Below are 60,948 nucleotides of genomic sequence, written 5' to 3' on the forward strand. Positions count from 1 at the left end.
CTGCAAATTTAGCGGTAGCCGAGGTTCGTCGTTTATATCCTGAACTAATAGCGATGTATAGACGACTAGTACAATTTGTAATGCAAATATTAAATACAAACCCAGCAGGTGCTGCTCCCGCTCACCCACATGCAGCAACGCCAGGTATAAATCCTGCGACTGTACATTCGATTATGGGTAAAGTACCTGCCAAACGAGAGGAAACTCAGTTTTGGTTAGCACAAAAGATCAATGCACTGGAGGCAGTATTTCCACATACGGGACCTCAGGATAAACATAGAATATTAACAATGTGCTGGCCCTTTGGGATGGTCCCTACAGTAGATAACTGTAATTCCTGGGGCACAGTGTTTGCCGCGCTCTATACAACCGCACATGGAACACCGACACTTGCCAATTTACCGGAGGTGTTGAAACAAATTCAAGATGAATACGGAACTTAATTTGGGGTGATGAGGGGTAAGTGGCGCTCTATATCACACTAATTAAATCAAATGTTATTCTTCGGTGTAGCGATACTAGAGCTACACCCCCAGTGGAGCCCTACATGATAACCAATGTTATCTAACAAATTCAAATTGTAGCAGCACACGCTGTAATCTCTAATCAACACAAGTGTAGCAGTACGTACAACAGAACAAAACAGAGTATTGAGATTCCATGTAAAAAGTCCTCATCCAATCAGTTCCATAAACAAATTCTTGTTTAATTCTCCATGTGCTTGTTCCCAATTCCGTCACATAAGTGTGATATAGAGCGCCACTTACCCCTCATCACCCCCAATCAATTAGGTTTTGCATTTGGAGTAGGCAGCTCTATATCCACCCTTTCTATAAAACAAGTGGTCAATACTAAACAAATCAACAAGCAAGATGGACAGGGAAAAGGTAGCAGAAGAACTTTTTAGAAATTTAGATAGTGGACACACAGCATACCAAGCAACAGGTAGTGGAATCCAGAGAACCAAGGAGGGTCTAAGACATAAGTTCTTAAGACTAGAAAAATTAAAAAGAAATAAAATGTCTAGATGGTGGGATGCAGTCACACTCAAACAATACATAAAATTAGATAGAATACCTAGGGGTTTAAGGTCTCATATTTTTCCAACGTATGATGATCTGGACGCAGATCTACTTAGGAAATGGGAGGATGAATTAAAGTCAAATTCAATGAAACTTATGGATATTCTAGTGGAAAATGCAGAGAGGAAGAGCTCAAAATTACAATCCGAGATTGAAATATTAGAAAAATAAATTAGTGAGTTGAATTTAAAAGAGGCAACAGAAAAGAATTATGTAATTTTAAACAAAGTGATAATGAAATTTCAAGATGAGGTCAAATATAGAAAAGCAAGAAAATTAAAGAGAGATGAGTTAGACTATCAAAATGGGAGAGTATTTACCTTTTCAAGGAAATATGATAATCTAGTAAGAAATACTGTAATAACATCAGAATCTACAAGTTCTTTAGAGTCAGCAACAACCTCTAGGTGAACATGGTGAACATATATGATGTTTTGTTGGCCAAACAAGATTGGCCACCTGAATTTGTCCGTACCTGCCCATATGGAGAAGATGTTATTAAACCTTCCTTCTTGCTCCTTGTTCCAGAGGAACTCGACGAATCCTATTCCATTGAATGGGCTTTGGCACAAACACCCGCATTATCCCCTTCGCTGCCACGCCTTTTCCCCCTCCTGTGCCGAGCCTTTTTTTGGCTATTTGGGGCAGTTCGCGCTTAGGCCCTCATAACGTTTTGTTCACATAAGCTACCCACGCCAAATTTGTGTCCTTTTTTTCAAACATCCTAGGGATTCTAGAGGTACCCAAACTTTGTGGGTTCCCCAGAAGGAGGCCAAGAAATTAGCCAAAATACAGTGAAAATTTCTTTTTTTTCAAAAAAATTGGAAAAAGGGGCTGCAGAAGAAGGCTTGTGGTTTTTTCCCTGAAAATGGCATCAACAAAGGGTTTGCAGTGCTAAAATCGCCAGCTTCACAGCTTTCAGGAACAGGCAGACTTGAATCAGAAAACCCAATTTTTCAACACAATTTTGGCATTTTACTGGGACATACCCCATTTTTACGATTTTTGGTGCTTTCAGCCTCCTTCCAGTCAGTGACAGAAATGGGCATGAAACCAATGCTGGATCCCAGAAACCGAAATACTTCTGAAAAGTAGACAAAATTCTGAATTCAGCAAGGGGTAATTTGTGTAGATCCTACAAGGGTTTGATACGGAAAATAACAACTGAAAAAACAAAATATTGAAATTGAGGTGAAAAAAACTGCAATTTTTCTCTACGTTTTACTCTGTAACTTTTTCCTGCAATGTCAGATTTTTGAAAGCAATATACCGTTATGTCTGCTGGACTCTTCTGGTTGCGGGGATATATATAGGGCTTGTAGGTTCATCAAGAACTCTAGGTACCCAGAACCAATAAATGACCTGCACCCTGCAGTGGGTTTTCATTCTATACCGGGTATACAGAAATTAATTTCCTGAAATAAAAAGAGTAAAAAATAACTATCAAGAAAACCTTTGTATTTCCAAAATGGGCACAAGATAAGGTGTTGAGGAGCAGTGGTTATTTGCACATCTCTGAATTCCGGGGTGCCCATACTAGCATGTGAATTACAGGGCATTTCTCAAATAGATGGCTTTCTTACACACTCTCTTATATTTGGAAGGAAATAATGTAGAAAAACACACGGGGCAATAACACTTGTTTTGCTATTCTATGTTCCCCCAAGTCTCCCGACAAAAATGATACCTCACTTGTATGGGTAGGCCTAGCGCCCGCAACACGAAATGCCCAAAACACAACGTGGACACATCCCATTTTTTTACAGAAAACAGAGGTGTTTTTTGCAAAGTGCCTACCTATAGATTTTGGCCTCTAGCTCAGCCGGCACCTAGGGAAACCTACCAAACCTGTGCATTTTTGGAAACTAGAGACCTAAGGGAATCCAAGATGGGGTGACTTGTGGGGCTCTGACCAGGTTCTGTTACCCAGAATCCTTTGCAAACCTCAAAATGCGGCTAAAAAAACACATTTTACTCACATTTCGGTGACAGAAAGTTCTGGAATCTGAGAGGAGCCACACATTTCCTTCCACCCAGCGTTCCCACAAGTCTCCCGATAAAAATGGTACCTCACTTGTGTGGGTAGGCCTAGTGCCCACGAAAGGAAATGGCCCAAAACACAAGGTGGACACATTCCATTTTTTGACAGAAAACAGAGGTGTTTTTTGCAAAGTGCCTACCTGTAGATTTTGGCCTCTAGCTCAGCCGGCACCTAGGGAAACCTACCAAACCTGTGCATTTTTGATAACTAGAGACCTAGGGGAATCCAAGATGGGGTGACTTGTGGGGCTCTGACCACGTTCTGTTACCCAGAATCCTTTGCAAACCTCAAATTATGGCTAAAAAAACAAATTTTCCTCACATTTCGGTGACAGAAAGTTCTGGAATCTGAGAGGAGCCACAAAGTTCCTTCCACCCAGCGTTCCCCCAAGTCGCCCGATAAAAATTATACCTAACTTGTGTGGGTAGGCCTAGCGCCTGCGACAGGAAAAGCCCCAAAACACAACGTGGACTCATCCCATTTTTTGACAGAAAACAGAGGTGTTTTTTGCAAAGTGCCTACTTGTAGATTTTGGCCTCTAGCTCAGCCGGCACCTAGGGAAACCTACCAAACCTGTGTATTTCTGAAAACTAGAGACCTAGGGGAATCCAAGATGGGGTGACTTGTGGGGCTCTGACCAGGTTCTGTTACCCAGAATCCTTTTCGAACCTCAAAATGTGTCTTAAAAAACAAATTTTCCTCACATTTCGGTGACAGAAAGTTCTGGAATCTGAGAAGAAGCCACACATTTCCTTCCACCCAGCGTTCCCCCAAGTCTCCCGATAAAAATGGTTCCTCACTTGTGTGGGTAGGCCTAGTGCCCACAAAAGGAAAGGTCCCAAAACACAACGTGGACACATCCCATTTTTTGACAGAAAACAGAGGTGTTTTTTTGCAAGTGCCTACCTGTAGATTTTGGCACCTAGCTCAGCCGGCACCTAGGGAAACCTACCAAACCTTTGCATTTTTTAAAACTAGAGACCTAGGGGAATCCAAGATGGGGTGACTTGTGGGGCCCTGACCAGGTTCTGTTACCCAGAATACTTTTCAAACCTCAAAATTTGGCTAAAAAACACATTTTCCTCACATTTCGGTGACCGAAAGTTCTGGAATCTGAGAGGAGCCACAAAGTTCCTTCCACCCAGCGTTCCCCCAAGTCTCCCGATAAAAATGGTACCTCACTTGTGTGGGTAGGCCTAGCGCCCACGAAAGGAAACTGCCCAAAACACAACGTGGACACATCCCATTTTTTGGCAGAAAACAGAGGTGTTTTTTGCAAAGTGCCTACCTGTAGATTTTGGCACCTAGCTCAGCCGGCACCTAGGGAAACCTACCAAACCTTTGCATTTTTTAAAACTAGAGACCTAGGGGAATCCAAGATGGGGTGACTTGTGGGGCTCTGACCAGGTTCTGTTACCCAGAATACTTTTCAAACCTCAAAATGTGGCTAAAAAACACATTTTCCTCACATTTCGGTGACCGAACGTTCTGGAATCTGAGAGGAGCTACAAATGTCCTTCCACCCAGCGTTCCCCCAAGTCTCCCGATAAAAATTATACCTCACTTGTGTGGGTAGGCCTAGCGCCTGTGACAGGAAATGCCCCAAAACACAACGTGGACACATCCCATTTTTTGACAGAAAACAGATGTGTTTTTTGCAAAGTGCCTACCTGTAGATTTTGGCCTCTAGCTCAGCCGGCACCTTGGGAAACTTAGCAAACCTGTGCATTTCTGAAAACTAGAGACCTAGGGGAATCCAAGATGGGGCGGCTTGTGGGGCTCTGACCAGGTTCTGTTACCCAGAATCCTTTTCGAACCTCAAAATGTGTCGTAAAAAACACATTTTCCTCACATTTCGGTGACAGAAAGTTCTGGAATCTGAGAGGAGCCACACATTTCCTTCCAACCAGCATTCCCCCAAGTCACCCAATAAAAATGGTACCTCACTTGTGTGGGTAGGCCTAGTGCCCACTAAAGGAAATGGCCCAAAACACAACGTGGACACATTCCATTTTTTGACAGAAAACAGAGGTGTTTTTTGCAAAGTGCCTACCTGTAGATTTTGGCACCTAGCTCAGCCGGCACCTAGGGAAACCTACCAAACCTGTTCATTTTTTAAAACTAGAGACCTAGGGGAATCCAAGATGGGGTGACTTGTGGGGCTCTGACCAGGTTCTGTTACCCAGAATCCTTTTCAAACCTCATAATTTGGCTAAAAAAACACATTTTCCACACATTTCGGTGTCAGAAAGTTCTGGAATCTGAGAGGAGCTACAAATTTCCTTCCACCCAGAGTTCCCCCAAGTCGCCCGATAAAAATTATACCTAACTTGTGTGGGTAGGCTTAGCGCCTGCGACAGGAAAAGCCCCAAAACACAACGTGGACACATCCCATTTTTTGACAGAAAACAGAGGTGTTTTTTGCAAAGTGCATACTTGTAGATTTTGGCCTCTAGCTCAGCCGGCACCTAGGGAAACCTACCAAACCTGTGCATTTCTGAAAACTAGAGACCTAGGGGAATCCAAGATGGGGTGACTTGTGGGGCTCTGACCAGGTTCTGTTACCCAGAATCCTTTTCGAACCTCAAAATGTGTCGTAAAAAACACATTTTCCTCACATTTCGGTGACAGAAAGTTCTGGAATCTGAGAAGAAGCCACACATTTCCTTCCACCCAGCGTTCCCCCAAGTCTCCCGATAAAAATGGTACCTCACTTGTGTGGGTAGGCCTAGTGCCCACAAAAGGAAAGGGCCCAAAACACAACGTGGACACATCCCATTTTTTGACAGAAAACAGAGGTGTTTTTTGCAAAGTGCCTACCTGTAGATTTTGGCACCTAGCTCAGCCGGCACCTAGGGAAACCTACCAAACCTGTGCATTTTTGAAACCTAGAGACTTATGGGAATCCAAGATGGGGTGACTTGTGGGGCTCTGACCAGGTTCTGTTACACAGAATCCTTTACAAACCTCAAAATGTGGCTAAAAAAACACATTTTCCTCACATTTCGGTGACAGAAAGTTCTGGAATCTGAGAGGAGCCACACATTTCCTTCCAACCAGCGTTCCCCCAAGTCACCCAATAAAAATGGTACCTCACTTGTGTGGGTAGGCCTAGTGCCCACTAAAGGAAATGGCCCAAAACACAACGTGGACACATTCCATTTTTTGACAGAAAACAGAGGTGTTTTTTGCAAAGTGCCTACCTGTAGATTTTGGCACCTAGCTCAGCCGGCACCTAGGGAAACCTACCAAACCTGTTCATTTTTTAAAACTAGAGACCTAGGGGAATCCAAGATGGGGTGACTTGTGGGGCTCTGACCAGGTTCTGTTACCCAGAATCCTTTTCAAACCTCATAATTTGGCTAAAAAAACACATTTTCCACACATTTCGGTGTCAGAAAGTTCTGGAATCTGAGAGGAGCTACAAATTTCCTTCCACCCAGAGTTCCCCCAAGTCGCCCGATAAAAATTATACCTAACTTGTGTGGGTAGGCTTAGCGCCTGCGACAGGAAAAGCCCCAAAACACAACGTGGACACATCCCATTTTTTGACAGAAAACAGAGGTGTTTTTTGCAAAGTGCATACTTGTAGATTTTGGCCTCTAGCTCAGCCGGCACCTAGGGAAACCTACCAAACCTGTGCATTTCTGAAAACTAGAGACCTAGGGGAATCCAAGATGGGGTGACTTGTGGGGCTCTGACCAGGTTCTGTTACCCAGAATCCTTTTCGAACCTCAAAATGTGTCGTAAAAAACACATTTTCCTCACATTTCGGTGACAGAAAGTTCTGGAATCTGAGAAGAAGCCACACATTTCCTTCCACCCAGCGTTCCCCCAAGTCTCCCGATAAAAATGGTACCTCACTTGTGTGGGTAGGCCTAGTGCCCACAAAAGGAAAGGGCCCAAAACACAACGTGGACACATCCCATTTTTTGACAGAAAACAGAGGTGTTTTTTGCAAAGTGCCTACCTGTAGATTTTGGCACCTAGCTCAGCCGGCACCTAGGGAAACCTACCAAACCTGTGCATTTTTGAAACCTAGAGACTTATGGGAATCCAAGATGGGGTGACTTGTGGGGCTCTGACCAGGTTCTGTTACACAGAATCCTTTACAAACCTCAAAATGTGGCTAAAAAAACACATTTTCCTCACATTTCGGTGACAGAAAGTTCTGGAATCTGAGAGGAGCCACAAATGTCCTTCCACCCAGCGTTCCCCCAAGTCTCCCGATAAAAATGGTACCTCACTTGTGTGGGTGGGCCTAGCGCCCACGAAAGGAAATGGCCCAAAACACAACGTGTACACATCACATTTTTTCACAGAAAACAGAGGTGTTGGATTTTGGCCTCTAGCTCAGCCGGCCCCAGGGGGGGCAGAAATGGCCTAAAATAAAACTCCCCTTGCGTGACAGCGCAAAAAAAAAGATCCCTGGTGCCTAGTGGTTTCTGCCCCCCCTTGGGGGCAGATTGACCTAAAATCGGCCGATCTGCCCCCAAAGCAGGCAGAAATGGCCTAAATACAATTTGCCCCTCCAGGGGAGCGACGCTTGCCTAAGGGGTCACACCCCATCTCTAAAAAACAAAACAAAAAAAAAACACCAAAAAAATTTAGCCCTGATGCCCAGATCGGCCTAATAATAATAGGCCGATCTGCCCCCAGGGGGCAGAAATGGCCTAAAATAAATTTGCCCCCCAACCCCCCCCCCGGAGAGCGACCCTTGTCTACGGGGTCGCTCCCCTTGCGTGACGGCGCAAAAAAAAAGATCCCTGGTGCCTCCGATCTGCCCCCAAAGCGGGCAGAAATGGCCTAAATACAATTTGCCCCTCCAGGGGAGCGACACTTGCATAAGAGGTCGCTCCCCATCTCTACTAAAAAAAAAAAAATAAAAAAAAAAAAATTGCCCTGGCGCCTAGAGGTTTCTACCCCCGGGGGGGGGCAGAAATGGCATAAAATAAATGTGCCCCCCCACCCCTCCCGGGGAGCGACCCTTGCCTACAGGGTTGCTCCCCTTGCGTGACGGCGCAAAAAAAAAAGACCCCTGGTGCCTAGAGGTTGACTTAAAATCAGCCGATCTGCCCCCAAAGCGGGCAGAAATGGCCTAAATACAATTTGCCCCTCCAGGGGACCGACCCTTGCCTAAGGGGTCGCTCCCCATCTGTAAAACAACAACAACAACAAAAAATCCCCGGGGCCTAGTGGAGCGACCCTTGCCCAAGGGGTCGCTCCCTCATGCCAGTTTTATTTTTTAAAACCAACATCCCTGGTGTCTAGTGGGCGTTTTGACAGCCGGATTGCTTTCAATCCGGCTGCCAAAACGCAGAGAGAGACTTCAAAGGGAAGGAAATAACTTTCCTTCCCTTTGAAGCCTCTCTCGGCCTCCCCCACGTGATCGAAAGAGAAATGCTTTGCATTTCTCTTCCGATCGTGCTGGAAGCTGAGCTACCAGCGCGATGGGAGGAGGCCCTGTGACACAGAGGGCGTGATCGCGCACTGACGTCACAGGGGGGTGGGGGAGGTCAGGGGTGGAAGGAGAAGGGCTTCCCCTTCCATCCCTGCCTTGGGGGGGGAGGGAGGGGAACCCCACAGAGGGAGCGCTAGCGCTCCCTCTGGGCTGTGTGCCCAGGATGTAATGGTTACGTCCTGGGCACAGCAGCACTGTGCCGCAAGACGTAACCATTACGTCCGTGGCACAGAAGGGGTTAAACCGAAATCACGTAGGGTGGGACAAAGAATCTACCATGTAATGGCAATTAAAAATTAACCGCAACCGCAGTATCCTATAAAACACGAAGCAAAAGCACTAGTGAGAGAAATACTCACGCAATTAGAGTACCAGGGAGTAATTGAACCCTGTGTCTCACCAATGAATAATCCATTATTCCCAGTAGCTAAGCCAGACCATTCATATAGAATATTCTTAGACTACAGACATTTAAATAGTCATACAGGCACTTATGCTATCCAAAACTTGCATAGCACAGCACTAATGAACAATATAGTGCGTAAAAAATACAAAACAACACTGGACATTTCCAATGTTTTTTTCTGCCAGAATATAGCGCCTGAGTGTAGAGACTTAACAAGTTTCAGTGCACTAGGCTCTCAGGAAAAATTCTGTTGTTTACCTCAGGGGTATAAGAACAGCCCAGGACTGTTCGCAGCTCGTGTTAGTGCAATTTTGCACGAGATTGACCCTGAAGCATTGTCCTATGTAGATGATATCTATCTTATGGATGATGAATTACTACAACATTTAAGACGGGTAGCCCGCATTGTTGTCGAATTTGCTGAATTTGGCTACAAATTCAACTTCAAAAAAACAAAAATCGCCTTCCTCAGCATCCTGTCCCTAGGATATGAGCTGTCAAGTGAAGGAAAGAGCCTAGTGTCACAATTCTTAGAGAAATGCGCACAGTTACAACCACCAAATACGATTAAAAAACTCCAATTTCTATTGGGTTTTCTACATTTTGGCAGAATTTACATTCCAGATTATGCTACACGCATAAAACCTTTATATGATCTAATACGTCCTAATTTTTCAAGTAAATTCTGGACAATTGAACATTCTCGCATTCTTCGAGAGTTGCAAACAGACATGCTTGTGGCGCAACACTTACACACGAGGGACAACAAAACACATTTGGTCATCAGAGTAATAGCTGGGGCCATCGGTTTCACCTATATGACATTCAATGAAAGTGAGACAGTCCCGATCGCATACAAATCACACTTATATTCAGTGGCAGAACAACGCTTTGCTCCCACTGAGAAAATTCTCGCTGCTGTGCAGATGGCTGTAATTAAAGAAATACCTCTTGCCCAAGGAAAACGCATTATTGTCATTTCTCCGATCCCAGCCCTAGAGGCTGTTACAAAAGCTAGCGTTCCAAACGCAAAAGCATTACATCCACATTGGATACAATGGGCTACGTCTCTGACAGCCACTGATGTAGACTACATTTTTGACCCAAAGTTACAAACTCAATAATTTTTACAATACGAAATAGAATACCCAGTTCCAGCAAATACATTGGCTATTAAACAATACCATAGAGTCATGTACACCGATGGCTCAGCACAATCTGCAATTGGAACTGAGCACCAATATTCTGCTGCTTGCCCAGTCGTAAGTGGCTACATGGAGGGCAATAAATGTTGTCCTCTACGTTCCTCTACGCAAACCCTAGGGGATTGCACAGCACAATTGGCAGAACTAAAAGCTCTGCTGATGGCACTGGAACACACGGATCGTGCACAGCTTACGCTGATTGTTTGTGATTCGTATTATTGTGTCCAGTCCTTTAATGAATACCTGCATTATTGGCGCCAGAATGGGTTCAGAGATTCCAAAGGCAACACCATTAAACACAGACTACTGTGGGGGAAAGTAGCAGATCTGAAAGAGATGCTACCAAATGTCCACGTGGTACACATACTTGGACACCAGCTCGTTGGGATACAAGTTGCTGGAAATACATTGACTGATGAAGCCGCAAAGTCAGCAGTGGCAGTGGCCGCTGTAGCTGCAGTGACTCGTTTGAGTTCCAAACCAGACGCAGACATTTGGGCTGCCGTGACAGCTACAGCTGATGGTAATCCCAAAGGAAATATTCCTACTGAATGGGAGATCGCCTGAACGCTGAAGTTAGAATACCAGGTGTAGGCATAAGGGACATTCCCAACAAAGACATAAGACCAGGGTTGATTAAAGCAGCGCATGAGGGGATGGCATCTGCCCATGTTGGTGTGGCGGCTACAATTTCGATCTTGCAGGCCCGTTATTGGTGGCCAGGTCTTTACAAAGAGACCAAGAAGTATGTCCTTTGTTGTGACATCTGTCAACAAATTAAAGTTTCCACTGCCAAGCGCCCGCCGCAGACACCCCTCTTAATTTCTAACAAACCATTACAATGTGTGTACTTGGACCACTGTGGTCCCCTAACACCAGATAGTACATACAAGTATATTTTAGTTGCTATTGATTCATGCTCCAGTTTTTTATGGGTGTGGCCACCATGCTCGGCTGACGCTCGGACTGTTATTAAAGATTTGTGAGTCTTTATCGTTACATATGCGGTTGCGGCTTTCCATTCGGACCAGGGCCCTGCTTTCGCCTCAAGGGCATTCAGGGACGCCATGGCTTCATTGGGGGTCCAACTCCAGTACTCGTCTCAATTTCATCCCGAGGGAAATAGTGTTGTGAAGCGATTAAACAGTGATTTAAAGCAATCCTTAACAGCCAGAGTCTTAGGTATGGGTCGTAGTTAGCTTAATCACCAATATGGAGTCCAGAGAGCACTAAATAATCTGCCTAGAAGGTCTCTGGGGGGGTCGTACTTCATACGAGTGCCTGTTCGGAACTCAAATGTATGTTCTGGATCTTGATGGTCCTGGCGTGGAGGCAGCAGAAACACCTTTTGACATAAATGAACGTGTCACTGTCTTACAGGAATTGCAACAGTTCCGTCATGATAATTTTTCTAACAGTGCCGCCTCCACAGGAATCAAGGATGTACCTGTAACATCTACCGACTGGATTCCCAAAGTTGGGAATCTTGTACATGAAAAAGTCGCTGTTAAAAAAGGAATTTGGCCCTTCTTATCGAGCACCAGTCCCAGTACTAGGGATACACAGTACCAGAACTGTAATTCTACCACCGTTGGCAGGTGCCAAAGAAATTTTTTTGTCTCCATCGACAATGTCAAATTACACCATGTGGCCGATCCTGCACAGCCGACCAAGAGAAACATCCAGTAGTTCCCGAATCCCTCTTACTACTGGCCCACTACAATTTGTATATACCGACACCTCTCCGACCTTGGGGAGGGTGGAAGATGATCTTGCATTAGTTCCACTAACGTCAAATAATTTAGAAATATTTGACCAACCTGATTCAACTCCAACACAGACGGATGGTGCTATCTATAGTGTGCCACCACAGGAAACACCAACTCCACCACTGACAATGGCTCCGTCATTAGCACGAATTGCCTCTGGATATTTTGCCGACTTCAACAATGAGTTCTCAGACTCATTAGCCTCTTTGACAGCTGACTTGTCAAGTGCACATAAGCTAAAAAACTGGCTTAAAGAAACGTATTTTATCTTTCAAAGGAACTATCTATGCCTCTCTATGACTATTAGCCTTTCTACTTTTGATTGGTTTTATCATCACCTTTTTCTTATTAATACATGGTCACTTTCTTCCTGAAAGATCAACAGTTGAACTGGTGGAGGAGGTTTTAAAACCACATTTTTCATCACATAAAGTCCGAAGAGACTTATCCTTTGTGAACATTTCCGCAGTACCAATTCCTGATGGGATTGTTTGGGACAAAATAATGTTTGATATATATGGTCCCACAGAAGTTATTCAAACACTGTATGTGTTCAAACTATCAATGAATGATATAATAATACCAGGCATTGTTTCTGATGATTGGATATGAAAACAGTTGATTCTATGATGACTGAATTGCAATATTATACTGTCTTTGAAAACAAAGATGTTTACCAATTTAAAGAGAATTATGGTGATATGTTTTGCTATAATTATTATGGGCACCATTTCATACATAGAGCGAGCAGCCCCAGAACTGTTTTTAATTATATGCAATGGGAACATTGCCCAACTCCTCCACAGGGGAGTTCCAAAACATACTCTGAAAAGTCTGCTTATTTTTCTAGGCACAATGTGAAAAATGCTGAGTCATATTATTTTAAAGTACCACCTACTAAGGATATACATATATTAATGACCAATACGAAATGTATATATTCGGAATCCTTTGTTTCCCAGTTGTCGATAGAAGGCTATGAATATTGGCTGAAAACGATTGATCTGAAAAGTGTGTGGGAAACAAGAAATTGGCAAATTAAGGGAAAGGAAGCTTTGTTTAGAGCATGCCTTATTCCTGTATAAATGATCTTTTTAAACGAAACAGTACAACAGACAAGTTGTTTAGGCTTAGCTAAAATTAGGGAATTGAACATGCCCAGTATACCTACCCCGCAAAATTTTATAGATGGCAAAAATATACAAATGCAACAGAAAATCAGCTCGATGAATGGGTCCAGAATGGCATGTTTAATGCATCACTGACACGTCCTGGTGGGTGGGTATTGTGGCCAATAGATACCAACGGGTGTCATCAACGTTTTCTTAACTCCTCGGGGGGCTTTAGGACGAGTAGGCCAGACCCTCGCTATATATCATCCGAACATGCGGGTATAGTTACAACATATAGGCCCTCATTACAACCCTGGTGGTCGGTGGTAAAGCGGTGGTAATACCGTCAACAGGCCGGCGGTAAACAAATTGGAATCATGACCACGGCGGAAACCGCCAACACAGACAGCCACTTTAACATTCCGACCGCCACGGCGGTAGATACAAACACCGCGGCGGTAACCGCCAACAGACAGGCGGAAGACAATGTACCGCCCACACTATTACAAGACACCAATCCGCCAGCTTTTCCAGGGCGGTACCAACACCATCAAAAGCACGGCGGAAACAGTCTGTGGAACGGAAACCACTCACCTCTCGACACCCAACGAGGAACCAGGACGCCATGGAGCCCGAGTTACAGGTGTTACCAATGTTGGTTTACCTCCTCTTTTAACAGGAACATCAAAGACGGCGGCGACGACCACAGTGAGTACTGCACCTAGCACATAGGGGAGGGGGAGAGGAAAAAGAGAGTGACACACACACGCAACACCCCCACCCCTCACCCACAACAATAGACACACAAACACATCCAAACACATCACAAATACACCCCGTCACCCCCTGGAAGATGAAAGGACCAAATGAAATTATTGTAACAAGTGTAATCATCGAAAATCCAGATAGGTCAAGATAACTTTAAAAGATCAGTATATATAAATATTTACAGCAAGTACACAAGTCTGTATACTGTTCCATTAAATGTCCGTGGACCAGTGCTCCCAAAAAGCATGGGCGAAGCCCACACATGACACCTGCCTCAAAACAGAGAGAGCACTGCAGGGGCATCAGGTCGAAAAAACACAGGCACCTCAGGAGGAAGGGAGGGGGGCACCTCAGCCGGATGACGGGATGACACCACTGCTCCACGAGGGGGCTCCATGCCCACTGCTTGCTCCTGGGGAGTGCAAAGCCACAGTCTCCCAAATGGGTGGTTTGCCCACTGCTTGGTCCTGGGGAGTACAAAGCCACAGTCTCTCAAGTGGGTGGTTTGGCCACTGCTTGCTCCTTGGGAGTACAAAGCCACAGTCTCTCAAGTGGGTGGTATGCCCACTGCTTGGTCCTGGGGAGTACAAAGCCACAGTCTCTCAAGTGGGTGGTTTGCCCACTGCTTGGTCCGGGCGAGTGCAAAGCCACAGTCTCTGAAGTGGGTGGTTTGTCCACTGCTTGGTCCTGGGGAGTGCAAGGCCACAGTCTCTCAAGTGGGTGGTTTGCCCACTGCTTGGTCCTGGGGAGTGCAAAGCCACAGTCTCTCAAGTGGATGGCTTCTCCACTGGTTCTGGAGGGGGCTTTGTGCCCAGTGTGCTTCATCCTGACAAGGAGGGGGTGAGTGGATGGCTTCTCTACTGGTTCTAGAGGGGGCTTTTGTGCCCAGTCTGCTTCATCCTGGCATGGAGGGGGTGAGTGGATGCTCTCTTCCACTGGTTCTGGAGGGGGCTTTGTGCCCAATGTGCTTCATCCTGGCAAGGAGGGGTGAGTGGATGCCTTCTTCCACTGGTTCTAGAGAGGGCTTTGTGCCCAGTGCGCTTCATCCTGGCAAGGAGGGGGTGAGTGGATGGCTTCTCCACAGGTTCTGGAGGGGGCTTTGTGCCCAGTGTGCATCATCCTGGCAAGGAGGGGGTGAGTAGATGCCTTCTTCCACTGGTTCTGGAGGGGGCTTTGTGGCCAGTGTGCTTCATCCTGGCAAGGAGGGGGTGAGTGAATGCCTTCTTCCACTGGTTCTGGAGGGGGCTTTGTCCCCTGTGATACAGATCTTGGGGAGTGCAAGGTCACAGTCTCTCACCTGGGTTTCACACCCACACGATTTGCAGGGGTCAGGATGCATTACAGCGAATGGAGTCAGGACTACACACTGCCCGCCGGCGGTGACAGCTGCTCAGTGGTGGCAGTGGCGGTGCTGGTGTCGGGGCTGGGAGTGGTGGGGGGAGGCTCCAGCCCATCCCCTGCAGCCTCGGACGGCTGCCCACTGGGGCTGCTGCTGCTGGCAGCGGTGCTGGTGGCGGGGTAGGTGGTGATGCATGTGGCGGTGCTGGCAGCGGTGGGGTGAGGCTCCAGCCCTTCCCCTGCAGCCTCAGACGGCTGCCCACTGGGGCTGCTGCTGCTGGTGCTGGCTGGTGGCGGTGCTGGCTGGTGGCGGTGATGCCAGTGGTGGGGGGAGGCTCCAGCCCATTCCCTGCAGCCTCAGGTGGCTGCCCACTGGAGCTGCTGCTGCTGGCAGCGGTGCTGGTGGCAGTGCAGGTGGCGGTGCTGGTAGCGGTGGTGGCAGTGGTGGGGGGAGGCTCCAGCCCTTCCCCTGCAGTCTTGGAAGGCTGCCCACTGGGGCTGCTGGCAGCGGTGCTGGTGGTGGTGCTGGCAGTGGTGGGGGAGGCTCCAGCTCGTCCCCTGCAACCTTGGGCGGCTGCCCACTAGGGCTGCTGCTGCTGGCAGTGGTGCTGCTGGCGGTGCAGGGGCGGGGCAGGAGGTGGTGCTGGCAGTGGTGGGGGGAGGCTCCAGCCTTTCCCCTGCAGCCTCGGACGGCTGCCCACTGGGGCTGCTGCTGCTGGCAGCGGTGCTGGTGGCGATGCAGGTGGCGATGCACGTGGTGGTGCTGGCAGCGGTGGGGGGAGGCTCCAGCCCTTCCCCTGCAGCCTCGGACGGCTGCCCACTGGGGCCGCTGCTGCTGGCAGCGGTGCTGGTGGCGGTGCAGGCTGGTGGCGATGATGCCAGTGGTGGGGGGAGGCTCCAGCTCTTCCCCTGCAGCCTCGGATGGCTGCCCACCGGGGCTCCTGCTGCTGGCAGCGGTGCTGGTGGCGGTGATGCCAGTGGTGGGGGGAGGCTCCAGCCCATTCCCTGCAGCCTCGGGTGGCTTCCCACTGGAGCTGCTGCTGCTGGCAGCGGTGCTGGTGGCGGGGTAGGTGGTGATGCATGTGGCGGTGCTGGCAGCGGTGGGGTGAGGCTCCAGCCCTTCCCCTGCAGCCTCAGACGGCTGCCCACTGGGGCTGCTGCTGCTGGCTGGTGGCGGTGCTGGCTGGTGGCGGTGATGCCAGTGGTGGGGGGAGGCTCCAGCCCATTCCCTGCAACCTCAGGTGGCTGCCCACTGGAGCTGCTGCTGCTGGCAGCGGTGCTGGTGGCAGTGCAGGTGGCGGTGCTGGTAGCGGTGGTGGCAGTGGTGGGGGGAGGCTCCAGCCCATTCCCACAGCCTCGGGTGGCTGAACCGCCATGGTTGGTGGTGGGGGCTCAGAATCAGTCCCAGCACCAGGCATCCTGTCCTTCCTGCTTGCAGGTGCAGGCCCTTTGTCCTTGCCCTTGTAAGCTGGTGGTGCTTCCTTGCCATCTGGTGGTGCCTCCTTGCCAGCTGTTGGTGCCTCCTTGCTCTTGGCCTTGCCAGCTGGTGGTGCCTCCTTGCCCTTGCCAGCTGGTGGTGCATCTTTGCCTTTCCCCTTGGCAGCTGGTGCAGGCACACTGCCAGTGCTGATGGGTGGTTCCTTGGAACCTCTCACACCTGCAGTAGCTGCTGACACTACTGTGGCTGTGGACTGGGTAGCTGAGGTGCTAGCCTGGGTTCTGACCACCCTGGCCCGACGTGAAGGACGGGGGGTAGGTAAGAGGGAGGAGGGTGAAAGTTTGGGAGTAGAGGAAGAGGGAGTGGTTGTTGGAGGGGTCTGTCTGCTGTGTTTGGGTGGAGGTGCATGGGCTGGATGCTGTTGTGAGGTGGATGGCTGTTGGGTGTCTGAGTGCTTGCGTTTGTGTACTTTGGGAGGAGGGGGCACAGACACAGTGGGAGAGGACACAGGGGACGTGTCCATGGATGTGGTGACTGCCAGTGAGGGGCCTGTAGTGATAGGTGTGATAGTGATGAAGGCAGTGGATGAGGATGTAGTGCATGCAGGTGTGAGTAGAGATGCTACTGGGAGGGAGGTGGACGATGAGAAGGAGGGGGACACAGTGGAGGCAGTGGATGTTGGTGTGTCTGCAACTGGATGGTGTTTGTGTGAGTGCATGTGGGATGATGTGTGGTGCTTGTGTTTGCCTGAGCCCATCCTGCGTGTTGTCTTGGGTGCATGCTGCTCTGAATGTGTACTTGGGATAGGTTGGGGTTCAGGGGAATGGGACTGGGACTGGGCAGAGGAAATTGGAGGGGGAGGCTAGAGACAGGAACAATGGCTGCCATCAGGTAGGAGGCCAGAGCCTGGATTGATCTCTGTTGGGCAGCCATGCCAGAGCGAATGCCCTACAGTAATACATTTGCTTGTTGCAAATGGGCTGCCAGCCCCTGGATGGCATTCACTATGGTTGACTGCCCAACAGAGATGGATCGCAGGAGGTCAATAGACTCCTCACTCAGGGCAGCAGAGCTAACTGGGGCAGGGCCGGAGGTGCCTGGGGCGAAGGAGATGCCCACCCTCCTGGGTGAGCAGGCACAGGAAACTCGCTGAGGGGCCGCTGGGAGTGCGGTGCTGGTAGGGGGGTTGCGGCTGTACCTGTAGTTGGAGTGGCCACAGAGGTGTCCGCCACCACTAGAGAGCTTCCATCGGAGGAGGTATCACTGTCAGAATTGTCCCCTCCTGTCTCCGCCATGGTGCTCCCCTCACCCTCCGTCCCACTGGTGCCTTCACCGTCGGTGGATTCGGCCTCATTAGCCCTGTGGGGTGCAGCTCCCTCCATCGCCGGTACCTCTGCTCCTCCGCCAGATGATGCTAATGCACAGAAGGACAGGGTGACAAAACAAAAAGGGGGGGGGAGAGACAGAGGATACACTTGGTCAATGGCAGCAACAACACACACAGAGAACCTCTCTACGCACTAGGCAATGCACTACCAGTCACAATGCTAGTCACCAGGCCATGGACAGGAATACCTAATGCCAACTGCAGCATACCTGAGACCCACAGAGCCCTGACCAGTAGTGGATGCCTACTAGCTTGGTTGGAAGTGGTGTTCATCAGCCCTTGCCCAACATGGAACCTAACCTGCAATGTCCGGCCTGGCCTAGGGGCACCAACAGGCCCACATCCCCCACCCGAAGACCACTCCACCACGCACAAGTAGTATAATGTGAAACTGTACTCACCCCCTTGTGGCTGCTGTGATGCCCTCAAGCGCACATCCAGCTCCGGATATGCCACAGACAGTATGTGGAACATCAGGAGGGTCATCCTTGCCCAACGTCTCAGGTCCTACCCCCGTTTGCGACAGTGGGTGCTCCGCCTTTTGTAGACCCCCAGGATCCGCACATCCTTGGCGATGGCACGCCATATACCCTTTTTTCTGATGGGCGCTGACCTGCAGAGAAATAAACATAGTAAAAAGGTATCAATCATACCATCCAGCCTGTTACACTCATGGCCCACCATATCCCTCCCATCCCCTTACGCCCATACATTGCACACCATACATGCAGCACGCTGCCCAGGACCCTTCAACCACCACCCCCATACGAGGCCCTCACATACAGCACTCCATGCCTTCATGCCCCATGCATAGTGCTCACAGTGTACTCACCTGTTGGTCTGGAGGCCCATACAGCATTCGGTACTGGGGTAGGACCCCCATCTACCAGTCTCTCCAAACTCTGCAGTGGTGAAGGCAGTGGCCCTTTCCCCAGTGACACGAGCCATGGTCGGTTCCAGACACAGGTCACAGCAGCACTTGCAGTGTAGGTCCTCTCCTGTTGAAGGTCAGGTAGCAAGTGAGTGAACAGATAGAAAATGGCGGTCACGTCCGCAGCGGTGCGTACTGTCACCCCTGGCGTACATCACCACTGGCCACTGTTACAACCAATGAGGAGTTGCAAGGCGGTACTCTACTGCCTCCCGCAACGGCGCACAATTTCAGCGGCATTACCTCATTTCCACCTGTCCATCCACACAGGACAGGCGGATGCCATTTCGGGGGGGGGCGGCCCTGGCACCTAACTGCGTCACAGCACACATTGGGACCATTTGGGCCTATACAACAACATACTGTTTCAGTTACAACATGCAATGCATGGTACATTTTGGAAATGTTGAATACTGACAGGATGCTCATTGTTTTGCCCCCTAGATTGCAACCGGTGCAGATAAATAGGAGATGGAGACATCCCCCGTGTACAGGCCCCTGGTGGACTTGGCAACAATGGAGGACAGGCACATTATCCTCACCTACAGACTTGACAGGGCCACAATCTAAAAGCTGTGTGCCCAATTTGAGCCAGACCTGATCGCTGCTATTTGTCACCCCCACTGGAATCCCCCCTCTTGCGCACGTGCTATCTGTGCTCCCTTTCTTGGCAACTGGTTCTTTCGAAGTGACAGTGAGCTTGGCAGCAGGAATGTCACAGCCAATGTTCTCAATAGAGCTAACAAGGGTGTTGTCGGCCCTGATGAAACACATGCGCAGCTACATTGTTTTCCTCCAGGTGGAGGATTTGGCCACAGTGAAAGCTGTGGGACATATCCCCATCATCATTGCCTTTGACCCCCCCCCACGGAGAAATTAACCGGTGTTCAGAAATCGAAAGAGCTTTCACTCGATGAATGTGCAGATAGTGTGCATGGCGGACCAGTACATCGCCCATGCCAGTGCAAAGTATCCTGGCTCTGTGCATGATGCCTTTATCCTGAGGAATAGCAGCATCCCATATGTGGTGGCTCAACGTCAGAGGCACCGGGTGTGGCTAACAGGTGAGCCCATGGTTCCCACCAGTATATGTTGGTGTATGGGGTTGGCCCTAAGGGTTAGTGTTTGGCTAACAGGTATCCCTCAATATTAACAGGTGATTCTGGTTACCCGAACCTCTCATGGCTACTGACCCCAGTGAGGAATCCCAGGACAAGGGCAGAGGAATGTTACAATGAGGCACATGGGCGAACAAGAAGAATTATAGAGCAAACATCAGGCCTCCTCCTGAAGACCAGGTTTCGGTGCCTCCATCCAACAGGTGGTTCCCTGTGCTACTCAACCAAGAAGGTGTGCCAGATCATCGTGGCATGTTGCATGTTGCACAACCTTGCCTTACGTCGCCAGGTGCCTTTTCTGCAGGAGGATGAGGCTGGTGATAGGCATGTGACGAAGAGTAGGCTGAGGATGTGGACAATAGAACAGCAATCATACGACAGTACTTCCAGTGACACACAGGTAAGACACTGTAACTTCACCTTCCATTGACAGTTTTGTATTGGATATTGTCACTGGCAGGCTGATAGTCCCACCACTATGGCCACTTACTGTACCCTTTGGCATGTCTATTTATAGATATATGTGCCCCACTCTGGCTCCTGGTGTGTTGACTGCAGCAAACTACAGGTCATACCTATGTATACATTACTATACAGTTGAATTGCAATGTTTACAGATTGTTAAACGAATACATAGTTCAATCAATTGACAGACTCAATACTTGTATTTTTTACAAGGGTGTTTATTTATGTGCTAATAAGTGGATGGGGTATTGCTATAGGCTGGGGTGGTGGTGGAGGAGAGTCCAGGGAAAGGTTCCATTCTATTTGTATCACAGGTGCACTGTCCAAGGGGGGCATAGGAAGTGGAGCAATGGCAGTTCAAGGTGAACTGGGTGACAGAGTAGGATAGAAGGGTGACAATCAGGAGAGTCTTATTCCCTGGCGGGGGTCTTGGCAATGTTCTCTGGCTTCTGCCTGGATCGCAGGGACCGTTTGCGTGGTGGTTCTCCTTCTGCAGGGGAGGGGTGCTGATGGCCTGTTGTTCCTGTAGCAGGGGCCTCCTGTCCACTAGTGTCAGCGGGGATAGAGGGCTGTTCATCGGTGTGGCTAGTGTCAGTGGCCTGGTGGTGTGCCACTGCCTCCCTCATGGTGTTGGCCATGTCTACCAGCACCCCTGCAACCCTGCAATGGTGACCAGGGTGGTGTGCATGTCCCTCAGGTCCTCCCTGATCCCCAGGTACTATCCCTCCTGCAGCCGCTGGATCTCCTGTAACTTGGCAAGTATCTGGCCCATCGTCTCCTGGGAATGGTGGTATGCTCCCAGAAAGTTGGTGAGTGCCTCCTGGAGAGTCGGTTCCCTGGGGCTGTCCTCCCCCGGTCGCACAGCAGTCCTCCCAGCTTCCCTGTTGTCCTGTGCATCTGTCCCATGAACCGTGTGCCCACTGACAATGACCCCAGGTCCCTGATCGTCCAGTGTTTGTTGGGTTGCCTGGAGTACCTTCAGTGGTGGACACACTGCTAATTGACGTGTCCTGGGGACAGAAGTATGGGCCCGCTGGGCGGGTGCTGTGGTGGTGTTTCCTGAGGTGGGAGGATCTGTTGTGGTATGGGACTGTGTCTGGGTAACCAACTGTCTGGAGGTCCCTGATGGTTGGTCATCCTGATCCAGGCATGCAGAACTGCTGTCATCACTGTGGGACGCTTCTGGGGGCGACTGGATGTTGCTGGCACCTCATCTCTGGTGACGTTGTGTGGGGGACCTGTGGGGATGTAAATGCAGTGTTATTGTTTCTGCGTGTGACATCTTGTGCATGGGTGTGTTGCCCTGTATGGTTGTGATTGCCCTGGCAGCTCAGGCTTGTGTGAGTGGTGATTTGGTTGGATAGATGATTGTCTCAAGTGTGCATGCTTTGGTGATGGGTGTCCAGGCATTGGTGTTGCATGCAGGGCTGGCTTGGTAGTGGGAGGGGTGGGTTGTGATGTTGCGGTGTATGTGAGGTGGTGGAGTGATGGGGGTGAGGGTAGGGGTAGGAGTTTGTGATGGCATGCAGTTAGGGGGGGTGATAGTAATAGAGATTTGACTTACCAGAGTCCAGTCCTCCTGCTACTCCTGCCAGGCCCTCTGGAGGCAGTATTGCCAAGACTTGCTCTTCCCATGTTGCTAGTTGTGGGGGAGGAGGTGGGGGTCCACCGCCAGTCCTCGGTACTGCTATCTGGTGTCTTGCTACCACGGAACATACCTTCCCCCGTAGGTCGTTCCACCTCTTCCTGATGTCATCCCTTGTTCTGGGGTGCTGACTCACGGCGTTGACCCTGCCACGATCCTCCGCCATAGCTCCTTCTTCCTGGCAATGGATGTCTGCTGCACCTGTGATCCAAATAGCTGTGGGTCTACCCGGACGATTTCCTCCACTATGACCCTTAGCTCCACCTCTGAGAACCTGGGGTGTCTTTGTGGTGCCATGGGCGTAGTGTGAGTGGTGTGTGTGAGGGTGTGTGGGGTGATGTGTTGGGGTGTGTGCTGTGAGGTGCGTGGATGGTGTATGGGTGATGGTGTTCTGTGGCTCTGGTTCTGTGGGTGCTCTAGGTGTGTCTCTCCCTAAGTTATCAATTTACTTGAGTTGTATAGGGTTGTGGGTAATGTGTGTGTTTTATAGTGGTGTGGGTGTGTGGGGGTGGTGTGTGTATGGGTGTCCGGTGTGTGGTATTTAAAATGTCCAATGTGGTGTTGTTTTGTTAGGTTGTGTGTATTTTGAGTGCAGCAGTATGTACCGCCAATGGTTTAGCACCACTGAATGTCCGTTGCGGTGATTCGTGGGTCATAATGCTGTGGGGGTAGTTCTGATGGTGTAACGAAGTGGATTTTGCTACCAACATTTTATCACTGACCTTTGGGCTGGCGGACTTGTGTGTGTGTCTTTATAGTGACGGATTGCTATGTGTATGTCGTAATATGGGTAGCGGTAAACCACCGCCGCTGTGGTATGTTGGGGGCAGTCGGCATGGCGGTAAGCGGGACTTACCGCCAATGTCATAATGAGGGCCTATGTCTGCTCAGTACAAGAAAACAAATTGAAGAGTTTGTTCTAATAAAAGATGGATCGGATGTAGTGTGCCACCTGGCATCTACATTTAAATGTATCCACATTGCATCCTGAGGGCTGGGCGCGGGTGGTCATTCGAGGCCACTCCTGCATTATCAGTCAAATGTGTGTGTGTGTGAGACTCTGTGTTTGAATGTAAGTGCTGCGCAACAGAGGCCTACCTGTGGGCCTTTGGCCACCTCAATACATCCAACCCAATCATCCAAATATACAAATATTTGTTATCCCTTATGAGGGAAAGTGCCCTCTTTCTTGGCATAGTTACTCCCATTTTCTGCCTGATTGTCAGTGTTTTACTGTGTGCACTGGGATCCTGCTAACCAGGACCCCAGTGGTTATGCTCTCTCCCTTCTAACTTGGTAATTGTACCTTTTTCCCCACAATTGGCATAATGGTCCCCATTGTGAGTGCCTAGTATATGGTACCTAGGTACCCAGGGCATTAGGGTTCCATGGGATCCCTATGGGTTACAGCAGTTATTCTGCCACCCAAAGGGAGCCCATGCAAAGGGTCCTGCAGGCCTGCCATTGCAGTCTGCCTGAAACAGGTGCATGCACCCATTTTCACTACAGGTCACTGCACCAGGTCACTGTAAATCACCCCTATGGTAGGCCCTCTTAGCCCAGAGGGCAGGGTGCAGGTACCTGTGTGTGAGGGCACCCCTGCACTAGCAGAGGTGGCCCCATAAACTCCAGATCAATTTTCCTGGACTTTGTGAGTGCGGGGACGCCATTTTACGTGTGTGCTGGACATAGGTCACTACCTATGTTCAATTACATAATGATAACTCCAAACCTGGGCATGTTTGGTATGAAACATGTTGGAGTCATACCACAATACTGTTGCCAGTGTTGGAAGTATGATTCCATGCACTCTGGGGGCTCTTTAGAGGACCCCCCAGCATTGCTACCAGGGTTTTTCGGGCAGCACCGCTGGTGCTACCCCTCGGACAAGTTTCTGCCCTCCTGCTGCTTGATCTGATCAAGCCCAGGAAGGCAGAACAAAGTATTTCGTTTGGGAGAGGGCAGTAACACACTCTCCCTTTGGAAATAGGTGCGACTGGCTTGGGAGGGGTAGCCTCCGCAAGCCACTGGTATGCTTTGAACTGTACATTTGGTGCCCTTGGTGCACCCACCAGTCCACACAGGTTCAGGGACCCCCAGTCCCTGCTCTGGCGCAAAACTGGACAATGGAAAGGGTAGTGACCCCTACCCTGTCCATCACCACCCCATGGGTGGTGCTCAGAGCTCCTCCAGAGGGTCCCTGGGTTCTGCCGTTTTGTTTCCGAGGTTGGCAGGGAACTCTGTGAGCATCTGAGTGGCCAGACCAGGCAGGTGACGTCAGAGCCCCCTCCTGATAGATGCTTACCTGGTTAGGTGACCAATACCCCTTTCAGGGCTATTTAGGTTCTCTCTCTTGGGTGGGACCTCAGATTCGGCTTGAAAGACTCCACTTTGACTTCTGGCCACTGGAACTGCGACTGGACCCTCCAGGAACCGACAACGCTGCAAACAACGAAGAAGACTCTTCTGCAACATTGTTTCCATGACTCCTGCCAGCTTTGCAGCATTTCCCCGGCCGTGCATCCTCAGAAGACAGCAATTCTTTAGCCTGCACAAGAAGAAGGAATCTCCCTTGGAGTGAAGGAGTCACTCCCCTGCATCCACAGGCACCTGCTGCAACGGCAATTGGCTGCGTGCATCTCCTCTCATCCTGAGCTGCGTGGATCCTGCATTACGGGTGGTGGTCCAGAGTAGTCTTTTGATCCTCTCTGCCAGCTGTGCAACTTTGGTGGAGGTATGCCTTTGCCTTCCCACGCAGGACAGTACTCCCATGCACTGTGTTTTTTGCAGCTACCAGGGCTTATTTCCATCTCCTCCAAGGGATCTTCAGGGGATGTGTAGCTCCAGTCCCCAGTCACTCCTTCCTGTGACGCTCAGCCCTCTGGGTGGTTCTCCTGCGGCGTGGCATCATTTTCTGTAGTGCTGCGTGGGTTCCTTCTACGACTTCTGTGTCCCCATCCTGTGGGTGCTGCCCCTGCTCCTGCGGACTCTCTATGACAATGAGGGACCCTTGCGATTCAACCTCCTGAGGTGAGTCCTTCTGGGCCTTGCTGGTCCCCGGCAGCACCACTTTTCCACTAACTGCGAGTTTGCCTTTGCCAAGGCTTGTTTGTGGAATTCCTGCACCAACACCCATCTGAAATCTTCACTCCAGCATGGGACATCTTCTGCATCCATCAGGAACTCTTCGGCTCCAGAGTTGCAGTGCTGACTTGTTCTTCATCACCATCGACCAACTCCTGCAAGTACAGCTGGGTGGGTAGTAGCTCCTACTCCTCCTGGACTCCAGAGGTATTCTTCTTCAGGAATCCACTGTTGGTTTCTTGCAGTCTTGTCTGGGTGATTTCTTTTCTTCTTTTTCCTCCTTTTTGGGTGGTGTGGGGAACATCCAGTGATTTACTCCTGCTTTCCTGGTCGCTCTGGTGTATTGTGTTACTTACCTCTGTGGTTTTCTAGTATTCCCAGCTCGCCTATACACATTCACTTACCTAGGTGGGGGTCCTGTGTTTGCATTCCATTTTCTTGTATATGGTTTGTGCTCCCCCTAGGAGCAGTATTGGTTATTGCTTTTTGCACTGTTTTCTAACCTTTTCTATGCCTATTTCTGACTACTATATTTAGTGTATTACTTACTTCCTGTTGGAGGGTTGCCTTTCTAGTACTTTGTGGTATTGTGTTCCAAAAAATAAAGAACCTTTATTTTTGTACAACTGAGTGTTTTCTTGTGTATGTGTAAGTGTTGTGTGACTACAGTGGAATTGCATGAGCTTTGCATGTCTCCTAGATAAGACTTGGCTGCTCATCCACAGCTACCTCTAGAGAGCTTGGCATCTAGACACTGCCTACACTTCACTAAGAGGGGATATCTGGACCTGGTATAAGGTGTAAGTACCTTGGGTACCCACCACACATCAGGCCAGCTTCCTACACCTAATTTCTAAAAAAAAAACTACTGAACAAATTTACACCAAATCACAAAAAGCACCCTTTCTCGATCAAGATCTAGCTGCCTGACAAATTTGGTGTATTTCTTTTCAGTATTTTATGCAGTAGCGCTATCCAAAATAGTCTATGGAAAATGCATGTGGATTTTGCGTTTTGGGACCCCCCTTTTTCTCTGCCCCCAGTTGATGGATCACCCTGAAACTTTCCAGAAAGCAGCTGAGATGGCTGAACTTTTTTTTTTTTAAAGTGTCATGAAGATTCGTCAGACAACGACAAAGTTATAAGCAAACCAACTTCTATGGAAATACAAATCTAACTATAATTACACAGTGATTTATATATATATATATATATATATCAGCTTGACCAGTATGTTAATGTCCCAGCCATACGAAAATTGGGAAAATTACCTAAAACCGGTATTTTTGTCCCCTCGTCACTACATAAATAAAGCAGCAAATATAAGATAGCACTTTAATGTGCTTTGGAGCTTCATTTATGATCCGTGACAGATAAAGTAAACAGAAAAACACACATTAAAAGTAGATACGGACTAAGCCTATATCAAATGTTATTTAAGTATCAAGTCCCCGACCCTTTGCAGAATCTTAACACATGAACAAATGGCCGGTATTTTTCTTTCGGAAACTAGGCAACCCTACATTGTCAAGTCGATATGCCAGAGGTGCATTCCAAGTTCCCTCCAGTTTATGGTGCTTGGCTGCAGATAGTCAGATCTCTCAGTCCAACCTTCCTTTATGTCGATGGTGTTTCTCTTCCAGGTGACACCAGTGCGTGTGTTCCAAGCCTCGATGTCATAATTTTAATAGCGTCATAAGAAACGCAACTGTGATTGGACGAGAGCAAGAAGGGGATGGGCTTAGGTATCAGCCGGTTCCACGTACCCGAGATCCGGAGAGGAGCAGGATGGCAGAGTGGGGGAGAGGTGAGGATAGAGCTTCTGCGGCCAGTGAACTTGTTGGAAGTTTATTTGAAAAGAAGTAGCTAAATCGGTGCCAAAACCTTTCTATGGTGTAATTTATAGTACAAAAAAGGAGAGAGAATATATGTGGGAGAGAGTGGTGTTTAATGAATTAAAGGAATGGAGGAGGATGGACTCAGAGCGTTGGGGCAGTCTTTTCGCCTAGTTCTAGTAGGCAATATGAAAGCACCAAAAATCCCAGTCACTTACGGCAAGAGTTGGTAGGTCACGGACTAGAGAACCTTCGAGCATTGTACAGACTGCCAATTAAAGAACCTGCTTTAATTATTTCAATGTGTGATCACAAAGGGGGCAGGTGCAGGTGGTGGGCACTGAGTGTGTCCTTGCGTGTGTCTGAAGGAATGGCATCAAGTGGCCACGATGTAGTGCAATTTACATAGTCTGCAACCCAGGTTGTGGTATAGTAGGTTAATTGGAAACTGTAACACTTTTTTTTGTTATCCCTTTTAGCCAAATTGTGTGCATTTGGGATTATTGTGTGGTTATTCAAACTGACAGTATTATGTGAAGAGGAGGGGGCAGTACTTGTCCTCATGTTCTTCTTACTAAAATGTAAATGGGTGTTAAAGTTATAGCTCTAGGAGCGAGTAGTACTGTGCCTCTTATCTTAAACTGTTTAATCTTGGGCAAGCCACACTGTCCCTGTGCCTCTGTTCACTAATCATATATGAAGTCAAGACAGACGTGACAGTGGAGAGATACTAAGACTGTGGATAGATGGGACAGTGATTAGATGCTGGGCTATGAGTAGATAGGAGAGTGAACCGTTGCGTAGTTCGATGTGAGAGTGATAAGATGCAGTGGGCGTGGGGAAATTATGAGGAGCTGTATCAATGCTAGGGCGTGGAGCGAAAGCGAGGTGAAGGGAAGCAGGGATTGGGAGTGGTGGGATAGTTCAGAGAGGTGCAGAGGACGTGGCAGGATGTAACAGTGCTGAGATAAAGGGGGTATCGAAAGAGGAAGTAAAGAGATGCTGTGTATTTACTGTGGTGGTGAAGAGAGGCAGAGGCTAGATCAGGACCTGCAGTATACAACATGACTGCCGTATTTCAGAGTTGATGTGACATTTTGTAAAATGAGAGTTTGACACTTTATGTCGTTTTCATGTTAGACTTCAAGCCTTCATATTCTACTCACAATGTCAATTCTCCACCTACCAAAAAAAACCATGTTTCTTTCATAACATTACCAAAGGACCCCATGTCACAAAAGATACACTGGTCCATTCCAGAGCTTTCCTTTTAGAAACACTTATAATCCGGTGGTTTAGTCCAGTTTGGTCATTCATGGAAATCAAGGCCATGGGTACCACAATACACTATGTGGTAAAATAAAAGACCAGGACTGGAGCATTGTCTTTTTGGTTCAGTGAAAAAACAAAGGTTACAGAGATGTTATAGTTGGGTTACATTTTACAACACAAAACCATAGAAATTAAGCAGTTACAGTTATACTTATCGTTAGACTTATGTGAAGAATCTATAGCGCATGCTGTTAAGTAACTTTAGGCCACAAGTTATAGTTTCTTAACATAAGCATAACTGTCAGTATGAATCAATCATCATTTTTTTGAAGCGCGTTACTCATCGTAGGGTCTCAAGGCGCTGTGGGGTAAGTCCTCAATGTTCAGTCGAAGAGCCAGGTCTTGATGTCCTTCCTGAATTGAGGTAGTGATGGCGACTGAGGTGGAGAGGTAAGGTGTTCCAACATTTTGCCCCAATCAATCAATCAATCAATTTATAAGGCGCGCTACTCACCCATCAGGGTCTCAAGGCGCTGGGGGAGGGGGGGAGCTACTAGTCGAATAGCCATGTCTTGAGGTGTTTGCTGAAGGTCAGGAGGTCTTGGGTCTGGCGTAGTTGGAGCAGTAGGGAGTTCCAGGTCTTGGTGGCGAGGTGAGAGAGGGATCTTCCTCTGGTGGTGGTGCAGTGAATGCGGGGAACGGAGGCGAGTGCGAGGCTGGCGGAGCGGAGCTGGTGGACGGGGGTGTGGAAGGTGAGTCTGTCGTTGAGGTAGGCAGGACCTGTGTTGTGGAGGGATTTGTGTTCGTAGGTGAGTAGTTTGAAGGTAATCCTCTTCGATACGGGTAGCAAGTGTAGTTCTCTGAGGTGGGCAGAGATGTGGTTGTGGCGTGGGATGTCAAGGATGAGTCGGGCGGAGGCGTTTTGGATACGTTGCATTTTCTTTTGTAGTTTGGCCGTGGTTCCTGCATAGAGTGCGTTGCCGAAGTCCAGTCGGCTGCTGACTACGGCGGGGGTGACTGTTTTTCTGGTTTTGACGGGAATCCACTTGATCTTGTGGAGCATGCGGAGGGTGTTGTAACAGGAAGAGGAGACTGCGTTGACCTGCTGAGTGCTGAGTCGAGGATGAAGCCCAGGTTCCATACTTGGGTGGTGGGGGTCAGGCAGCTCTGAGGGAGGTAGGCCACCAGGAGTCGTTCCAGGCGGAGGGGTTGCTGCCGAGGATGAGGACCTCTGTTTTGTCTGTGTTTAGCTTGAGACGGCCTGACTCCATCCAGTTGGCGATGGCGTGAAGTCCCTTGTGGAGGTTGTTTCTTGCTGTTGTGCGGTCTTTCGTGAGGGAGATGATCAGCTGGGTGTTGTCTTCGTAGGATACTATGTTGATGTGGTGGGATCGAGCGATGTTGGCGAGGGGAGCCATGTAAACGTTAAAGTGTTGGGCTGAGGGAGGATCTTTGTGGGATGCCACAGATGGTTTTCGAAGATTCGGACAGGTAGGGCGGAAGGCAGACTCTCTGGGTTCTGCCAGAGAGGAGATCCAGTCGAGGGCCTTGCCGCGGATTCCAGTGTTGTGGAGGCGTGTTCGAAGGGTGTGGTGACAGATGATGTCGAAAGCTGCGGAAAGGTCCAGGAGGATGAGCGCTGCGGTTTCGCCTTTGTCGAGCATGGTCCTGATGTCATCTATGGCAGCAATGGGTGCGGTCTCCGTGCTGTGGTTCTTGCGAAATCCGGATTGGGAGGTATCGAGCGCTTCGCTGTCTTCCAGGTAGCGGGATATTTGTCTGTTCATGATTTTTTCAATGACCTTCGATGGGAAACGGAGGAGGGAGATGGGCCGGTAGTTTTTGGGGTCATCTGGATCTGCTTTGGGTTTCTTCAATAGGGCATTGACGTCAGCGTGTTTCCATCTCTCCGGGAAGGTGGCTGTCTCGAAGGAGCTGTTCATGATGGGGCAGAGGTGGGGTGCGATGATGTTGCTGGCTTTGTTGAAGATCTGGTGCAGGCACGGGTCCGAGGGGGAGCCGGAGTGGATGGAGGCCATGGTGTCGATGGTGTCTTCGATGGCTAATCCAATGCTTAAAAACTTTGCTGTATAAATGGCAAACAACGTTGTCATTTTCTAGCTCGGCATGGATGGCACTGTTCTAATCTTATGCTTAAAAACTTTGCTAGAAAAAGACATTTGCTGTGAGCAAATCTAGAGTGTCGCTGGTGTTGCAGGGTGCTCTGTACTGGAGCTGCTCTCACCTAAACTTGGGAACTACTTCGAGTTCTCTCTTCTCTTTTATTTTATTTTATATATGTGTGTGTGTGTGTGTGTGTATGTATATATATATATATATATGTATAGATTTCCCAACACACACACACACATCAGTTCTCGCACTGTACTCGCATGTGCCTATTTCTATAAAACAAAATGCATTTATTGGAAATTTGTGTCCTTGAGTATTCACTGCTACCTTACAAAAAATAAGATTTCTTTTCAGTGAAGGTGCCCATGTGCCATAACATACAAGGGAAGTGGAAACTGAGTTTTGTGTCTTCATCTGCCTCCCATACTCCTTACACTTTCCAACCATGCTGCTCTGTGTTTTGGATATTGTTTCACAAGGCTATACTGCTGTGTATTTCCAGATGGAGTGGGTAAGTGGTATTAGTAGCTTTCATCCATGTTTATCTACCGCTGAACTCTTCCGCCCATGTTGCTGAGTATTACTTTGAAAGCTCCTGCTAAGAACAGAAAGCAACTAATGGAACAAACATAACTCAGTGACTGTAACATTGGGATTTTCGCCCAATGCTAACTCATTTGTATTCATCCTGAACAATAAGCTCTCCCTCAAGGAGCACACACTGCCAAAAAACAAACCTCAGAGACCCCTCCATGTGCCCCATAGGGTCAGGATACTTCTAGGGATTCCTTATGTGATTTTCCACTTTCCTAACTCCTCCGCCCTCCCTCCGAGACCCTTTCATGTGTTCTAAGGGGTCAGGATACCTCTATCCTGACACCTTATGTGACCCTTCCCCTCGGGCCAACCGAGAAACAAAATGAAGGTTGCAACTTTTCTCTCCAGTTGTGGCCTGCCAATCTGGGGCTTGCTTTTTGCCCAGGTCCGCGGATCCACAGCAGATGGATCCACGTCCTTAGATATCTATATAAACTGCTGAACAGATCTACACCAAATCACGACAAGCACAATCTGTGTGTCCGAATCTAGCTTTCTGCCAAATTTGGTGTAATTCCATTCAGTGGTTCAGGCTGTAGCCATGTCTGAAAATTGCAAAATCCCCATATACACTGCATGGGGGTAAAGCTTTTTGCCCCCTCCCCCCCCCTCTTTTTCTTGGCCCCACCCTTGACGAATCACCCAGAAACATTTCAAACAGCAGTTGAACTAACTTGCATACTAGTTTTTAAAATCTCATGAAGATTTGTCAAACGGTGCTAAAGTTATTAGCAAAACAAAAACCGCTTTGTCTATCGGAAACATTGGTCCTATCTATAAGCACCTACTGACTATCGCCAGTAGGTAATGTGTATGTATATACACATGTGTGGATGTGCTTGTGCAGCCTAAAAATTTACTTTTGAATAGATGCTGTTTTTCATACTAATTCTCATCCTACATTTCTTAGGCCTGTCTACAATGATAATTGTTCCTGATCTTGGCACTTGGTCATTTTTGTCTAATCATGCAAGTGTTTATTATTTTTGGGCACAATAAAGGTATCGGTTTTAACCCCTTCTGTGCCCAGGACGTAATGGTTACGTCCTGAGGCACAGTGCTGCTGTGCCCAGGACGTAACCATTACGTCCTGTGCACAGAGCCCAGAGGGAGCGCTCTCGCTCCCTCTGTGGGGTTCCCCCCCACCCCCCCAAGTCAGGGATGGAAGGGGAAGCCCTTCCCCTCCCACCCCCGACCCCCCCTGTGACGTCAGCGCGCGAGTGCGCGCTGATTAGTCACAGGGTCTCCCCCATCGCGCTGGAAGCAGAGCTTCCAGCGCGATTGAAAAAGAAATGCTTTTGCATTTCTTTTTCAATCCCATGGGGGAGGCCCCGAGAGGCTTCAAAGGGAAGGAAATGTATTTCCTTCCCTTTGAAGTCTCTCACAGGTTTCAAAAGCCGGATTGCTTGCAATCCGGCTTTTGAAACCCCACTAGACACCAGGGATTTTTTTTTTTCTTCTTGAAATTGGCAAAAGGGAGCGACCCCTTGGGCAAGGGTCGCTCCCAGGGGGGCATTTTTTTAGGAAGGCCTTTTCTGCCCCCCCTGGGGGCAGATTGGCCTATTATTAGGCCGATCTGCCCCCAGGGGGGGCAGAAACCTCTAGGCACCAGGGACCATTTTTTTTTTTTGTTTTTTTTTTTGTGATGAATTCTTTTTTTTTAGGTGGGGAGCGATCCCTTAGGCAAGGGTCGCTCCCCTACGGGGCAATATATATTTAGGCCATTTCTGCCCCCCTTGGGGGCAGATTGGCCTATTTTGATAAGGCCAATCTGCCCCCAAGGGGGGCAGAAACCATTAGACACCAGGGAGTTTTTTTTTGCGCGCGAATGTCACGCAACAAAGCGACCCCTTTGGCAAGGGTCGCTCCCAGGGGGGGCAATTTTTTGGGAAGGCCTTTTCTGCCCCCCCTGGGGGCAGATCGGCCTATTATTAGGCCGATCTGCCCCCAGGGGGGGAAGAAACCTCTAGGCGCCAGGGCAAATTTTTTTTTTTTTTTGTTCTTTTTTTTTTTTTAGAGATGGGGAGCGACCCATCAGGCAAGGGTCGCTCCCCTGGGGGGGCAAATTGTATTTAGACCATTTCTGCCCCCCTGGGGGCAGATTGGCCAATTTTAGGTCAATCTGCCCCCAAGGGGGCAGAAACCACTAGGCACCGGGGATTTGTTTTTTGGCGCCAATGTCACGCAGGGGGAGCGACCCCGTAGGCAAGGGTCGCTCCCGGGGGGGGGGGGGGGGGGGTTGGGGGGGCAAATTTATTTTAGGCCATTTCTGCCCCCCCGGGGGACAGATCGGCCTATTATTAGGCCGAACTGCCCCCGGGGGGGGGGCAGAACACTCTAGGCACCAGGGCAATTTTTTTTTTTTGTTTTTTTTTTTTTTGTTGTTTCTTTTTTTAGAGATGGGGAGCGACCCATCAGGCAAGGGTCGCTCCCCTGGGGGGGCAAATTGTATTTAGACCATTTCTGTCCCCCTGGGGGCAGATTGGCCAATTTTAGGTCAATCTGCCCCCAACGGGGCAGAAACCACTGGGCACCGGGGATTTGTTTTTTGCCACCAATGTCACGCAGGGGGAGCGACCCCGTAGGCAAGGGTCGCTCCCGGGGGGGGGGGGGTGGGGTGTTGGGGGGGCAAATTTATTTTAGGCCATTTCTGCCCCCCCGGGGGACAGATCGGCCTATTATTAGGCCGAACTGCCCCCGGGGGGGGGGCGGAACACTCTAGGCGCCAGGGCAATTTTTTTTTTGTGTTTTTTTTTTTTGTTGTTTCTTTTTTTAGAGATGGGGAGCGACCCATCAGGCAAGGGTCGCTCCCCTGGGGGGGCAAATTGTATTTAGACCATTTCTGCCCCCCTGGGGGCAGATTGGCCAATTTTAGGTCAATCTGCCCCCAAGGGGGCAGAAACCACTAGGCACCGGGGATTTGTTTTTTGGCGCCAATGTCACGCAGGGGGAGCGACCCCGTAGGCAAGGGTCGCTCCCGGGGCGGGGGTGGGGGTTGGGGGGGCAAATTTATTTTAGGCCATTTCTGCCCCCCCGGGGGACAGATCGGCCTATTATTAGGCCGAACTGCCCCCGGGGGGGGGGGCGGAACACTCTAGGCACCAGGGCAATTTTTTTTTTGTTTTTTTTTTTTGTTGTTTCTTTTTTTAGAGATGGGGAGCGACCCATCAGGCAAGGGTCGCTCCCCTGGGGGGGCAAATTGTATTTAGACCATTTCTGTCCCCCTGGGGGCAGATTGGCCAATTTTAGGTCAATCTGCCCCCAAGGGGGCAGAAACCACTAGGCACCGGGGATTTGTTTTTTGGCACCAATGTCACGCAGGGGGAGCGACCCCGTAGGCAAGGGTCGCTCCCGGGGGGGGGGGTGGGGGTTGGAGAGGGAAATTTATTTTAGGCCATTTCTGCCCCCCCCGGGGGACAGATCGGCCTATTATTAGGCCGAACTGCCCCGGGGGGGGGGGGGGCAGAACACTAGGCGCCAGGGCAATTTTTTTTTTGTGTTTTTTTTTTGTTGTTGTTTCTTTTTTTAGAGATGGGGAGCGACCCATCAGGCAAGGGTCGCTCCCCTGGGGGGGCAAATTGTATTTAGACCATTTCTGCCCCCCTGGGGGCAGATTGGCCAATTTTAGGTCAATCTGCCCCCAAGGGGGCAGAAACCACTAGGCACCGGGGATTTGTTTTTTGGCGCCAATGTCACGCAGGGGGAGCGACCCCGTAGGCAAGGGTCGCTCCCGGGGGGGGTTGGGGGGGCAAATTTATTTTAGGCCATTTCTGCCCCCCCCGGGGGACAGATCGGCCTATTATTAGGCCGAACTGCCCCGGGGGGGGGGGGGCAGAACACTAGGCGCCAGGGCAATTTTTTTTTAGTGTTTTTTTTTTTTGTTGTTTCTTTTTTTAGAGATGGGGAGCGACCCATCAGGCAAGGGTCGCTCCCCTGGGGGGGCAAATTGTATTTAGACCATTTCTGTCCCCCTGGGGGCAGATTGGCCAATTTTAGGTCAATCTGCCCCCAAGGGGGCACAAACCACTAGGCACCAGGGATTTGTTTTTTGGCACCAATGTCACGCAGGGGGAGCGACCCCGTAGGCAAGGGTCGCTCCCGGGGGGGGGGGGGGGGTTGGGGGGGCAAATTTATTTTAGGCCATTTCTGCCCCCCCGGGGGACAGATCGGCCTATTATTAGGCCGAACTGCCCCCGGGGGGGGCGGAACACTCTAGGCGCCAGGGCAATTTTTTTTTTGTGTTTTTTTTTTTTGTTGTTTCTTTTTTTAGAGATAGGGAGCGACCCATCAGGCAAGGGTCGCTCCCCTGGGGGGGCAAATTGTATTTAGACCATTTCTGTCCCCCTGGGGGCAGATTGGCCAATTTTAGGTCAATCTGCCCCCAAGGGGGCAGAAACCACTAGGCACCGGGGATTTGTTTTTTGGCACCAATGTCACGCAGGGGGAGCGACCCCGTAGGCAAGGGTCGCTCCCGGGGGGGGGGTGGGGGTCGGGGGGGCAAATTTATTTTAGGCCATTTCTGCCCCCCCCGGGGGACAGATCGGCCTATTATTTGGGGGCAGAAACCTCTAGGCGCCAGGGGAATTTTTCTTTTTTTTGTTTTTTTTTTTTAGAGATGGGGAGCGACCCATCAGGCAAAAGTCGCTCCCCTGGGGGACAAATTGTATTTAGGCCATTTCTGCCCCCCTTGGGGGCAGATTGGCTGAGTTTAGGTCAACCTGCCCCCAAGGGGGCAGAAACCACTAGGCACCGGGGATTTGTTTTTTGGGGCCAATGTCACGCAGGGGGAGCGACCTCGTAGGCAAGGGTCGCTCCCGGCGGGGGAGGGTGGGGGTTGGGGGGGCAAATTTATTTTAGGGCATTTCTGCCCCCCCCCCCTGGGGCCGGCTGAGCTACAGGCCAAACACCACAGGTAGGCACCTTGCAAAAAACACCTCTGTTTTCTGTGAAAAAAATATGTTGTGTCCACGTTGTGTTTTGGGCCATTTCCTTTTGTGGGCGCTAGGCCTACCCACAGAAGTGATGTACCATTTTTATCGAGAGACTTAGGGGAACGCTGGGTGGAAGGAAATTTGTGGCTCCTCTCAGATTCCAGAACTTTCTGTCACCGAAATGAGAGGAAAAAGTGTTTTTTGGGCCAAATTTGGAGGTTTGCAAAGGATTCTGGGTAACATAACCTGGTCAGAGCCCCGCAAGTCACCCCATCTTGGATTCCCCTGGGTTTCTAGTTTTCAAAAATGCACTGGTTTGCTAGGTTTCCTCAGGTCTCGGCTGAGCTACAGGCCAAAATCCACAGGTAGGCACTGCTTTTTATAAAAAAATGTGATGTGTCCACGTTGTGTTTTGGGCCCTTTCCTTTCGTGGGCGCTAGTCCTACCCACACAAGTGAGGTATCATTTTTATCGGGAGACTTGGGGGAACGCTGGGTAGAAGGAAATTTGTGGCTCCTCTCAGATTCCAGAACTTTCTGCCACAGAAATGTGAGTAACATGTGTATTTTTAGCCAAATTTTGAGGTTTGCAAAGGATTCTGGGTAACAGAACCTGGTCCGAGCCCCGCAAGTCACCCCTCCTTGGATTCCCCTAGGTCTCTAGTTTTCAGAAATGCACAGGTTTGGTAGGTTTCCCTAGGTGCCGGCTGAGCTAGAGGCCAAAATCTACAGGTAGGCACTTCGCAAAAAACACCTCTGTTTTTTTCCAACATTTAGGATGTGTCCACGTTGCGCTTTGGGGTGTTTCCTGTCGCCGGCACTAGGCCTACCCACGCAAGTGAGGTATCATTTTTATCGGGAGACTTGGGGGAACGCTGGGTGGAAGGAAATTTGTAGCTCCTCTCAGATTCCAGAACTTTCTGCCACAGAAATGTGAGGGACATGTGTTTTTTTAGCCAAATTTTGAGGTTTGCAAAGGATTCTGGGTAACAGAACCTGGTCCGAGCCACACAAGTCACCCCTTCTTGGATTCCCCTAGGTCTCTAGTTTTCAGAAATGTACAGGTTTGGTAGGTTTCCCTATGTGGCGGCTGAGCTAGAGGCCAAAATCTCCAGGTAGTCACTTTGCTAAAAACAGCTCTGTTTTCTGTGATGTGTCCACGTTGTGTTTTGGGGCATATCCTGTCGCGGGCGCTAGGCCTACCCACACAAGTGAGGTATCATTTTTATCAAGAGACGTGGGGGAACGCTGGGTGGAAGGAAATTTGTGGCTCCTCTCAGATTCCAGAACTTTCTGCCACAGAAATGTGAGGAACATGTGTTTTTTTTAGCCAAATTTTGAGGTTTGCAAAGGATTCTGGGTAACAGAACCTGGTCCGAGCCCCGCAAGTCACCCCTCCTTGGATTCCCCTAGGTCTCTAGTTTTCAGAAATGCACAGGTTTGGTAGGTTTCCCTAGGTGCCGGCTGAGCTAGAGGCCAAAATCTACAGGTAGGCACTTCGCAAAAAACACCTCTGTTTTTTTCCAAAATTTAGGATGTGTCCACGTTGCGCTTTGGGGTGTTTCCTGTCGCCGGCGCTAGGCCTACCCACGCAAGTGAGGTATCATTGTTATCGGGAGACTTGGGGGAACGCTGGGTGGAAGGAAATTTGTAGCCCCTCTCAGATTCCAGAACTTTCTGCCACAGAAATGTGAGGGACATGTGTTTTTTTAGCCAAATTTTGAGGTTTGCAAAGGATTCTGGGTAACAGAACCTGGTCCGAGCCCCACAAGTCACCCCTCCTTGGATTCCCCTAGGTCTCTAGTTTTCAGAAATGTACAGGTTTGGTAGGTTTCCCTAGGTGGCGGCTGAGCTAGAGGCCAAAATCTCCAGGTAGTCACTTTGCTAAAAACAGCTCTGTTTTCTGTGATGTGTCCACGTTGTGTTTTGGGGCATATCCTGTCGCGGGCGCTAGGCCTACCCACACAAGTGAGGTATCATTTTGATCGGGAGACATGGGGGAACGCTGGGTGGAAGGAAATTTGTGGCTCCTCTCAGATTCCAGAACTTTCTGCCACAGAAATATGAGGAACATGTGTTTTTTTAGCCAAATTTTGAGGTTTGCAAAGGATTCTGGGTAACAGAACCTGGTCCGAGCCACACAAGTCACCCCTCCTTGGATTCCCCTAGGTCTCTAGTTTTCAGAAATGCACAGGTTTGGTAGGTTTCCCTAGGTGCCGGCTGAGCTAGAGGCCAAAATCTACAGGTAGTCACTTTGCTAAAAACAGCTCTGTTTTCTGTGATATGTCCACGTTGTGTTTTGGGGCATATCCTGTCGCGGGCGCTAGGCCTACCCACACAAGTGAGGTATCATTTTTATCGGGAGACGTGGGGGAACGCTAGGTGGAAGGAAATTTGTGGCTCCTCTCAGATTCCAGAACTTTCTGCCACAGAAATGTGAGGAACATGTGTTTTTTTAGCCAAATTTTGAGATTTGCAAAGGATTCTGGGTAACAGAACCTGGTCCGAGCCCCGCAGTCACCCCTCCTTGGATTCCCCTAGGTCTCTAGTTTTCAGAAATGTACAGGTTTGGTAGGTTTCCCTAGGTGGCGGCTGAGCTAGAGGCCAAAATCTACAGGTAGTCACTTTGCTAAAAACAGCTCTGTTTTCTGTGATATGTCCACGTTGTGTTTTGGGGCATATCCTGTCGCGGGCGCTAGGCCTACCCACACAAGTGAGGTATCATTTTTATCGGGAGACGTGGGGGAACGCTGGGTGGAAGGAAATTTGTGGCTCCTCTCAGATTCCAGAACTTTCTGCCACAGAAATGTGAGGAACATGTGTTTTTTTAGCCAAATTTTGAGGTTTGCAAAGGATTCTGGGTAACAGAACCTGGTCCGAGCCCCGCAAGTCACCCCTCCTTTGATTCCCCTAGGTCTCTAGTTTTCAGAAATGCACAGGTTTGGTAGGTTTCCCTAGGTGGCGGCTGAGCTAGAGGCCAAAATCTACAGGTAGTCACTTTGCTAAAAACAGCTCTGTTTTCTGTGATATGTCCACGTTGTGTTTTGGGGCATATCCTGTCGCGGGCGCTAGGCCTACCCACACAAGTGAGGTATCATTTTTATCGGGAGATGTGGGGGAACGCTGGGTGGAAGGAAATTTGTGGCTCCTCTCAGATTCCAGAACTTTCTGCCACAGAAATGTGAGGAACATGTGTTTTTTTAGCCAAATTTTGAGATTTGCAAAGGATTCTGGGTAACAGAACCTGGTCCGAGCCCCGCAAGTCACCCCTCCTTGGATTCCCCTAGGTCTCTAGTTTTCAGAAATGCACAGGTTTGGTAGGTTTCCCTAGGTGGCGGCTGAGCTAGAGGCCAAAATCTACAGGTAGTCACTTTGCTAAAAACAGCTCTGTTTTCTGTGATATGTCCACGTTGTGTTTGGGGGCATATCCTGTCGCGGGCGCTAGGCCTACCCACACAAGTGAGGTATCATTTTTATCGGGAGACGTGGGGGAACGCTGGGTGGAAGGAAATTTGTGGCTCCTCTCAGATTCCAGAACTTTCTGCCACAGAAATGTGAGGAACATGTGTTTTTTTAGCCAAATTTTGAGATTTGCAAAGGATTCTGGGTAACAGAACCTGGTCCGAGCCCCGCAGTCACCCCTCCTTGGATTCCCCTAGGTCTCTAGTTTTCAGAAATGCACAGGTTTGGTAGGTTTCCCTAGGTGGCGGCTGAGCTAGAGGCCAAAATCTACAGGTAGTCACTTTGCTAAAAACAGCTCTGTTTTCTGTGATATGTCCACGTTGTGTTTTGGGGCATATCCTGTCGCGGGCGCTAGGCCTACCCACACAAGTGAGGTATCATTTTTATCGGGAGACGTGGGGGAACGCTGGGTGGAAGGAAATTTGTGGCTCCTCTCAGATTCCAGAACTTTCTGCCACAGAAATGTGAGGAACATGTGTTTTTTTAGCCAAATTTTGAGGTTTGCAAAGGATTCTGGGTAACAGAACCTGGTCCGAGCCCCGCAAGTCACCCCTCCTTGGATTCCCCTAGGTCTCTAGTTTTCAGAAATGCACAGGTTTGGTAGGTTTCCCTAGGTGGCGGCTGAGCTAGAGGCCAAAATCTACAGGTAGTCACTTTGCTAAAAACAGCTCTGTTTTCTGTGATGTGTCCACGTTGTGTTTTGGGGCATATCCTGTCGCGGGTGCTAGGCCTACCCACACAAGTGAGGTACCATTTTTATCGGGAGACTTGGGGGAACATAGATTAGCAAAACAAGTACTATTGCCCCTTGTCTTTCTCTACATTTTTTCCTTCCAAATATAGGAGTGTGTGTAAAAAAGACATCTATTTGAGAAATTCCCTGTAATTCACGTGCTACTATGGTCACCCCGGAATTCAGAGATGTGCAAATAACCACTGCTCCTCAACACCTTATCTTGTGCCCTTTTTGGAAATGCAAAGGTTTTCTTGATAGCAATTTTTTACTCCTTATATTTCAGCAAATGAATTGCTGTATACCCGGTATAGAATGAAAACGCACTGCAGGGTGCAGCTCATTTATTGGCTCTGGGTTCCTCGGGTTCTTGATGAACCTACAAACCCTATATATCCCCGCAACCAGAGGAGTCCAGCAGACGTAACGGTATATTGCTTTCGATAATCTGACATTGCAGGGAAAAGTTACAGAGTAAAACGTAGAGAAAAATTGATGGTTTTTTCACCTCAATTTCAATATTTTTCTTTTTCAGCTATTATTTTCTGTAGGAAACCCTTGTAGGATCTACACAAATGACCCCTTGCTGAATTCAGAATTTTGTCTACTTTTCAGAAATGTTTAGGTTTCTGGGATCCAGCATTGGTTTCATGACCATTCCTGTCACTGACTGGAAGGAGGCTGAAAGCACAAAAAATTGCACAAATGGGGTATGCCCCAGTAAAATGCCAAAATTGTGTTGAAAAATTGGGTTTTCTGATTCAAGTCTGCCTGTTCCTGAAAGCTGGGAAGCTGCTGAGTTTAGCACCGCAAACCCTTTGTTGATGCCATTTTCAGGGGAAAAACCACAAGCCTTCTTCTGCAGCCACTTTTTCCAATTTTTTTTGAAAAAAACGAAATTTTCACTGTATTTTGGCCAATTTCTTGGCCTCCTTCAAGGGAACCCACAAAGTCTGGGTACCTCTAGAATCCCTAGGATGTCGGAAAAAAAGGACGCAAATTTGGCTTGGTTAGCTTATGTGGACAAAAAGTTATGAGGGCCTAAGCGCGAACTGCCCCAAATAGGCAAAAAAAGGCCCGGCACAGGAGGGGGAAAAGGCCTGGCAGCGAAGGGGTTAAAGTAGGCCGAGGGGATGTGACAGCATGCTGCACTTCTCTGCTGTCTTGTACTAGAATCCTAAATTTAGAATTTCTGTTTGAGTCAAGTTGGTCCATGGTCTAATCAAGTGTTACATTTAACTTTTGTGATACCTTGTGTTTCTCAGCTGGATACACCTTGGATATTTTCGGACGGGGCTCATATCATGGCAGTAATTGTAAGCTTACACACTTTGGGTATGATGAGAGATGCAGTGGGCTTTTTTTGTGGTGATATTTATGATAGACTAAGTTCAGACTCTTAGGTTTACTGGTCAGCTTGTAATGTTTTAGCTACTTGCCAGTAATGTCCATTACTCTGAGTCTAGACTTCCTCTTTACTATCATTACTTGGTTGAGTCAAGTCCAACTCACTAGCAGGCACCCCAGTGCCATCTTTTACTTTAGCTAAACTTGAAGCGCCTCATCTTTACTCTGGGGCTTCCCATTAGTTATGCTAAAGTGTCAAATCTTTCAGGCCCACACACAAGTATCTTGGGGCAGAGAGATGTATTCATTTTAACAAAGGAGATTGTGATCTCAGCATTGCAAATTACTGGTATGTAGTTGAAACATTCCCTACACTTCCTCATTCCAGTCTTTGAATAGAGATTTACACAAGCAAACCACTTCTCAGGTCTGAAACCCCTGAAAAACAGTACCACTGCTCACAATTCCACCACAGGTATGCGCCACCATTGTATATTTCATTGTTGGGTACCACAACTTAAAGCACACCTTTGCCACACATGTTCCATTGCAATGGTAATTCTAGCACCAAAAATGCAAACGCAAGCCTTTCAAACTGAAACTGGCAATTATAAACAAAAGGAGATACACAAGCCGATAAGGCTTCCCTGGTAGTCTCCACCAGACAAGCACCAGGAACCTCTACCCAAGGTAGTGACATGCTTCTTGCTGAATGTCTTTGCTGGTATTGGAGCATCTGCTACATCATAAGCTATTGAGACAACTGAGCTGAACCTCTAACCAGACAATTGAATCGCCCCCTGCCTTTCGGGACCACAAATGGGCCACTCTGCCTAATAAGCTATCAATGATGTACAGATAACTAAAAATAAAAATTCTCTTTCCAAGGTGCAGTAGGATTCAAAAGAGCTAAGGGTCAAATGTATCAAAAGAATGGTCATGTAATTGCACTCTGACTTCTTGCAACCAGTTTTGCACAGCACCCTTCATAATGCATAATAATTAGGTGACCTCTTGTGATGGGCTGCAAACACTGGGAGGAACAGCAGACCACCGTCCTTGTGCTTGCATTCCCAAACAGATGTTTTTTCTTTTTTTAATGTTTTCCTTTTGGGAAAAGCAGAGGAGCATCACTGACTGTCTTCCTCACCCGCCCGGTGTCCTCCTGTACCCCCTAGCCCTTAGCTCCCATCACTTTTGTTGGTTCGTGGTCTTGCCTTTTAAAATTTGCTTGATTATATTAGTGAAATGCATGCATATGTCATGCCTTTTCCTCAAGAGCACCGGCCAGCTACTGAAAACATACGAGGCTCCGTGTTTTCTGGACTACTTTTTATTTTTATTTCGTAAGCAGCGCGATCTCGCTGGGCAGTAATCGAGCGCTTTTCATAACTGACAGTTTAATTCTATTGTTTATTCTAGCACTCCTTCGCGATACAAGGTTTTACACAGCACGATCACGCTTGTTTTAAAAAGAAAAAAAAGAACATTATTATTATGCCCGTGGCAATCTATTCATGGTGGTGCCCCGATTACAGCTGCAGCTAATGATGAGAGACCAGCAAAGGCGAAACCGGACCAGTCTTTTTGTTCTGATTAGTCGCCTTCACGCTCATGGCATGACACATTAAATCTGCTCCCTTTTATGAAATTGTAGTACGTTTCATTTTCAGTTTATGTGGCAAGAAAAGACCTGTTAGGAGTTTACAACGCTAGTAGCTCTAACTCAATCAAATGCAAGACCCTTTGCATTGCAAATGCTTGTTTCAGTGAAACCATCATGTAACTGGGGAACTCGTACTGACCAGTGTCCAGCACATGTACTTAAAATGGCTTCTCTGCTCACTCACTATGGGGCTGATTCTAACCTTGGCGGACGGCGGAGGCCGTCCGCCAAGGTTCCGCCGTCAGAACACCGCACCGCGGTCGAAAGACCGCGGCGGTGATTCTGAGATTTGCCCTGGGCTGGCGGGCGGCCGCCAAAAGGCCGCCCGCCAGCCCAGGGCAAATCAACCTTCCCACTAGGATGCCGGCTCAGAATTGAGCCGGCGGAGTGGGAAGGTGCGACGGGTGCAGTTGCACCCATCGCGTATTTCAGTGTCTGCTATGCAGACACTGAAATACTTTGTGGGGCCCTCTTACGGGGGCCCCTGCCGTGCCCATGCCAGTGGCATGGGCACGGCAGGGGCCCCCAGGGGCCCCGCGGCACCCCCTACCGCCATCCTGTCGCCCGCCAGGAACAGGATGGCGGTAGGGGGTGTCAGAATCCCCCATGGCGGCGCAGCAAGCTGCGCCGCCATGGGGGATTCTAAGGGCAGCGGTAAACCGGCGGGAGACCGCCGGTTTACCCTTTCTGGCCGCGGCTGAACCGCCGCGGTTAGAATGCCCTGCGGGGCACCGCCGGCCCAGAATGACCCCCTATGTCTGCGAATCCATAAAGACCTAGCAGGGGCATATCTGCTCTTGCAGATATGGCCTCACATGTAATATAATGCACCCTGACTTAGGGCTGTAAGGCCTGTTATATGGGTGACTTACATATATTGCATGAAGTATTAGGGGGCATGGTACACAGGCTGTTTTCACTTTTCACTGCACCAAGTCACACAGCCTGCAATGGCAGTCTGCATGTGCTAGGTGAGGGGTCCCTGAGGGTGGCACAATACATGCTGCAGCACGTGGGGACCCTCTTTGGTTCTTTGATCTAGGTACCAGGGGTACCATTTGCTAGGGTCTTATAGGGGGTCAAAGTTACTGCCAATTGGGGAACAATTGTACAGTTTTTAGTGAAAGAAATCTGGCACTGGAGACCTGGCTAGCAGGAACCCAGGGCACTTTTAGCCAAAATTGTATTGAATACCAGGCAAAAAATGGGGGTGACCATATCAAAAAGGGGCACTTTTCTACACAGGTGTGACAACTTTAAGTGCTCATCTAATTTGGTGGACAGCCCTATCACTCTAGGATATCAAGTGCACCAGTGGCATAACCTGATAGTTTGTTTTCAGCTCCTACGTCAAAAATCTAAAAGTTTCTTCCCATACGTTTAATTAGTTGCAGTAGAAATTCTATGTTATGCTGGTTATTGATACAGAGCCTTATGTTGCATCAAACTACAGGGGGAGGGGTGCAAACATTTCAAAAGAAGAACAAGGAGAAGGAATAGGAAATCGCCAAGATAGAGTGAATGAGGTAGGAGCATAGCTATTGAAGTGGTCTTTCCCAAACATTGACTCGAAATGCTAGACTTTTAAAGTTCTTGTTTTAAGTGATGTCAGCTACAGATTGAAATACCACTCTGCCATTGCCTTTTTGGGAGGGTGTTATTTTTTTTATAAATTTTATAGATTGACAGTATGCTGCTTATGAAACAACCATGAGAAGCTTATTCTCCCTAATAATCTTTTTTCCATCCATATCCAAACTCCATCTTCCAGTACCATTTTATACCTTTAGCTTTTACTTTGTATGTGCCTTTGACACTGAGTGCATTTCATCTTATTAGGTACTAGTCCCAGCTCAGTGGAGCAGATGCTGGATGAAGAGAACAGGCGCATGGCAGATGGACTAGCTTCCAAGGTCACCAGACTCAAATCGGTATGTTGCCTGTATTACCTGAAAACTTTGGCCTCTGCTTTAAACTGACTGTTGGTGGGCTGACGATTGCAGAATATAGTTGTAAATGACTCTGGAGGATGGGGCTAACCTTTCTTTTGGACCACTTTTGAACTCACTGGTAGGGGAGGATATTTGGGAAGTTGAAAGACATGGCTCATTTCTTTACAGTTTTCACGTCTTGTCCTCATATGTAATGACACGAATATCACAGACACAAGAGTGCAGAGAAACGTTTAAATTCTTATTGTTTCAGCCCTTTTCGGCCCTGATAGTTGATGGTCTGCGTGAAGGAATTTGAATAAATCTTCTGAAGTATTTCACCTCTTCCATAGAAAAACGTTTGCATTATTAAAGTATGTTCATACTGCATGCTTGAGTACATATTTTCTATTTTCAAGTGACCTTAATTGTTTAACAAGTCCATATGCTTACTAAGAGTACAATCTGAGTATTGACTTGCCTGAATCTTGATGGAAGTGAAACCATTTTTTAGCTTCAGCAGATCTTTGGTAGCCATGGAGCATCACAAAAACTTTAGTATTGCATATGTTTTTTGACCTGCCAGTAACAGATTGTGACAGTGTTGGTTATTTTTTCTCGTTTTTGTGTGAAATATAAGTCGAATGTGCCTCTATTTTGTTGATTCAGCATTTCCAAAGTACCCGTGTACAACTTTACTAGACCTGCAGGTCGCGTAACTTGAATAATCTACTTGACCTAACTGAAATGCATTTGACCCGTAAACTGGTCTGTAATTGTGTAATCCCAGGTGAATAAATATATATATATATATATATGTGTGTGTGTGTGTGTTTTTTTTTTTTTTTTTTTTCAGAGCCACCGTTTTCTTCATTCTCACATGAGTGCAACTTCAAATATGTGAGCTAAGCATTTCTGCAGTACAAAAAACGTTTTTTTTTTTTTTTTTATAAAATGGGCTGAACCTTTGCTCCTTGTGTAATGGGAATCTAGCCCACATATAGGTTACACATGATCCCAGACTTGCCTCCTAGTTTACTGGCATTGTCATCGGGGCAGGAGTGTTTCTCAGTTCATGTTTAAACACTCACAACACATTACTAAAGCATTATGTGGCACCACACTGTCATTTACAGACGGTAAATTTCCCTTTGAAATGGCCAAAAACTTTCCTACAAACTTGCAGCTTTACTGATAAAACTATATAGTGTATTAAAAATAATCTGTGAAATCATTCAGAAAGCATTTATCATTTTCACATCAGCAAGTAAACTGTTCTGATTTGTTTCCATCCTTTAAAAATATTTTTTGTATCCCACAGAAGTACTAAGAATGGGCATTGACAACTGCACTAATATATTTTGCTATATTTGTACAGTTGTCTAATACACAACATTTTAATAACTGACACACTGCAGCCTCTCATTGCACACTCTTTCTACCGCAGGTCAGACAGTTCACTTTACAAAATCCTTGAACTGTGCAGTTAGAGAATTCAACTGACTTCTGACCTCTTTCTCTGAACACAGATCAAATGTGACAAGATAAAAAAGAAAATTTAAAGGCATATTATTGCTTCACTTTCAGAGTGAGCAGAACACTTGTTCTTTTTCAACTCCCCAGATTGGGCGAATAAGTTCTAAATTTAGCTCGACCTGAAATCTGACTCACCACAGCAAGTGGGTGAGTAGATTTTTCGAGGCCTGGTGTTCAACTGAATACAAGGTTACCATTTAAATATTACATGTGTATTTGTTTACATTAGGAATATGAGTATTAGTGTTCAGGGAGGAGGTGTTGTTTGTATGCTACCAGACTTGCTTTGTCATCTGTGAGACCAGGTGCTGTAATGTAGGTGTAGTTTTCACCGTCCACGTAAAGGAAGATTCAGTACAAAAGGTTTACTTATCTTTAGGTACAAGTGTAAGAATGTTCCATATCTACACAACTCTGCCATTAGCAAGGTCAGCCTGTCTCCTAATAAGTTCCCTAACCTGCTTCTTGTGGATTACTTACACATAAAATGTCTGTTACCGCATTCATGCAGCAAATTCTTCAGACCAGCATATTATACGCCTCCCTTTGCACAACAGAAAAGTTCCACAAAGCTAATAGAAGATAAACTTAATTTTATGGATATCACCCATTTACACAACAGAGGTTCGCCCACCCTTGAGAAAATGCACTGCAGGTAGTATAGCTTATTTAACAATTCACTCCCAATAACTAATCCCCAAATATGCAACATCTATGCACTCGCACAACAAATCCATACTCCCACTTGAATACACTTTATCAAATAGTACTGACACTGTCAAGGCTCACTCACTTTGAAACAAACATACATGACCATGGACTGCATATCCTACCTCTACTACAAACCCTTGCATATCTACATGATTTCTAACCTTCCACCCCACCCCACCCTGCTCTCCCTGGACAGGCTTTTTTTATAGTGTTTAGGATACAGCGTCTTGCGTTTTCTTCTTCTTAATATGTGTATTGAAGTACATGGATATTCTTTGAGGGAGCAAATACAAATGTGTTACTCTTGTAATATGACCTGTAACATAAAGCATCTGCATAATATATAAGCACAGGATTTTATCATCTCCATCTGCAGTTTTGTTTTTAACTAAAAGAAGAAAATAGCAGGAAAATAGATTCTTAAACACTGAGAACAAACCCCCTCTATCCACGCCTCTCATCTGTCTAATACACCAGAAAAAAATGCCATGCGCCCTCAACCCTGGGGTACATCACTGCAAGTTACACAAGCACCACATTACTGTATGGGAGCCCATTCAGGGTCCCACCGATCCTGTGCCCCAAACCTTCCAGTAAATGCCTAGACGAGGATTGTGCTAAATTATCTGTGCATGTCAGGTATATCACAGTGGGCCGATATCATATTTAGTGTGTTCTCTTTGAACTTCTCCAAGATCATATGCCAGGTGTTCTGCTTTCCTGCTCTTATCTCATAATCAAGCTTATAGAACCTCTCTGAAATGCACTTCTGAGTTTAAAGAAGACATTTATTGTTATTATTACTTCACCACGATGTTCCTGAGAGACAAAATTAGTAGATTGGCAGCACACGTTCAAAAGTAGTTGCAGCAATGAAAGCAAAAAATATCAAAGTACTTCTCAGTTGCAATGTACACAGCAAATACATGTGATTATATTATAGCATAACTTCAAAGCAAAGCATAAAAGTCAAAATTGCATCACTGTAGGGCCTATTACTGCTTCATCATTCTGGGGTCTGCAAGTTGATGACGCTGAGAAAGAGATTTTCTACCCAACGGGAGACAGGCAACTGACGTCTCCGTTCCTGTCTGAAGTCAAGCAGATTCCATCTAACTAACTCTGCCGTTGCCCAGAGCCATTGTTCCAAAAACGTGCCCCCTCCTCTCCGACTCGGGAAAACTAAGCAAGCCTTTGGAGACTGGCCAGATCTCCTAGACCCCTCCTCTTCCCAAGGCTGAGCAGAAAGGAAAACACCAAATGTACTCTCTCTTATCAGTTATAGTCTGGTGTGAAAAACGCAGCTTGGTCTATCATGTGGAAAAACACAGCTCATCTGCAATGTCTCAACTGCAATGTCTAACCCCACGTTCAAGCCAATAGGCAGCTAAACCCAAATACAGAATGTAATGGCTAACTCCATGTTAAAGCCAATAGCAGCTAAACTGAACACAGAATGTAATGGCTAATGCCATGTCAAAGCCAATAGGCACCTAAACTGAACACAACATGTAATGTGCTACTGGTGAACATTGAGCAACTAATATGCGCAGTGGTGAAACACAAAGTCATTGGCCAAACACAATGAATAGCATCACACCAGGCCAGGGAGATAAAACATTTCCTTGGGCCTGCTTGTGCCTCTCTGTGAAGCAGTATGCTTTCCGTTTGACACCAAGAGGCCACCAATCACACCCAGGCTGATAAGGTAGGGACAGTAGATTATTTTGAAAGCATTGTAATGGAGCACTTTGCTAAAAACTTGGCCAGGTCGAGGAATTTGAGTGCAGGCCTCTCCAATTCGGGGAGAGAAAACATTTTCAAGAGCACCCCATATGGAGAATTAGACATGTGGAGGCTGATCATATACCACGATATCTAATTCTCCATATGTACTTGTAGCACAACCTCTTACAAATGCATAATAATTACAGTGAATAATGACTAAATTGATCTAAATTGATCTATTATACAAACTGATAAAGCTTCACCGCTGCATACTATCTGACTCAGTTCAAATATTGCACATTGTCTCAAGTAAAAGTTCTCTAAAGTGCCCTGGCATATTTGGTGTTCCAAAATTCAATAATGCGTAGGTATAAAGAACAATTCAATAAATAGTATTACAAAAGGAATACAATGTCCATTCCATCCCTCTATAGCAATCTTTTCTTGGCAGAACCAACTAAGAACTGTGTATCATTAGAGTCCTTTTTCCATACACTATAAACTAATCTCTAAACAAAATACTTCTAAAGAAGCAGTGTATACAGAAGTGTCTAAAATACAGTGCTCCTGTATTCCTCCTGGGAAGAACTCGCACAAGCCCACTTGTCCCTTATCTTTCTACACATCATTATTATTATACTCCATAATTCCCCTTCACTTATTTTGTTTCTGTTATTCAGCCACTCTGCTTAGGTGGGATTTTCAGAAGATTACCACTATTCAGTTATTATAGAACAGGCTATGAGTATAAATATAAAGTATAAACCTTCATTATCTAAAACAGATGGCACTGTTAGGCTGAGCAAAGCTATTAATGGTGTTTATTTGAAAATGTGCTCATCTCTGATAGTAGTGGCTAAAAAACTATTTTCCATACATTTGGACACCACTTCACAAGACAAGAATAAATGTTCCTAATCCCCTCCCCTTTTTTAATACATCTGTTTTATTTGAGTTTGCATTTTACATCATGGAATAAATATGAAACACAACACCCCGCACCCCACCCCCCCTCCCCCACCTTTAGATTAACACGCACCAGGCAATGTTATACAGAATTTATATGCCAAATTTCTTGGAGACCTGCTTCCAGGATTCCATCAACACAGCCCTCCAAATCCACACTGCTTTCCTGGTTTTTCTCAGGCCAACCCCTTTCTTTTGTTTTATCATTTCTGTCAGTCCACCCCCGTCTCATTTTTCCATTTAGAGCTCCTCATGGTACATTGTCTGCCATGCTCCTCTGTGGGTCCCAAATGAGGAATTTTCTTGGGTGACATATACTTGTTCAGTGCTCATGCACCAGTCCATATTGGCTTCCCACCTATATAGTGACGGGATGACTGGACTGTCCCACCTCTGGACAACATTCCTTCTTACCGCCTTTGGAGCAATATTACTGAAAAGAAGCTTTTATCCAATCCTCTTCTATATCACATCAAGGACATTTTTCGCTAACTTTGGGGAACATTTTATTTAGTCATGGAGGAGTCCTCCTTCCCCATGTAGCACAAGATCCTTCATCATTGAATTAAACTTTTGTAATTTATTATACCAAAAATGGAGAGCATATTTAGCGTTTTCTTCTGAAATTTATTTCTTATTCTATTGGCTAACACAGAACTATTTCAGTCGCTGGTAATTTGTAAAGCATTGAAACTTTCTGCTTATACGAGAAGCTATAAAAGACCCATAAAGTGTATCTGTGGGGCAAATTTCCGTATGTGATTTAATTCTAAAACCGTTTTTAAAAAAAGTCCTCTAATGTGCAGATCTTTAAAGCCCACAATCTACTAAGGACGCCATCTGTTATGCATGGGGATAGATGTTTACATTTAGAAGCAGAATTTTCAGTGTGAATCGTAAGGATTTTATATTGCAGAAAACAGCTGTTGCCTGTTAGCCCACAAAAGTTACAGTCTTGAACCTAACCATTTTGATCTCCTCCAGATCTTTTATAGCGCCTGGCAAATTGTGTATGCCATGATTTTTTTAACATGCTAAGAATTAAAAAAATAATCAATTTAGAAACAAACAAAGCAAACCACTATGTCAATGGCACATAAGAAGCCACATAATACAACCGGAAATTAGGTAGCTCTAGGCTGCATTTTGATTTTGGCATTTGAAAAACTTTTATATTTTCTTGTGGCTTCCTATTGTTCCATATAAAGGAAGTGAGGATATTTTCCAGTTTAAGAACAAATGGAATCTGGCTTACAATAAAACATTCAAAAATAAAATGAAGAGAAAGGAAGAATAGATTTTTTAATTAGTAGATTGTACTGATCACTGAAAGAGGAAAAGTATGGTTCCATTACGTGGTCTAAGAGGTAGACCCCTAGGTACCTTTTGGGCTTCTGATTATAATTCACCCTCCCTTTTTAGAGGAAGGATCTCTGGGGTGGTATTAAATAAGAGTCTCTATTTCGGACTTGTTAATTCGATATCCCCCAGCATGGTGTACCTTTTTATAGCTTCGGAGCCCTTTCAATATTGCTACTGTCTGGGAGCAAATAGGGGATGACATTGTCTGCATACAGATTTATCATAGCACCTCCCCACACAAAAAACTGTAGTTTTCAGAACCCCTTTCAGTGGGCCACAGGACACACAGGGGCTACTGGACACAACTGTGGTAATTGAGACCTATATACTCTTGCTGCCCCTGGGCCGGCCAGCTATGGGTCCTGAGCAGCTGGGTCCAAGTACTCCTTCTTTATTTGATATGCGGACGGGGATGTAGATACCAAGACTCCTAGTCCTGAACGCTAACAGTGCACACAATAAATCAAAGCCCAGTCCAATACTTGCTTTTCTAAACAAAAGAAGTATTTTATTTCAAATTCTACACATGCAAAGAAGTACAACATTCAGAAGCAATAACACAATCCGTCCTTGAGGTCAGGGGACTGGTAGTTACCAGTGAAATCCCAGACCCACCCTCCTTCCTGTAACATGTTTATTCCCCATTCATTGATGGCTGCATTCAGGGAATGCAAAACTATTAGGCCATACTCAAGATTTCTCCCTTTCACTCTTTCAAGGAGTTAGTCACAAGTGTCAATGGTGCAGCAGCACTGTTAGCAGCAAGATCCCCGGGGCCCCAAAGGCCCGGTTTCAGTCTTACCCTCCCTGCAGTATGGCAGTGCTGAGCTGGGCCCTCTCTTCAGGCACTCCGAAGTCCGGATCCTGTATAGCAAAGTCGGGGCGTTGACGTGGCAGCACCCAGTGGTGCAGGCTCTTCCTGTCGAGGAGCTCTGCTGGTTGGTTTCCAGTGATCAGAACTTCGGCGGACACACGCTGGTAATGGGGGGATAAGGTGCTGGTGTGATCCTGACTGGAGCATCAGCAAGGGTGCAGTGTCCATGGCGGCCTCTCAGTGAATCTCTGGGACTTTCAGGTGATTCAATTCAGCGTCATCCCAAACCCAAGGCCAAAGTGGTACTAGCAGCCTCTCCTGTCATGCGGGGTTGCCATGGTAATCACAATATGGGCACAGACTCTCTTATCTGATCGCTCTCACTATGCTGGCTCATCTTGGCACATGGGGTTGGAGATTTCGGCCGTCACAAGTCCTGCGCACCCGGCCCAACTGAGTTCACAGGTGACCCCCTCTAATATAGAAGGTCAAGGTGGCGCAGCAGTGTGGCTTGGTACATCCCACTCAGCGCTTCCAATACATCTCAGAGCAGTGCGGCCCTCTCCTAGCATAGGAAGGTAATGGAGCTGTTCACACACAGGGGCAACTGCCTGATTTGTGCACAGCTCACACCTCACTGAGGGAATCGTCATGCAGGGCTCCCCACAGAACCTCTCTCCCTCCAATGCGCTCCTCTCCCTCACAGGGTACACTCGTCTTGGCAAGCAGGCAGATCACAGTGCTCCAGGGCAGGTGATCTTGGTGTCCTCTGCGATGTCCCCTCAGCCTGAAGGGAGATTAGAAGGGCTTTGTCCCAGTCCTGGTCACAGGCAGAAGTCTTGCAGAGCTTCCCCTTCCCACGCAGCCTGTCTGACTGCTTGGCAGGTGACACATTTTTGGGGACTCAACCTGCCCTTCTTATAGTCCTTTAGGATCGGAGTGTGACATTTTATGTTGGGGTTCTACTTCTTTTGAAGTGGTCACTTCTCTTTCTTCATTCCTCATGAGAGGTCTGCCACAGCAGACACGACCCTGAAGCTGATTGTCCACAGCACAGTTCATTGGAGTGATCAGAGTTTACACCTGGATTTCAGCGACAGTGATTTGAGCATCAAACGTTTAATCCCAGCCTCCCAGTCCTAATCTTTATGATTTTCTTATCAACCCCATGTCCCTTCCAGAGATGTGTCCAAGCCCTTTCCTTGTGATTTCTCACTGAATCAAAGAGAACCCTTTGAAGTGTACAGGAGGAGTCTCTCTGTCTCTCTCCTCTCCAGTTTGTCCCACCAATCTCACAGAAATGCAGCAATAAACAAATCTGCCTGGGGTGATTTCTCAACTCCTCATGTCTTCGCCATGCAGTCCTAGGTTTCCGAAAATGGAACCCAGTATCCTCCATAGAATGCACCATTGCAGACACACTTGCACTCAGTGTACATACACAGCCCACACACTGTCCAGTACTGTTATCTCCATGTATTGTGCCACCCCAGGCACACATACATTCACACATTCACTCTGCGCTCACTGCTCAGTACTTTAGCCTTTCTTTATTGTGCCATGGTATGCTGCATGCGAATACACACACTGCTAGGACACATATTTACCAAGCCAGCACTACATAACTCTTTACCCTTCATGCATTGTACTTTTCGCAAGCACTCATACACCCAACACATGCTTTCACTGTGCATGCACTGCTCAGTCCTGCGTCTCAGGATAGTTCTGTCCAGTATACATAAACATATGACATGTGCTCATCATGCATGCATGCACTGCACAGCACTGCTCTGTTCCTGTACTGTACCATTCCCAGGCACACATTCATCGAGCAGTCACAACTCATGAGCTACACAGCACTTTGCATCTAATTGATGTAGACCAAGGGTGAGCACCAATGAACAGCGCAAACGGCGTCTCTGCAATCCCTGTTTGGAGAGAGCAATGCTGTCCAATGATTGCCTTTCTTTGAAGTATAACAGCATAGTGCAGTGAGGGACAATGAATATCAAGCTGCAGTGAGGCTTGCTTGTCTTTGAAACTCCAACACCATTGTATTATATTGTGCTGTACTGTACTGTATTGTATTCTATTGTATTGTAGAAGCAGCATAGTGGGGTGTCAAGGTGCCCCATTTTGTACTGGGTTCTTGTGGCCACTTTGAGTGCATAGTTGAAATGTGTGTTGGTCTTTATAGACCTATCAGGAGGTGTTGGGAGACATGCAGTGATAAAAGGTGCAGGTGCTCCTATGGATACCTTAACGTTTATTTCATACTTAATAGTAATTTTAATGCAGTCTAAAATTCAAGATTGTTGTAATGCATTTTTAATTCTAGCAGCGATAAAGTTCCATAAATTAGACATTTGAACTGAGAAGACATTTACACCATGCACGTTTTTTTGGAGAGAAGAATGGTCAAGAGTGGAGACCATCTGAGTGATTAGAACGGATTTTTTGCTGAAAGAGCAGGTTAAGAGCTGTGAATGACATGGTGAACTATGCACATTTGTTTGACTTCTGGGCACAGGCAGTCAGTGTATGGACTTAAGTGATGGTAAAATGCAAATATTTATAGGAAGGTTAAGTTGTTAATTATGGGCAGCTTTTTGTAACTTTCAGTTCTCAGGAAGAGAAGTTGTAAAGTATATACCATTGCCATGGACTAGCCTGAAGATTCATAAATTGAAGGTGACTTGTACCCTTTGAAAGAAATCTCTGCCTTGGGTAAAAATGATGTGAGCTTATTATGTAAAATGATGCACATATAACTTGATTCATTGTGGTATACGAGAGAGGATAGAACCCATAATCACCTCTAAATTTCTTACTTAATGCGATTGTTTTGGGGACGAGCCATGCTCTTTTGACTGTATGGTGGATGGATGGTAGATGGTCCATTTTCTACTGGCTGATATCTCGAGTTGTGATGTATTACACTTGAACTGCTTCTTTTGCATCCAGTGTAAATAGAAAGCATTGGCCGATGGCACATAAATCAAGTTTAAATGGGTTTTCATGTTTTAGTATTCTTTGTGTGCTACTGATGAAGTTATCTTATTTGAGCTTGAATGAATTGATGAGCTAAGGTAGTTATTAGAGGACAGGGGAGATAATACAAACGTGACTAACTCTGGCAGTCGAGGGAAACTGTGCAGAGTAAAGGAGAAAATTGACAGAATGTGGGATCTGTCAAAGAAGAAAGAAGCAATCCATGCCTTGTAATTTCTACTTTCACAAGAAATGTAGGGTGGAGGACTGCATTAAAATCACAGGACCTATCCCACGGCACCTTCCTTTGAATCCGCTGTAGTACTGATGCCATCTCATAACATACTCAATGCCGATTTCGCACTACACCCATGACTGAAACCCTTTTGGACATCAGAGCAAATGTTGTTTTCTCCTTAAGCGCCTGACATTTGAATGTAGGAAGGTCTTTCTGCCAGTTTGCCAAGGAGAAGACTGTTGCATATTGGTAGCTTTGGGTTGCCAGGTACGTTTTGGATGTGGCCTAGAGCAATGGTTCCCAATCTGTGGTCCGGGGACTTCTGGGGGTCTGCAAAGTCTCCTCAAGGGGTCCGTGACTGCTTAGAAAAGTAATTACTATTAACAGATCAATAAAGTGTATATAAATAAAGTGGCTAAAGGTATAATTGAAAATTTTAAAACGGTGTCAAGGATTTTGAAATTGGAGCTAAAAAATAAATTGGTATCCTTAGATTGATTAGTGGGAGCAGTGCAGGTGATCAAACAAAATTATTTTCTGTTATTGTTTGCAAATTAAATACAATGTGTTATCATCTATGTATGTGTTTGATTGAATGCTTATTTCTGTATTTTTGGGGCTTTGTTTTGTGGTTCAAATGGCAATGTTTAAGCCTGGGTCCCCAGCTTCCAGTAATGACTCAGTGGGAGGGGTCCCTGGATTCCAATAATGACTCAGTTGGGGTCCCTGGATTCCTGTAATGATAAAGTGGGTGTCTAAAGAAGTCGAAAGTTTGAGAACTACTGGCCTAAAGACCTATTTAGCTGTTTCACTAGCCTCATTTGATCAAAAATATGCCCATAACGAAGTAGTTAGTTACTGCTCTGGTGATCACTAAAGAGCCTTGAGACTTGCACGATCCGAATCAGTTGAGTCCGAGACAAAAGGTGCCTCTGCAGTTGAATGACATATGCAGCAAGGAAGGAGAGGTTGGAAAAGAGAGCATTGAATATATCCCAGGAAGGAGGTTGTGTGGTTGCCATCAAGGTTTATTCTTTTGACTCTGATCTCCTGGCAGACAGTAGTGCAGCATTATAACTTCAGTACAGAGTTCAGGAAGAGGTGAAAAATGAGGGGGGGAGGGAAGGGCACAAGTCAGTCCCAGTGGACATACGGGGAAACGCTAGAAAAGTATATCCACCCACCTAGATCAAGTGTAGTTTCTGGTATTGGCTGTGTGGCAGTCACTGGGAGAATGCAGGGGATGAAGACTTTGAGCAGACTCCCGTCCCCCGCCGTTCACCTTAGAATGGCATCACTACACATTTCTCGCCAACGTGCACAACCTCTGACTACTATTCTTGACTCTAGCTGTGTGCCATGTTTTTGCAGTACCTATTGTAGATGGTATCTGGAAGCCTGTGAGTTCCCCGTGTTGGAGGCACCAGCACAACAGTGGACTGAAGTGCATGCTAGAAAAAAGCAGCACTTCTAAGCCTGTGTCCACAGATCAAATATTGTGCACTATTCTATCTTTCTTGTCTACTTGCGGGTGTTGCAGAAAAAACAACGGACTCACTCCTCTTTACCCCCTACAGACTGCCCTGCTTACAATGGTTAGATTGCTGGGAAAGACCAAATCCTAGGAAAAGAAAACACTGCACGTCTTCATACAGAAAAAGCAGCCTGAGAGTCACCCAAACTATGAGAATCAGAAGCAGAGGACACTAGGCAAGATAATTGGTCAGGAATGGGGAAATAAGAAGACTGGTATTGCCCGTAATGAAACAGTGTGCTTTAGTAGAGTCCAGAATGGGACTGGTGGGGTTATATGACTAGGAGAATCCTTAATATAGATTAAACAGCTATGTGACCAGCTGCAAAAGAGCCTATTTACCTAGCGGCCATCTTGTATTAATTAGAGGAGGGCAAGTTGTTCAATGTGCTAGCCAGACAGCTGATTTTAGCATTCACTCTAAAGTCTAAGTGTGTACTCCATTCAGAGTCCATTGCACACAGTATATTGTGGTTTGTGCTGTATCTCCGAAAGCTCTGTTGTGCACACTTGGACCTTCCTGTACCAAGCTCTCAGGCCAGCATTGTTTTGTTACTGCTATGTTATTTCACTCGCTTTGAGCTATCCAAACATTGCCTTCTGTTCCCTGGACACTCTCTCATCTCTTATGTTTTTTGCACAGTTGGCCCTGGACATTGACAAAGATGCAGAAGAACAGAACAACTATGTGGACGGCATGGTAAGAATGCAGCACTTCCACAGTATATTCTCATTGGATGTTTATAATAAAGCAACTTGTGGCAAGCAGTTTGTATGTGAACCTTACATTTCAAAGGCTTTGTTTGGAAGGTGGTAATTTCCTTCGGTTTCTAGTTAACTGAAGTGACTGTGAGATTTAGGTTGTGCCTTATGCTTGGCCTTTTTTATGCCTACATGTATAGACTTCCTGATTGTTTTAATTTCTCTCTCGTCTTCTAGGATTCCGACTTCATGAGTGTGACCGGTTTGCTGACTGGTAGTGTGAAGCGTTTCTCTACCATGGCACGGTCAGGCCGCGACAACCGCAAGCTCTTGTGCTATGTGTCAGCTGGGCTCATCGGAGCCTTCGTTGTCTTGTACTTTTTGCTCTCACCAGCTCGGACTTGAACTGAGTGCAGAAACGCCTCTGCAGCGTGCAACACTTTCCCACGAGCCTCCTAGTCCACCGAGTGTGTGAGCTACTAATACTCTTTACAGATTTGCACCTTACTTCTGCTCGGAGGATGCTTTTATCCACGTTTAACCGATCACGTGCCATCGATTGTGTGAGAGGAGGATGACCATACAAGCTTCCACTAAAGACTCCCATGCTGGTAATAGAGCATAGCTGGGCAACAACGTCTTAACATCAAGTCCTGCAGCTCTCCCCGCAAAGTTCCTCTAGCTGGGATTTTCTGTGGGTTGCTCCCAACACTGTTTCTTGCTTAATTGTTCAGGCATATTCACCAGTGCATGGTAGGGCTTTGCCAATGTAGAAGATCGTTCATGGAGCATTTACATGGGTAGAGACTTCAGACTTAATCTGCGTAGCCACTTGTTACGATTTCCAAACTTGCTTATGTACCAAAAGATTTTAGCCTGTAGTGATACTGGTGTGGTTGGCTCAGTTTATTGACCACTGCAGTGACATATGTTTTCCAACTTTCACCCTTTAGGATTGACAAAACTGATTTGGTGTTCGATGTGCAGTGCTTGGAGTTGTCCGATATGTTTATTTTCTTTATTGGTCCCAGCTGTGGGGGTGCAGTGTTGAAGACATCAGTCAAGCATTACTACGTTTAAAACAGGTGTCCTGAAATGTGGCCGATGTTAAGAGCAGACTCAAATACCTGGTGATAGTTGTGTGTAAAGTGGTCTGTTTTTAATTTGGTGATTTCCCTGGAGGTGCAGGCTTCCAATCCTAGCTGCCTTTACAGTGTGGTAACTAGTTTTGTTAGCCAGCCATCGACTTTCGTCACACTGGGCTTCCTACATCTTTTTCTTGCTGTGCTTAGACTAAAGCGTATGCATCAAAACATTGCCATTACCACCTGAAAATGTTGAACTTTTGATGCTGTTTCACATTGTAAGTTTTACAGCTCTTAGTTTTAAAAAGTGCACGTAAGCTGGAAGAAGATTTTGAAAGTAACATAAACAAGACTTGCAGAATAGCCCAGAGAGAGGCAGAACATTTACCTCAATTTTCTTTTATCATCAAGGATGTATTGTTAAATCTAGGTTATAGCCTTCACATTTCATTCATATAATGGCAGAAACCTTCTAAACTAATACATTTGCTCCTCAATACACCTGTAAGCAAAGCAGTCTGTGACGGCACACTACTCCTAACAGAACCAATGCTAACTGTAGACTGATATAAAACAGATTAACTTGTTGAGCCGATCTGAACAGTCCTGATCACATTATCCACGATTTGCTCATCGAATAGATGCAAAACAGTTATTTTTCAAGCCCCCTAGCCATATTTCAGAAACTGAGCCATGTAGTCTCCTAGCTTGGCCAGCTGTACGACTACCTTCCCTTATCAGCAGTCTCAATGTAGAAGCTCATATGGGGATGGAAACATTTCTAGATGAGCACAAAAGCAGTTCACTTAGCATACTGCACCTTCAGCATTGACTGAAACAGATCTGTTTAGTTTTTACATTTTATAATGACTAGTTTAAAACATCTGTAAACATAGCTTCAAAGATTTGATGACTGCCACATTTCAAGAAATTGAATTGGTGAACAGGTAGAAATGTGTCATTTGGTTTCTTATGGGTTTATCTTTGCAAATGCTTGACAATGCTCTTTTAACAAGATGGCTATCACTTTTTTGGATGGTTTACCTTTTAGATTTTGTTTGTTATTGTATTGATGAGTAAAACAAAGATTCTTGGGATAGGCAAAAAAAAATTGACTGTCCTATTTTTTTCTTCTTATGAATGATTTCTCATCCTGTATGGCTGACCGACCCGGGCTCCAAGGAAAGAGGGGAGAGCTGAATTGGGAATTAAAAAGTGTGCCCCCCCATGCATTCCTTCTTATTTTGCGCGTGGGGTATATTACTATTAACCAACCATATGTGTGTATGTATACATGCAAATATATTGTGGGAAGTTATGACCTTTAACTAAGAAGAGAAAGTGTTTAGTTTAAGAAAAAAATAAAGAAATAAAGAAATTCTCCAACAAACTTCAGTTGTGTAACTGCTACAAACCAAAACACAAACTCTGAGATTGGGCTATGTAATAACCTTCAACAGTGTACTGCTTTTGACCTCTCACAAGATGCCATAGATGACATCAAAAGTTATCTGATCAGTCATAGCACATGATCATTGACATCCGGGATCCCACTGAAGGTCACTGGAGCTTGGTCATTTGGCTAAACATTTGGTCATATCAGGGTGAGCTGAGGGGGAAGGGTGTTGATGCCAGAGACACCTTTGGCTCTTGCTGTCTAGCTCCTGACCCTGATTCTAGTTTTTGGCCCAGCCATGCAGCGATGGGAAACGGATAAAGAGCCCATTTTAGTCCTAGTCCTAGTCCTCAGGCTGTGGCAGTAGTGCTTGACTCATAGCTAAGCTTTGTATTCAATACCCCTAGTCTTCAAAGCGGGTCTGCCCTTGGACCTGAGCCTTAGAATCTACCCCCATTTAAGTCCCCTACCCCCAGACCCAATGGCCATTCCCTACTGGTTCTCATGAAAGTCCTGTGATAAGCACCCCTTCCCTAAAACAAGTTGGACATGACGTCAGAAGTTGCCAGTCACCTTTGGATATAGGCCCAAAGGCTAAATCTAGGTGTGTCTCGGGTTTTATATGTGACCTATGCCATTGCCCTGAACTCAGCACACCTTACCTTACAAACTACTTGGCTCATCAGTTGGTTATATCCATTAGCCTCTGGGCGCATAGCCTGGCTTTTG

The 60,948-nt window shown here is 47.0% G+C and overlaps 1 protein-coding gene across 1 annotated transcript; it reads left to right on the forward strand.

The window, feature by feature from the left end:
- The first annotated feature begins 26,979 nt into the window (after positions 1-26,979).
- On the forward strand, positions 26,980-60,213 carry BET1L (Bet1 golgi vesicular membrane trafficking protein like). Its single transcript, XM_069223213.1, has 4 exons — positions 26,980-27,057; positions 45,065-45,156; positions 57,680-57,736; positions 57,976-60,213. Exons 1-4 carry the CDS (start codon positions 27,039-27,041, stop codon positions 58,141-58,143), a joined length of 336 nt encoding a protein of 111 aa, XP_069079314.1. The 5' UTR covers positions 26,980-27,038; the 3' UTR covers positions 58,144-60,213.
- Positions 60,214-60,948: the final 735 nt, after the last annotated feature.

Source organism: Pleurodeles waltl, chromosome 3_1, assembly GCF_031143425.1.
Source record: "Pleurodeles waltl isolate 20211129_DDA chromosome 3_1, aPleWal1.hap1.20221129, whole genome shotgun sequence".
Classification (NCBI taxonomy): Eukaryota; Metazoa; Chordata; class Amphibia; order Caudata; family Salamandridae; genus Pleurodeles; species Pleurodeles waltl.

Bases quoted from the DNA above. Each gene is read 5' to 3' on its own strand.
- BET1L (XM_069223213.1), top strand. The intron at 45,157-57,679 runs GTATGTTGCCTG...TTTTTTGCACAG, and splicing joins AGGTCACCAGACTCAAATCG to TTGGCCCTGGACATTGACAA. The intron at 57,737-57,975 runs GTAAGAATGCAG...CTCGTCTTCTAG, and splicing joins ACAACTATGTGGACGGCATG to GATTCCGACTTCATGAGTGT.